Source organism: Euwallacea fornicatus, chromosome 18, assembly GCF_040115645.1.
Source record: "Euwallacea fornicatus isolate EFF26 chromosome 18, ASM4011564v1, whole genome shotgun sequence".
NCBI classification, from domain to species: Eukaryota; Metazoa; Arthropoda; class Insecta; order Coleoptera; family Curculionidae; genus Euwallacea; species Euwallacea fornicatus.
Window position 1 is genome coordinate 178,012 of NC_089558.1, and position 55,337 is coordinate 233,348.

Below are 55,337 nucleotides of genomic sequence, written 5' to 3' on the forward strand. Positions count from 1 at the left end.
CGAAATAACGTTCGGAACTCCATTCGACAGTGCTTCACAAGATGGCTCTGTCATTTTGCCCGTCATCATCTTACTTTTATGTTTTTAGCTAAGAATTTATATTTTGTTCCTAAATAATAAATAAAGTTTTTCTATGCATATTTATTTGTAATTAACATTCTTTCATAATCAGGTCCGTTACAATCGAACTCTACTGTATAACAATTACAGCAAATGTCACGTTGGTGAATCGAAATGAACACGTGTTCTGTTCCCTCAATAGAGACCCATCGTAGGGTGAACGCTTTGCACGACTAGTCTAGAGGAGAATAAATAGTCTTTGGTATTTACTCTGAAGCTCAAACTTTGTCTTCAACACATTTCCTCATTCTCATGAATTATGCCACATCGTGGAGAAAAATGTCGCCTCTCCCTTAATAAATATTTTAGGCGTGGCATGCGTGATGTCTCTTTCTCATCGCAAAGACACGAAGTACGACCATTTATCAGCATAGTACCCCCACGTCTGCATATTATTATTATCCATTACGCGTTTAATTATTGTTTCCAGTGCCGTTTGATTTACAGCCGCTTTGGAGGTACTGGCTAAGCCCCGGTGGAATTCCATTTAGGACTGGACAGCAATACATCTTCGACTTTATTTGAATTATTACCACTATTTGGCAAAGTAATAGGGAAGATGCGATACCGCTCGGGAGGAAAAAAAATAGAAATTAAGCTCACCTGTACCTATTTTCCTTGGATGCCTCGAGGTTTACCGAGAATATTATTATTTCGCAATTTATGGGCCTGTATCGATGGCTCGGAAAATTATGTGTCATACTGCCCGCTGGGCAAGAACAGAAAGGCGAGTAATGCCCGGTCTTCCCTTTCAACAAGTACTCGAGACTTGGTTAGTGAGAGTTTTTGAATTGTCCTCTTGAGTAACTTCAATGTTCGAGCAAAAGCCCAAAGAAATTAACCACTTCACGACGACGGTTGCAGACGTTTTACGAGAAATAAATCACAGTTACGCAATAAAAGGTTTTACTTTTGGTTGGAAGGAACATCGGCCATATTTTTCAACTTTCCAATCTACGTGCATTTATGGGACCAAGTCGGCCCTCAGGTGCAAAGTTCAGTGGGTAATATGAGAATCTACGGGCGTTGCAGAGAAATACACCTCTTCCTGTGAACGTCCTAATAGAAAATCTTCCTCATTCCTCTTCGTGCAATTCGTAATGAAGAAACAAACGTTTTCCATTTCGAATCCTTTTCATGGCATGGCTTATTATAAACGGTGACAGTGAATGTTTGCAAGGTAGACAGTATGAATAGGACTGGGGTTAAGGTTAAATGATTCCTTTGAATACTTTCTTGCCAGTATTTTTCATGTTATTTTCCCTGAGATGGGATCTCAGGATGCATATTACAGGCAACTTGATACCATCTAGGAAGAGCTGTAGGTACCCTTTGAGCCATATAATACGAGAATATGCCCGTTAGGTGGGCTGTAATAAATTGAATTTCAGTAGCTCGAAAACCGAACGAAGTGAAGCTCGCTTGGTGGAATTTATTGGCTGTTTCGTTATCGTGCCATTAAAACCTTCAATGTCACCATTTAGTCGAAGATCGACGAGCAATTGTAAAACATAAACATAAATAATAGACAACAAAAGAAGCTTAAATAAACAAAATATGCGCTCGAACCATTTAGCATGTCTGCATTCGAGCCATTGAACTTGCTGGTAACAAAGGAACTTTATATAAATTATATGGGTATCATTGTGTTTTCCTGATGGATGATTCTGCACACTTAGTGTATTTATACACTTTTAGACATACAGGGTAATTCAAATTCTCTGTTCGTCGGTGTCTCGAAAACCGTAAAAGACACGAGGTCGCTTGAATTGGAGCAAAATCGCGCATTTTTTAGCTTTATTAAATGCCATCTTAAAATTAGGAAAATTCGTATTATTTTCGAAGATACTAAAAAAAAAAAACGAAATTTTTACAAATGGCTTTTTTATATTATTTGGAATGATTTTTTAAAATTATCTTCACTTCCTCATGGACACTTTTGCTTCTCTATAAGATAGCGTCATTAGATTTTAAATACAACGTTTCGGAATTTGAGAACCATCATAAATACATTTTTTTGAAAACGGACCAGAGTGTTTTATTGCATTTTTGGAAAGTCTTTGGGTTTCAGAGTGAAATGATGTCACGCTTTTAGTAAAAACAAATGTAACAGTAGAAAATACATTTTTAATAAATAAAATAATGAAACACTACCAAGACATACACTGAGTGCAACACTGAAGCAAAACTGCTCATGAAGGAATGAGATTAATTAACAAAAATTTCTTCAGATTATTTTTAAAAAAATGAAAGCTATGTGTGCAAATTTCGATTTTTGTCGATTGTCTTCGGAAGTAATCAGAATTTTCCAAATTTTAAAATAGCACATAGAAAGCTCGATAATGCGCAACTTTGTCCCAATTTAGGCGACCTCGTATTTTATTGTTTCCGAGATTCCAATGGTGAGTGGCAAATTTGAATTGCCCTATATATCGCCTACTACAATCCAAAAGTTTGCCTTCAGACATATTTTTAGATTTTTTCAGGAAGTAACAAACCTTTGTTAATATGCCTGAATCTTTTATCTACCTGAGGAAAAAAAATAAACCGAATCAAAAAGCAGTTATTTGGCTAAAAATCTTTGAAGTTCAAGTGCTAATTAAATTTTACAAATACATGGCTAAGGTTGAAAAAGCTGTAATGCTCGAATGTAGTTTATAAGAACCGAACTATCCACCTTACAATCCTGACTGGACACCAGAGATTATTTTCTTTTCTCAAAATTAAAATCTGGCTTACGTGATAGAAAATTTCCCAATGATCATGAAGTCGAGTTTGCAGTTTTAGAACGTTTTAACATGCGTTGAGATGAAAGGAGATTATATTGAAAAATTAAAGAAAATGTTTTTCTCTATGACCCTTAAAACTATGTTAGGAGGGAAATATTTGGACCTTCCTACGTATACACGATCTCACTATACGAGAACTTGCAAAAAATGCCCAATTAAATTAGCGTTGTTAAAATTTATTCATCAGGTATTAATTCCGAGGCAATTTACATAACGAGAAAGATTTCTACTTGTACACTACCATTAAATACCATTCATGTCACTAATCGTCGCTGAAAAGAACCCTTTTTAGAGGTTCAAATGGGAGGCAGGTAAATAAAGAACCAGGTATCATGGCTAAATGCCATGTAAAATGGAATTTTTGGCTGACTGGTAGCCACAAACTATACTTCGATGACCGTGATAGCATGTGAAGAAGAAGATTTTTTGTGTGATTGGGACATTTATGATAATGAATCTCTTGCACCAATGCACATCAATTCCATTACGACTTCCTGACCTGTTCAAGCCAATTCTCAGTCCGAATAGGGGGGAAATTGGCCTTAATCCGATTGGGTTAGAAATTCGAATCAATTTTTTGAATTTAATTAGGGAATTAATTAAATGAGAACGAGAGAAAATATTGGGAGTGAAAAAGGAAGAAACTAAAGCCCTATTAAGTTTGAATCCCAACTCGAGAATTTTAACTTTGTTTTATTTGTTGGCGAGGTACTTTGTTTCGTACCTATCCATTTAATTTTTGGGGGAAACTGTACATCCAATTTTAATTCTGAGTATACCGTTATATCTATTATTGAATTATCTTTCATTTGACATACTACAATGGATACCTTTCCATTTAAAAATAAAAATTCAGTAGGGGTGGCTTAATAGGGATGAAAAACTTGAACATCGAGAATAATGTATTAAGTGACTTTTTTTTAAATATCAGGTTTATGACAGCTATAAACGCGTTGCAAAACATTCTACAAGGTCTATATAATTAATAATAATAATAACAAAGAGAACGACGGTGGGTGTTACAGAACTCGCCCACCGTGCAAGTATGGGATGTGTCAGATAGGTCCATTCTTTAGATTCAGAAAATGGTGCATTTCAGCGGTAGGTACTAACAAAAACCATGGATCTTTTTGAATGTTTCTATCAACAGATTCAGATTGCAATTTGATAATCACTCTTTACCATAAGTTTTCAAATTGCTCGTCCTGGTCTACGGTTGAAATACTTTCGGCGCGTCTCGAGTCCTTCAGATACGGCACTGAAATCTACAGGGTGAAGCCGAAAGCCGAGCCTCGCTTTAATGATACATCTGCCCAGCTACCAGCTTCATTTATCTGGGATACAATGTAAAGACGACACAACTTAGCTAAATAGTCGCCGATAAGTCATCTCGAGGCAGCGATTCGGTTGGTCGTGCATCAAATCGGCTGTTCCGAGAAAACAACCCGAGTTTGCAACTTGCAGGTTTACCATCTAGCCGAGGGTGGTCCTGTAATACTGATAAACGGCATGAACTCTAAACTTATTGTTTTTTCGCAGCTGTACATAGATGGATCGTCTAAAAAGTATAGAGAGCTCAGAAATGGTTGTTTTAACTACTCTAGAAACAATTATTATCGACATTTGTAATGTTTCTAAAGGGGTAATATTTCACCCGATTTTAGCATCCAATAAATGCCAAACGGGCTTACTTTATTGGCAGTAAATCTCCAAAGACGCAGGGCCTTTTTAAAGAGCCATAATGACATTATTATTCGCTTTGCTCGTAAAGCTAAAATATGCAACAGCAGCCCTTTGTTATTCCCATGGGTTTACAGCCCATTGTACGAGCCAGTCCCATTAAATTCCAACCACAGTTTATAGAAGAAATTGATTAGCTTTTGCAGGCAATTTGACTTCCGAATGGCGTTTTCACCCGCTCTCATGTCTCAATCTATTCGCGAATTCGTAGCCGATTTCTTTGTTGATCGATTGCCACATATGCAATTGCAACAAAGAATTAATCTAAGAAATAATATGTAGCAGAGATTGACCAACTCAAGCGAGAATTTTGCTTCGCAATAGAGCCATAAAAGTGCATTTGTTATCTGTGTGCTGGACGAACAAATAAAAACGATAAGAGGAATGCCATGGCCAACACACCCTGTGTATGTGTGTATGTGTGTGTGACTGATTTAGACACATTCGATCAAGGAAATGTATTTGGGTCTGCAATTTTGTTATTAAAATTGCTGCACTAGGAGTCATAAATAGGCATAGACCATGTTCCTATGGGCACAGCCATAAATTTCCCTTCGATGTGCACACCTTATGGTATCTTCTTTACGCAAGTTGAACACGAAAAATTCCTATATATTCCAATTAACATGTGACACCGAGTATGCCTATATTACGGTATTTGCTTAACGTAGACGCGCCTAAGTCTCTCGTCACGCGAAAAACCCAAAAAGCATTACAAATGGCTTTTAGCTGGCTGGTTCTGCCATGTCCGTGCATTTAAAATTTTCTTTATAAATACCTGCAAAGTGTTATTAACCTTCGATGACAAACAATGGACAATGAGTTCATAACTCGCTTATGTAACGTCATATTTCATTGACATTGGGAATTTCTGCGAGACATTACCGCTTGCAGTTTATAGGGTGGCCCAACTTGAAGTGGTGGTTTGCTGTCTATTGTCTCGAGCTTGAAAGTGCCGCCGAAGGAGGGCGCTTAGAACTGCATTTCCAACGCCTTAAGACATCATTTGTGAAATGACATGAATTGTGATTATTTATTCAATAAAGTTATTTTTACACAAAAAAATTACTGTGTTCTATTTAAGAGTAGATGTCCGAGGATCAAACTTTCAGTATAACTGTTTGGCGAAAATCATGTCGAAGAATGGTGATGTCAGTTAGTGAAGGGCGTTTATGCAAGGCATTTCTCAACATACTACCATAAATTCAACCATGTATTCCAGTCCTCAAAATATGACGAAAACTTCACATAAACACATTCTTAAAGGCGCTTCGTTTTCAATATACGGGGTGTGAAAGGTCGGTTTCTGGAAAATATATTTTTTTAATATTTTCGAAAATTTTCAATTTCATTATAACTCTTTGTGCGTTCTTTGAGTCTCTATGAGGAAATTGCCACATTTTTCTACGGGAGGGTAATATAAAGGAGTAGTGCTTAAAAAGTTCCTAAACTATTTTTGTACTTAACTCTATCTACGATTAAAAAAAAAAGTGTTAAACTTAAATATTTTTACATAAAAAAGGTATCGTTTGCCGAAAATCGAAATTTCCAATAGTTTTTGAGAAATTTGAGATTTAACAAATCAGTGGATACCATGTTTTATTTAATAAATATCAGAATCAAAACCCAATTGACCTCGAATTGGAACAAAAAATATTTTTCACATTTCCTTATGTGACGGCAAAGTTTGGTGTGAAAGTTACAATGATGAATGAAAATAAAATGAATAATAAAGGGCTTTTCACCTGATGTTTATTTAACAAAACATGGTATCCGCTGATTTATTAAATCTCCATTTTTTCAAAAATTTTTGAAGATTTCGACAAGAAAACGAAAAGTTTATTATCGATGCGGAAAATCTCGAAAGCGCAGAAAAGGTCTGTCAATGTCATGTGAAGTGCCATAACAAGGAATACCAGTAACCCAAGTTTCATCAAAATCGTCTGTGTAGTTTTCCCGATAGAATTTTCTTTTAATAGTATTTTTCCGTTTTTTACGGATATATTTCGGAAGCATGACAGATAAATCCAAAGTCGAAATGGTTCCACAATGAGCGCCAAAATTCTCAACTTTTCCTCCTTTGACGGATCCTGTAACTCTTATCGTTTCGAATATCTCAATGGTGATCATTGCAAAAACGACCACTCTGACTAGTTGACCCAGTAAAAACGTGAATTTCCATATTCCCGAAATAACGAAATTCCTTGAACCAACGTTTATTGAAAACAATTGCCCACAAGCACTGTGACGTATCACAATGTATCTCTGAGCCACGCTGAAAATGATGGCCAAGATTCAATTTGTGCTTTGAACGTGAAGGGAACAGCGGCTCGAATTCAGGTCAGTGGCGCAGATAGCAAATAAAATTTTATGATGATGCTGCAAAACGGATGTCATATCCATTGTTGTTATCCAACAATTTAATTTTTTCTTTTATATTATTTGAGAATAAGGCCTTACACATAAGTGCAGGGGTGGAATTGAACGCAGTCAGAATTCGTAAAAATATTGAGGTTATCAGCACTGATAAAGCGACGCACCCATCAGCTATGGTTTGTAGTTCGGATGTTTGCACATGCGTCGTACACACGTATGATATGAAGTAAATTAATTCAAAATCTACATAAAATATGACCAGTGGCGTCTCAAAAGTTTGTATTTTTGTATTGAAATAAATTGATGTTAAGAAATTCATATAGTTTCATATTTACAGTGACGAAACTCCAACACTGTTACTGTCTTCCATCACTACTGCCCGAATGATCATTTTCTGTATCACTTTCATCAGTGTTAACGTTTATAATTATTTCTGGAATTTTGTTTAATATACACCTCTTGTTACGCCATTCTTGCATTTCTTGTAATGTATGTCTCATAGTAAAATGTGTCAATCTCAAAGGGGACTATGTTGAAAAATAACGTAATATTTTCATTTTTTTTTTTAGTGTTAGGCCGGTTATTTTTGGAACTATCCTCGTATATTAGCTGAGCAACCGTGAAAAACAGAAAATTGCCCAAGTATCACTTAAAATAGGCATGTGTCAAGTTATTACTAGTATATAGATTTTTTTTGCCTTTTTAGAGGTCTTCTCTATTTTCTACTCATAAGAGCGGATCCTCGGGTACATCAGTAGAGGTCCTGAAGTCTTCTGAATGCCTCCATTTTAGAGCATAATGTAGCAATTATAAAGCATGGCGTACCACTTCATAGTACCATCAGCGCAAAAGTACCGAAGTTTCCCTTAAATTTCTATTTACCATTATGTCTCACATTTTTCAAGTTCTTGAAAACCATTTAATAAACTCTCAAGCATTTTTAAATGGATTTCTCTTCCATAAGTCTCTTCGCCAACGTATACTGGAACTAAGTAAAAATCGCAAATAGGCGGAAGGTAAACTGGACAATATTGAAAGAAAAAACTAAAACGACAATAACCTGAAACTGCCCGCATTTGATGGGAATGCGCAATTTACCGAGCTCGTGGAGAATGGCCCTAACAAGATAATGCACGAAATTAGTGTAATTCAATCATCACTTTAGCGTTGCAGAAAATTCCCAGAAGACTTTTTTCTTTTTATGGTACGTGGGCTTTTGTTTCGAAATTGTCCATATGGAGGCACGTTTTGCCATAACGTTACAGGTCACCGATTTCTGGGGCTGCAGACCCATGTAGGCACCCCAGCAAAGAACCTTGATTGCTTCGATTGAATTGAAGGCGAAGATAATGCCGATTTCAATGGGGTTCCTTCCTTATGGCCGATAAGGTGTACTGATGCGAAAACTGACTAAAGATCTGAGACACGATCTGTGGCTATATGGGCAATTTCAGAAAAATGCGCACGTATGAATGCATTCTTTGGTGTATTCCAATGAAGAACACGCCGTAACACCATATAATTCAATTAAACATAAATATAATGGATGAGGATGCGTGTCGGTGCTTTCGAAAAAAGCTCCATCCTTGAGTTTTATGCAGTGGGAAAACCGTATTGACAAGCTGACTCTGATGGTTTCAGAGATTGGTTCAGATTGAAAGGAAACGCGGAGAGCAGCTGATCTCACCACGCTCGCAAATGGCGTATCACTGCAAATGTAGGTCTAGGCCATCGCCAAAATCAGCATTATTACCTGCTCCTTGTTATGTTACTTCCGCGATAATGAATATACAGATAAGGTCACTGACTCTAAATTAAAAAACCTTCATGGATGGTAAACATCTACCACAAATATGAAGAGAAAATAATTACGTTTGTACCTCCAAAAATGGCTTTGGTAGTTGCTGCAATTTTCCTTTCAGTCATTTTAAAGTAATTAACCGAGGATTTCCAGTCATTGTTGCTAAATAAACACCTCAGGCAAGTCAGTCAATAATCTGTTTTTGCTTAAAATTCAAAGCCGCAAGTCTCAACCGCATGATACCGTTGACCTGTCGGTCATACTGATCGGTTAATTATCAGGTATTATCTCGTTTTCAATTTTATTAAAATTTATTAGTCTGCTCCGCACCAAACGCTTTCAAATTCTTAATCACTGACATCGCTTTTTTTTCTCATTTGAACAACAATTAATTTACCTCTAGTATTTATGACAGACACGCTGCTTGAATCGTCTTCGCTTGATTATCTCCTATATAAAGGGATGGTAATTTATACTTGTATGTCTTGTTCTACGGCCGCAGTTTAGCTGAGAATTGTATGTATGCAGATAAAGAATACTATAAGTAATCACTTAATAGCTTCCCGCCCATATACGACTTGATTAAAGCTTAATTCTTCTGCATGAGAACCCGAGAGAGGTTCGTTTATGACAGTTATGCGAGGTTTATTGTGCAAGCTGAAATGGAGATTTAATTGTGCGAAGGTTTCAGCAGAAATTAGGACGGAGATTGATGAAATTCTTTATTGTTCTTAGAGGTATTGTTTAACACTTGCGATTGCTAAGACATAGGAGCCTTTTAGCCTTAATTTGTTTGTTGATACAATCCGATAAACGCTCTAAAACTCGGTTGAAAACCTCCAAAGAGGTATTCTATGCGCTCCATTTTACACACCTCTATCGAGTTCATCAGGACGAGTCGATTTGAGTTAATTTTAAATCAAGTACTGCGCAGGTTCCCGAGATATCGGCGCGCAAACTGGCCAAACGCACCTTCACTCTTATTGGAATTTTCGAGATTTTCGAAATTGTGCTCGCGTTGCTTGCCGGCACAGTCCCCACTTGTGTTTGGGGGTTCTCGATCCGGGCTTATGTTGACGAAAAACTCTTTCGGCGGAGGGAAAAAATTGCCCTTTTGTCGGTAACAATTGTTGCGTGTCTTCTATGAAGATGGGCGGCGTTTGTGCTTGAATATTATAGTCATGTATGTGTCGTTTGCCCTTGTCCGTGTCGGTTTTGTTTAAGTTAAGTCTTTCAACATTATGTTTTACAGGGAGCATAGGTCGTGTTCGTCGGAGGTCAATGTCAAAAGTCACAGCCATGATCTGATCCAAGTTCGTTGGTCAAGCTTACATTGCTCATCGCGTTTGTAAGATTTCTTGTATGCAATAAGACGTCTGGTGTCCTATTCCGACTCTCAACAGTGTTTCGAGAACATTTGGAAAAGCAAAAATACGTAGCGAGTTTACGAAAATGTACAGAGAACCGGAAGTAGCGCGATTTTCAAAAAAAGAGTTACGCATGCTGCTGCTATTGACTTTTAGCCATATTTTTATATTTTTCCAATTCATTAGTTAGTGACGTATAATTTTAATGCACCAAAAACTAATGGTTTCTTCTTTGAAACAATAACTTCTTTAATATTGTAATATCCCCCCCATTCGAAATAATGATTAGGATATAATTAGAAAACCTAATAGATTAGGTTTACGGGAGGATCCCGGATGAAGACAGAAAGATTTTAGTAGGTGGTCGTCCTCCTCGGGGGCGAATCCTATATAACCCGGTCGCTAGACCACCATACCGAATATCTATTAAGGTTTTCCTCGTCTAACAAAAAAATAGCGCCTCCTCACTAATAATTTACCCTCTTCGACTCAGGTTCCTCTCGGGATCGCCGCTACGCACTACTTCAAGAGAAGGAAACCTACTCTATACTAACCATAGCCAAATCCACCATACCTATTTTAATTCTTTTTCAATTATGTTATGTTTGTTTTTATTGTGGCAAGAATAGTTTGGTTGGGTTAGTTTAGGTTTTGATGGGTGGGTTTGGTTGTAGTTACGTTAGATTAAACTTCATTATATTAATTATGATATTTTTCAACTGTTTTTTATTTTATTTTATTTTACGCCATTCAGTATCTTTATTCACTCCACGATCCCGAAAAGTTGCAACTACTTATATGGAAAATAAGTAAAAAAATCCGCAACTTTTTGTAAAGGATCGCGCATTCCGATATCAAAGAAGTAATTTTTCCAAAGAAAAAACTATTAATTTTTGATGGGTGAGACCTCACAATTTTTCCATAATAGATAAAGGCACTCCGCGAAAGGACTACCGTGAATTCTTGACAGTCAATCAACCCATGTATCACTCACTTGAGTCGGCTTATTGAATTCTACTTGTGTCAATAAATATAAACGGGGGGCTTCATAACACAAAAGCAATAGTTATTCACATGTAGATGATTGTTTTTTAATAAAGGAAGTTCAAAAAATAACAGGCGTTATTTTTATGTTACCGTCCGTTGACAAAAAGAACGGGCGTTATTACAACTTCACGTCCCGCGGTCTTGGGTGACATGTCTTAAATCGAATTTTCGCTCTTTTATCTCATTTAATGCCTGATTTCATAAATTTGGGCGATTTATCTATCAATCGCATTGACCGAATGGTTTCCGAGCGAAATAACCGTTTCATACAGTTTACAGCGTTAATTACTTTATATCCCAATACATAAGAACCCGATATGCCAAATACAAATTTACTATTTCACCAAGATGGAACGCCTCCCCATTATGTGGCACCTGCGCGAGCACAGTTAGGCGAATGTTCCCAGTTCGTTGGATAGGACGGAGAGGAGCCATAGGGTGGCCAGCTCAGTTACCTGATTTGACGCCCGTCGACTGTTCTTCATGGGAATATTTCAAAAGCAAAGTGTGTTCCAGTAAGTTCTTAAATTTGGACGATTTGAAAAGACGGATCGAAGCAGTACGACTGATGACACAAGACGTCATCGACAATGTTCAAAAGAAATTCATTTACCGTCTTGCTTTGTTGTCATGCCGCGAATGGAGCTCAGTTTCAATATCGCATTTGACAATTTGGTTTCTTTTTTGTAAGCTTTTTAAATTGAAGCAATGCTATTTTTCACAAAAAATGTTTTATCTAGCCCCCTTCCTCGCTCTCTCTTTTATTACGATTTGTTCTTAAAAAAATATACCGGTTGAAATTTTTGAATAAAAAAAATTTCAAGTCATTTGAAAAAAAATGGCCGATGACGTCATTATTATGGTTAAAATTTAATAAAAATGTTCTTCGAAAACTAAATCGACGCGTTCGCGGATTTTCCTCTAAACGTGTTAGTTTTAATATTAAGGAACTTATGAATCATTTTGCCGATAACATTGAGATTACTGTTGACTGTAAATATTTACCATAATTTAGTGGGTTAAGATCTTGAATCCCGTTAAAGGTTTAAGGTTTCCTTAAAACAAACAGGTTTTCTCTGCGTCTCAAACACACACATGGGGAACTTATTTGTTGCACACACCTTAATGAAATGTTAATAGCAGAATTATACCACGTTCTCTTAATATCGCTTTTTCACATCTTTTGCGTTACATAAATTACTCTTCAAAGTATTTATAGAATCACAAATTATAACATTGTATACTCGTGTGAACTTGTTCATCCTTCGTTCCGCAGAGCAGTAAAAGTGCTTCGTTTTCTCCATTCGTTTGGGAAAAAGACGCAATAATTTATATGTTCCTTTTCCCTTTCAGTTGTTTGTTTTATTCAGCGCACGGCACACGCAACTTTGTATTCCCACAGTTTATGTGTTTATTATTGCCCATTCAAATGGTAAATGCCACTATTTAAGAATAGTTTATTTTGTGCCACGGTGAGTGATGAAGAAGAAGATATCAAAGAAGATAATTTCTTTTTTAGCTAAGAGAAATTCACATCCCAAGGCAGCATCCTTGATTTTTAGTCTTTAGTCAAACAGCGATAAGCTGCTGGCGAGCTGGTTTCGTATGAGACACATTATTTATAACCCCTCATTTTTATCTTGCCAACAAACCCTCCCGCCCAGGAAAGATAGAACAAGAACGGGACACGAGAAATTCCTTTATTTACATAGATGTTTGCACTATGATGCCACAATCATTGTTGACCTGATACATCCAGACAACCACTGACAAACTGGACCAGTTCTCTGAGAGTTCTCTGCTGAGTGCTGATTTCAGTGAATTATCGTATTCCTGTGTGGTTTGAGGTTTTGAGTAGTCGCCATAGATATGGCGTTTCATTGTAGACGTTCATTAGTTATTGTTTATGATACGAACGTTTAGCAGAAGTACATTGTGCTGTCCGATACGTCTTCCAACAACAACAGATCTATTAATTTCATTTACTGTAATTGATTATTTCTCGGAGCGGTTTCAAATAATCGTTTTATTTTGCTCTATAGCAACATATCATATTGAACCTTTCCCATTATCTCCGTTTATTTTATCTTTTTAACGCTTTTCGTCAGACATCGCGAAATTATTAGTCATAAACCTGGGCAGTGAGAAAATTGATTAATTCTGCGTAAATTTGATATTTAATTTGCAATAGACACGGCTGCGCTTCATTTAGCCAAAGACAAATATAACACCTTCCTGCGAAGGTTATTGGCATGGGCACTTCCTGCCCCATCGCTCTTCTCGGACGCTGAGAAATCGGGACAAACACAACTGTCCATACAATGAAAATAAATAATTACATGACATCTAATCCACATTCGAGCAATGTGCACAAATTGCCTTTGCCAACAGCAAATGGCTTAAATTGATGTGCCCGTCCTCAGTTTGACACAACATGGTTATTATTCAGACGCTAATGGAGATATTAAGGTCTCAGTTTCATACCGTTGCTCTATGTTTAAGATGCTAATTGGCCAATTAATTAATAGCCGAGAGAAAATCGTGTTGCTTAAATATCAGCGGATAATTCGAGAGTTGTTTATACGTCACGACCTCTCATCAACTCCTACCAAATAAATGATGGTGGATTTGGTTGAGAGTACATCTTTGTTGCGACCACAGCTGGACCAGGTCCCTCCACTTCCTACAAATGTGCAAAAAAAACAATTTTTTTCCAATTGACCTCCTACGTGTGTGATCCTCCTACAGCACTTTTACCATCCACTAAGATTTTCACATAAAGTGGCGGACGAAAGTTTAGAAACTTTTATTTACAAAAGAGTTAATATTACGAGAAAAAAGAAACTTAATATTTGGTGCCGTATCTTTTCGAGTTAATGACTGTCTGACATCTTCTAGGCATTGAATCAACAAAATTCACACACATTTCCTTGGGAATTTCTTTCCGCTCTTCAAACATTATTTCCAAAAGTCGTTACGAATGTTTCTCAAACGGACGCAGCGACCGAAGATTCCCCATTAATTGTCTATAGGGTTTAAATCGGAAGATTGCGACGGCCATTCAGTTACATTCATCTTTTTAGAAGAAAACTAATTTTTTATAAACTAATTATTAAGTATGATTTGGGTTATTATTTTGTTGGAAGCTCCAACGAAAAGGCATTTCAACCGTTGGCACTTGGTACTTGCCGTTGTATCTTTTACCTATTGGTCGTCTTACACAGTGTCCACCGTCCGATGCAAATATTTCAAATTAACTTTCGTCAATTCAAAGAACGGTACGCCATTTTTCGGCGGTAGAGTACAAGGGATTCCGAGCAAACTGTAAACGGACCTTGATATTCTTTTTTGATAATAGGGATTTCTTGACAACGGCCCTTCCAAATAAGCCCATACTGCATAGTCGAGGTCTCGTAGTCCTTTCGCCCAATTGAAGATGAAATTCTTCTGAAATTTCTTGATCAATTTCCCGAACTGTGTTACTAGGATCTTTTTGTGTTTTTTTTTTCATCGCTCTATCAATTGCAGAGGTAGTTTTCCGCGGGGGCCATGCCCTTTTAGTCCTCATAAGACTTCTGTCACTGCCACCAGAAGCAGCTACAATTTCCAATGTGACAGGTTTTTTTTACTAATTTGCAGATTTTCGGCAAAAAATATTTTTGACCACTTTCATACATTTCAGTGATCTTTTGTTTTAAATCATTTGAAATGCCCCGAGCTTCACTCATGCCTTATAGTATTAATGCTGGTAATTCACCCAAACTATTATTATACATTGAGAGGAGCAACATGAATGATAAGTTTCTACTTTTTGTCAGCGAAAGAACTTATCTTGCCTCAATGATAAACATGTACAAAATCAATAGTATCAATAAACTCATACAAGAATGGTATGATTAGTGAATAAAAATTTTATGCATACGAGAGATCTCTTAAAAAACATATTTCAGCAAAAAATGAAATATAAAAAGGTTTCTAAACTTTTGTCTGCCACTGTAAGTTCCTTTAATGATCCTCAGTAAAAATCGTCGAATTTGAATTTTTCCCATATACTACTTGGGAGGTAGCTCGAAACCTCGAAAAGAATTAGCGATAAGATTTCTTGAATTCCTCTAGTAATTTACCATTCTTCGGGTAAAAAATGTTTATACGTCATATTATCTCATTGCAGATGATAAGTACCCGTTATAGTATCCTTCTTAAGAAGTGTAAAATATATATTTACACATAGAGAACCTGTTAAAGAGTGCATTAAATGGCAAATCGGCTGAAACCAGACCAGTATTTATTACACCTTATGGTTACCAGATGGGCTTCAAGTGCGTTAATATTGTGACTTGAATACTTGTAGTTGGCAGGTATTTAAAAGAGGTCTTTTTGAAGCTTGGAGTTTGATGAACAACAAACTTAACATAGAGACCCCTTTCGGAAATTTTCAGAAAAATTATATTTTATGGACGGGGAAAAAACTGAATAACTTGTAAATTAGCCGAATTCCCAGTTTAATTAGAAACCCGAATGGTATTAAATAGTCATATTGTTAATGTGGTATAAAGTTATTTCGAAGCTACAGTTAATGGCAAATTAATAGGGCAATATTAGTGCTAAGAAATTCCAAACCCATAAAAACATATTCCCGGATATTTAATCAATTGACGGCCTCGAAGTTCATAACGTAAAGTCGTTATTGGCTATGAAACACTAGCACAGCGAAGAATGAAGTGTTATCCTCCAAGACCTCCAAGAACCAAATCTTGAAAACGCAATAAATCTGAAATAATTTAAGCTTAAACGAAGTAACAAGATCCATTATGATGAGAAAACTAAACAAATCTCGAAAGAAGTTATAAGGAAAGGAAGGTTTTTAAATTTATTAAATAGACCAACTGCACCACCGAATTTCCAGACGAATAATATCCTAAACAGCAAGCATTTTGCCCGAAATTTCAGATAGTGTTGGTTCAGAAAGATGTTCACGAAACTGGAAGTACGAAAAATTCTAAAAAATTAAAAGAGGTTAAATAGACCTTTTGCGTCAATGAATTTCAAGGTTACTAATCTCCAAAATATGAAATATTTCTCTTGAAATTTGAGACACCACTGGTTCAGAAACGAACGACTGTTTTCATAACAAAGCAACAAATAAAAAAAATATATATACTTTTAATAAAAATTCTGAACCAAAGTTGTAGTGTCCGGATGAACAATCTGCTAAATATGAAGTACTTGTCCTGACATTTTAAACCTGGTCAGAATAACGATTTACCAAGATCGACCTTAATGACAGGTTCTGAGTGCTTTTGACTGGACAAGAAGTTTAATACCAGCAGCACTAAATATCCAATTTGATGAAGTCTTTTTTTATTGCTCGCTTTGACTGTAGTGAACACTTGCCTGTGTAATACATTACATGTTCATCAAAGTTCCAATTTAATCCCTTCCCAGAACGATTTTTAATCACAAATTGCTTTTGGGCGAAAAAAACCGATTCGCAATTTATAAGACATGTCGCCGCCAACATGAGAGCAAAGCCGTGTTTAAAATTCGGCGAAAAGCCGTACTGGAACAAAAAAAAAGCCCGCCAAAAATCCAGCAGTACCATCGTCGGCGGTACGACTCCCGGGGCCGATATCTCTTCGGTGTTCAGTATGGCTCGAGCCGTCATCCAACTCGCGGTGATCGCGACATGCGTCGTACTTTCGCTGACCGCGGAAGATCGACAAGCACGATCTGGTGATCTCGATCGAGGACCCCCCGATTACTTCTTCGACCAATTGAGAATCGACAAGAACATGCAAATTTTCCCAATTTTCCGGCTTCCTCCAGTGACCAACTCGACCAGCAGTGAAACAGTAGCAAACCTGAGATTCAAAATCCCTTTAGTTGACGATGCCGAAAAGGAAAGTAGAAAGGTTCCAGAAATGTCCTTTGAGGCTGACGATGAGGTCCAACCTCTCAGAAGACGGTTAGAGATGAGTACTGAGTTCTTTTTGATTCCATCCAGCAGCACTCCTGCGACAACCCCATCTCCAGCAGTTATCGTCAAAAGTGCAGGTGATCAGAATGAGAGAATTGCCGGGGTGTTTCGAAACGAAGTGTGGGTGGTACCAGTGCTAGCTCTCTCTGCTATTACCATGCTGCTTATAGCGGGGTTCGAAGTTTTCGTGCTGTGCAAGGCCTGGAGAACCACCCCCAGCAGAAGACACCTGTTCCTAGGGCAAATGCTACTACTAGGGCTGTTTTCCTGCGCAGGCCTGGCCTCAGTCTACGCAGCCTCGCCCACTCAGTTCACTTGCGCTTTGATGCGTTTTGGAACTGGGGTGGCTTACGCCATAGTTTTCGCCTCCCTTCTAGTTAAGTGCGTTTTCCTCATAAGCCTCAATGGTGGCGTGTACCTGCCTGCACCCTACCAAGGACTATTACTGCTCTTCGCTATTCTCATCCAAGTGGCCATAGGGGTGCAGTGGTTGCTCACCAGCCCACCTCTTGTAGATACCGTGACTGTAGTTCATACAAATAGAAATAGGTTATTAGTGACTGCTGCTGACATATCAAGCACCCAAGCAATCCCTCTCTGTCGCACTCCATACATGGACATGCTGCTCTCGCTGATTTATGTGATCTTCTTGATAATATTCGTGACGGTTTTAGCGGTGAAATCCCGAGGAATCAGAGACAATTACCGGGAAGCGACCTACATTGGACTGTCAGTGGGTTGCAGCATACCCACATGGTTGATATGGACTATTAGTGGATTAATCGTGAGCGAGCGACATAGAGATGCTTGCATCGCATTTGGAATAGTCATTATGTCGATAATGGTGTTTCTGATCATGTTCATGCCCAAAGGGCGACAGTTAGCCGCCATGGGTAAAGAGGGGGTATATCTTGAGGATAGGGAGGATCGTTTTAGCTCGTTGAGTAGGGCAGGGTCCGGATACTCACCTTCGTTTTTCCATTTCAAACCAGTCAAGTACGGAGGGGGTCATGGGAGTAAACATCAGTCAGTCACCACTTTAAGAGCTGGAGGTAAGTCGATAAATTTATATAATTTTACATAATATTTACGAGCAAGCAAACGTTAATTGGAACTCGTATAATATGTAAAAATAATTTAGACTTTTCTTCCAGAAGACATTTTTTAACTTAATTAGTTTCTAATGACTCTTCAAAGTACTTGAGGGGGTATGGTTCGATCGTTGAGATTTTCGGACGCATGAAGCATTGTTTCCGTAGAGTCTGGAGACGCAAAATTCGCGTATCTTTAGAATTGACATTTTGAGATGTTTTAGAAAAAACTATACAATGCAAGACAAGGCACACCTGAAGAAAATAATTGAAAAACTCCCTCAGAGACATAACTTACAAAATAAGATAATCCCGCGCGCTTTTCCCTTTAATCACTTCACTGGAATATTCCAAATTATTTTTCCAATTCCATTTCTTTCTTCTTGATGTGAAGATGATTTGTTGGCATTATTAAAACACAAGCGGAAGGCACAGTTAAAATTTGCACAAATTCATAAGTTGCAAAAATCGCATATGACGCGTACTTTATATATCACACTGTATAAATATATTATGAATTTTAATTGTATTTCTCAAGAAATCTTCATGATAATTCTTGTGGAAGAGATCGAAAGAATCTACCGGTTTTATGAATTCTTGATGTTTATGACAGATTTTGTCTTGTCTACTAGAATTTTGGAATTCTCAAATCGGTGAGGGGCGTATTCTTTAAACCAACGGATTTTCTCTTTCGTACAATCTAATCAAGTTCCACAATACGAAAGAGAGTGATTCTTTATGAACTCCTTTGGCACACGACAACTCAACAAATTGAGTTAGACCCAATTTCTATTCCTCTTTTTCTCTTGAGGTTTTCCTGTTTTTAAGGAGGCAAAAAGAAGACACACACACACACGAAAGTTTTTATTACAGGGAGATGTATTCCATCTTTTTCCATGAATTTTTCTCTGGGTTTTTCCTTATCAGATTGAAGATCATCGTACGAAGATAATCCCCGATGTGACATAGATGGTGATTTCTTTATTAAAAATTTGCCTATATTACAAAGACCTAATCTTAAAAAGCTTGTGCCTGAAGTTCGATGGTGCTAAGTTGATTTGTGTTTGTTTTGAAGCTGTTTTTAGTGAACGCTTTTAGAGATTTTGTGAACATTGAAAAATTTAGTCTTCGATATGTGGATCTGATACTTCCACTTCGAAGGCCTTAGTCCATCCGACATCAAAGTGAAGTTAGATTCCAATCTGATCCTTCATTAATAGCTGTAAAAAAATGGGTGGCAGAGTTTAAACGCGGTCGTACGAGTTGTCAAGACGAACTCCATAGTGGTCAACGACACTCTAGATCTGACCCCTCCAGAAATTGTGGTGAAAATCTACAAAACTATACTGGAAGATGGGCAGTTAAAAAAAACACTGTACATCTCATTTTGACCAAATAATTGGATATGAGAAACTTCCACCCAAGATGAGTGCCACCATTACTCGCAATCGAACAAAAAAAGCGCCTTGAGAATGTCTCAAGAGTATGTTTGGCAGAGTTTCGCAGCAATAAAACCGAGTTTTTACGTCGAATTATAACAATGGTTGAAACATTAATCCATTATTTCGCACCTGAGATGAAAGAATGGTCAAAACAATGGACTCGAAAGGGAGAATCAACTCTAAAGAAAGTGAGAGCCGTTCCATCTGCAGGAAAGGTGTTGGTTTCAATTTCTCGGGATACACTTGAGATAACCATGGTCGGTTATCTCCCTAAAAAAAACAATAAACGGAGAATATTATACAAATTTATTGCAACGCTTGAGCGAAAAAATTAGGGAAAAGCGACCGCATTTGGCGAAAAAGAAAGTCTTGTTTCATCGAGTCAACGTACCAACCCGTAATTCCATTAGCGCCTTGGCCACAATCGATCAACTTGGTTTCGAATTTTTTCCTCACCCTCTCTATTCGCCAGATTTAGCCCTCTCGGATTATTTTCTACTTCTAAACTTAAAAAAATGGTTCGGTGGATAGAGCTTCGCCAATAATGAAGAGGTGGAGTCCAAGATTGATGCCTATTTTGAAACACTTAAAGCTTGTTACTGTAAACAGGACATCGCCAGGAAAAATGTGTCAATCTCAAACGAGGCTATGTTGAGAAATAATATAATATTTTCCAAAATATTTTATTCTTTAAGTGTTAGGTCAGATACTTTTAGCACTCACCTCGTATTTTACCTTTTTCCAACTGCTAACGCATTTCAAATCAACAACATCAATACTGATCGTTCAATATAGCATTTGACAGTATTCTGCATACAGAAATCAACCAGAAGCCGTATGAAAAAGTCCTTCTAATCTCCTTTTCCTTCAGAAACACATTGCAAATTCGAACCTTTCACAGTTTTTCCAACCCAGAAAAACTTTGATAGGCAAAACACTATCTTGCAGAACAAGCAAGAACTTAAACGACTCGGAATGTGTGTTTATGTGGTAGGTACACATTATTACGTGTCGGAATTCTCAGTACTTAGTACATTATTGGCTAACGAAATAAGACATTGTTTTGCATGCCTTGCCTGTCCTCTATGTAACTCCATAAAATCGGTAAAAAACTTTTATAGCTTTGAATGACGCCATATGAGCAGACATCAGCTGGTCATAGTTAGTTGCATCTTTATGGTCATTAAGTTTTATGACAAATGATATTAAAGTGGTTACCTTCTAAAATTCTTCAACACGAAAGTGTTAAAAACGAAATTTAACGATTTCGATGTGATGAAATGTGGCTGTTTCCAATGAAGCTCGTCTAATCTGCAGTTATGGCCGATATTTGTGACCTAAATACATAAAATTTATATAAATAATTGTAAATTATGCCTTAAAGAATTTTCCTCTTTCTTTAAATTGTCCATAAAATTCTTAACGAACTTGATGATAAACGTCCCGCAGTGGTTTTACTGAATTTCATTAACCTGCCTCAATGAAGAAAATTTATTCTAATGAAAGTAACCCCAAAAGATAATTTAAATTAAAACAAAGTAATGAACCAGATGCTGACCCATTACTGGACACTGTTACATGCAACTGCACATAAATCGAGCACATGTAATATGGTCTAGTTCCTTGTAACCCAATATTGTTTATTTAAACCGTGTTTTTGCCAGATTACAAATGCGATCTTCGATAGTTTTTTTGCATTTTGTGCAATTAGTTTACCTTCAATTATGATTTAAAAAAACTTATTCTCTACTGGAATAATTAAATTGCGGTGTTAACAATTCTTAATTGCTCTTCCATCGCTGCGTGTATTGATCATCAATAAATTTACAATAGGTTCTTTACTGATTTATGAGATGTATTACAGCAATGCCATTCACATTGCATTAATATTCATTTCTCATGAAAATTCAAAAATATTTTTCATTTTTATGCATGGTTTTATGCACGCTTTGCTTCAGGTCTGGCCTATGCATGAAACTTCTGTTTTTTACGTAAACAAACATCAATGACCTGCACAAAATTCTATTGGTTTATTCCTAATTTAACCAATACCTTTATGAGTGACAGAGAATATTTATCCAGGAAACAGTAATTGTGTGTATAATTCGAATTTTTATTGACTTGACGTGTGGCCACTCTGATGTATAATTGAAGAAATTGCTCCCTACGTTGCAAAGCAGGAAAGCAACATATTAACAAAAGAGAAATTTATTCTTCCTTCGAATAAAAAAAGCATTTATTTCGCATCTTTCATTTCCTTATAAAGGGAATTTGCTCATGGCAAAATGCGCATAAATAAAATCAGAGGCATCCTTGGTTAGGTTAAACCGAGAGATTAAACAGCAGTCTCTCAAGAAGCAATAAAACAGTTTCTTCATGCTAAACGTAACACTCTTTACTTTTTCCTTCGGTTGTGTGTCACGTTACGAATTTTAGATCTTTCTCATAGGCCAAATGATCTTGGAAAAAATTATTCAGAGAAAAATCGAAGACGGACTTGACTAGATTGCACCGATGATCGAAACAAATCAAACAGAACTTCCTTTAATTAGTTTGGCCCAGCTTTTTGATGATCTTAGAGGCATGCTTCAAGAGGTTCAAGAAATATTCACGTAAAGGTTCAGTTTCGACCACTTTCGCTAGGGAACATTAGGCTCGTTCCACAGTTTTTTTTTTATAAAACTTGTAAAAAATACGCTTCCAAACACAAATGAAAATTGAGTGTGAAACGTTTAACATGTTTCAATGGGAAAAATGTTGTCGTGCTTATGTGAGTGCAATATTTACACATACAGGGTGGGTTTTTGAAAAGTACGAATGCCAATATCGTGCCAATTATGCCTCCAATGGAACAATCCAAAAACAGATCTACCATACTATGGGGAAATATAATTGAAGGTATGATGAACTCACTATCCTCTACCAAATACACCCCAATAACTCCAAAGTTTTATTGTAATTAAACTAAAACGAAAAAATTTGCCGCTGAATATTTATCATTACTATTGATAATAATAAAAAACTATAATTTTTAGAGTAGGTGTTTATCATTTTCCACGCATGTGTACCAACGATATTCATGTTCTCGACGCATATTGTTATCGAATATTTAATAATGTTGTTAAATGTAAAAAATGAGGTATTTTTCTTTTATCGACATTTATGAATGTTTTTCTACCCAGTGAATCGTCGAATCCTGTTTATTTTTCGAATTAAACTTCGTGCTCCTCGCAAATTTCAAATCGAAACATGGTTTATTCAATTGCTGAACAGGTTCAAACCGTTTTTATTTACGGTGCCGAGGAATACTGTTTTTTGCAAACCACAGAAACAGTTCCGCCAGTGACATCCTGGAACGAACATGAAACCTTCTTGCGTTATGAAACTAATACAGAAATTTGAAAAAACCCGTTCTGTGGCTAGTAAAAAAAAGGGATTAACCTAAGATATGTATTAGACGTGCTTGCTCAAATCGTAGGTCGGGGATAATCGCCCAAAATCCATCATTGTCCATTGGTCGAGCATCTGGTCATCATAACTGGCCTATCAACAGCATCGAATCCGAAAATTTCTAAAACTACACAAGTTTCATCCATACAAAATTCAACTTCATCAGGATTTGAACGAAGATGATTCGAGCAGAAGGAGGTTGCTTTGAATACCAACCAGCCCCGACTGCTGCTAAAGGTTTACTTCAATAATGAGTCCACATTTTACTTGGATGGTACTCTCAATAAGCACAATTATAGAATCTAGAGTGACTCAAAATTACGTGTTATGAGAGAAAATGCGATCAACATCCACAAAAACTGAACATTTAGGTGGGGATCCTTGGAGATGTTATCACAGAACCTTTGTTTATTGACGGTAATTTGAATGGTGAAATCTACCGTGACCTTTTAGAAAATGCTATTGAACCATTGATAATTCATGAGCTGGAGAATCGGCCGGACGTAATTGGCGAATTACAATTGGACGAAAATTTGCCAAGATTTCAACGGGATGAGGCACCGCCACATTTGATTTTACCCATTAGGCAGCGGTTCGATAACAATTACTTGTCAAGATGGATTGAAAGGAGAGGAACGACAAAATGGCCCCCTAGGTCTTCCGATCTCACGCCCTTGGATTTATTTTTGTGAGGACACTTGAAATCGGTATTGTTCAAAACTCAACCAGAAGCAGTTGAAGAATTAAGACAGCGATTTATTACTGAGTGTCGTGCAATCTCTAAGGGAACTTTGAACATCGTTTTTAAATTTGCATGGAAAATAACCAATTCCTATTATCAAAAATCGTTGATATTAAGTGACAAATACTACGTTTCGATTTGATTACAATAAAACTTCAAATTATCTATCAGTTCTGTTGTTCATTCCAAATTGAAAACCATTTAATTCTACGCCTACGTGTCCTACACATGGATTTCACATTTCAGGCTTTGTTGGATACATTTGAGGGCGGAGTTTCAGAAACTTAGGTGCAACTGAGAAGCTTCTTGAAAATGCTTTCTGACGGTATGTCGCAACCATGCCCGTGCTATTTAAAAAAAAAGTGGCTGGGTTGCATTTGGCAAAAAGACAGCGAGTTCACCATACCCTCAATCATCTTTACTCCATTATGTTGTGGCAGACGAGCTTTCAGATTTTTCCATTGCAGGCATAATTTTCAAGATATTGGCGTTCGTACTTTTAAAAAACCCACCCGGTGCGAAACAACGTGTTCTCAGATCAGATACCCTAATTCTGGTCGAGATGCTGTGCATGGAGGAACGATCGTCATTTATAGTACTCGTTTTGTAGAATAGCGTTGGGGGGTTAAAACTTTTTTCCTGCCACCTCTCACATTCCATATTTATTATGAACAATTCAAAATAATTGCGGTCTCTCTCCGTGCTTGGGATACAATGGGAAGCTTCCAGGAATGAATTCTTGAATCGTTTTTCTTGTCGAGGCTACGGCCTCCCATCATCTACTTCCGTTCGTTTTGTCACGGACGAGGATTTTTAAAGCCCCCTAATCAACAACAAATCACTAACCTTACCCACAAAACGTCCACATAAAAGTTCTTTTCCAAGCTGCTGACGCATTATGGTTAACAGTAATTCGTTATACGCACTTGAACCCATTGGCCATGAAATACGACATATAATTTTACAAGAGTACTTTTCATACCGGGTAGAGAAATTGAATTACACTAATGTTACACATCTCTCCTTTTTTGCCACGCTGATCATCATTAGCGTTCCAATTGCTGCAAGACGATCGAGCAGGAGCCCAAATTCAGAAACCAGAATGATAATTATCGTTTCGAACTTGTAAGAAATCAGTTTTGGTCACATCCTTATCAATACACGAATTTTCCTCCCTCGGACGCTGCTTAGGGAATGATTTAGTTACCTGCGAATGACTGTGACTGTGACGTGAGTGGATTTACTTGCGGGTCCTAAATGGTAAAAATATGCAAAAGGCATGTAATATCGACTTTCTCTAAGCGGAAATACTGGTTTGGCGATTTAACCGAAACCCAGTGGTCCACTTCTCCATTCCAATTGCGTGTCCTGAACTTGAAAGAGGCCCATCTAAAGCGATCAGAACAAAACCCATTAAACTCTCCTTTTTATTTGCTCATAAAGCTACTTCTAGTTAATAAAAATCCGAGACAAGTATTAATTATTATTGAATAGCAGGCCTAAAAGTATAAAAGTATAAAAGGAAAAAGGCGGAATCCTTGGTTTTTATCTGTTACGTCCATAAAGTAAATCGTCATGGGGCCGATTTTCTTAGGCTCGATAAAGGCCCCACTGGACATTGTATCATGTTAATGTATTTCAGTTATTTGTTTTCAGGGCCAAAGATACACGTAGGACTTGTTCATAATTTATTGACAGCGCTGATCTTTCAAGTTGAGTTAATGTATTTTAAATGAGGCTTGTAAATAGTGAAGGGAGCACTCGAATGCAAAATGTTGCATGTATTCGATTAAGTGAACCGTATAACCTCAAATCGTGTACACCACACTACAACTTTGCAAAGTATTCTTCAATATCTCACATTCTCCTCATTTTTTATGCATTTCCTGTAGCTTTCCGTCCAGTTCTTGCGCTTCCGATGGTTTTTTTTTAATACTTTTGTAAACCTACTAAAAAATTACAAAATGGTCACGTTCACACAGGTAACCGTTCCGCTACGGCTTTGCAACTCGGTGAAGTCCGTAGAACCGCGTAGAAGAAGTTGCTTTGCGGTTCGCCAGAGAGCACAGTAAAAAAAAAGTAGAAATCAGGAGACGTACCAAAGTAATTTTGTATACATCATCTATGTTTTTAGTGTCCAGCTACCATTCCGTTTCAGGACAAAAGACAACCAGGAACGTAGATGATGTATTTTTATACATTTTCTGGTGCGGCAGTTTTCTAAAAATTGATAAATTTGACAATGGTAAACCACGGCTATGGATTTTGCATCTAATAATACACTTGAGCTTTGTTGTGCACAAAGAAGACACGCGTCAGTTTCTTGTCTGTCAGAGCTCAGTATCTCGCCATGACGACTTGAAATGGCACGGAAATCGGAAAATTTGGTCCCAAAATAAGAAAATACGGGGTGAATAATTAAGAATGGGACATGGCAAAACCCGAGATACAGGACAACAAAATGTATATGGTTGGACCATGTACATATGCCAATGTGGCATGTTTCAGAATTACTGTATGTTAAATGTTGAAATTTTATTTTAAAATCCCATAATAACTTTTTTGTGTTTTCATACGATTAACGCCAAAATTAGTACAATTAGGTTTTGCAAGATGCCAAGTAAGAATTTTGATCCAATTTTTACGTAACTCCTAGAGGGTACTAGTTACAACCCACTGCTTCGGTACATTTCGTCATATTTTTCACGAGAGCAACTAAGGTGAAATTCCATTCAATATAATGAAAGAACCTATATTTTTCCTCAAAAAGGTATTCTCGTTCAATTCCGATATCTCTCTTCGTTTATGAGATTTTCACCCGAAGCTAATTTGTGCCGTACCATTTTAAATCCTCAGAAACAATGGTGGCCATGGTTCACTCGTGTTACTTAACTATTGTTACTTTGGCTTGTCAAAGTAATGAGACTATTTAATAGTCAATTACCTTTTTAGGTAAAATTGTAATTTAAAAGTAAAAATGCCAAGGCATAATGACTTTTCCATTAGCGAAATGTATGATATCATTTGTGTTTTTGCTCAAAATAATTTTGTAATAAGACTTACTTCTCATTTGTTAATGACCTTTTATTTTTTTAACGATTAAAAAAATTAAAATTTTTAATTAATTTATTAGGGATGTGAAATGATACCACACGAAGTTTGTGGGCAAAAATATCGTAAACATAGAGATATATCAGAATCAAACGAGAACATTTTTTTGACCAAAAATAGATAATCTTTCATGACATTTAATAGAATTTTACCTTAGTTGCTCTCATGAAAAATATTACTAAATATACTGAAGCGATGGATTGTAACTAACATCCTCTAGGAGCTACACAAAAATTTGATCAACATTTTTATTTGGCATCTTACAAAACCTAATTATACCAATTTTGGTATTGATGCTATGAAAATACATAACGTTATTAAGAAATTCTAAAATAAAATTTCCAACTTTAATATCCTGCAATTGTGAAACACGCGACATTGATACAAGATATGTTGGATCTAATTGTTATGTTTTGGTGTTCCCTATTTCAGGCCTTGTCATGTCTCATTGTGTGTACACGTTTCTCGTTTATCACACCTGAGCAAAAGTCAAAGGCGTAGAAGAGATAATTTTACAGTTCACTGGAGAACTCAGCTTTCTCAAAAAAATAAACATCAGTAATGTACGCCAATGGATTGTGTACATAATCATTATAAGAATAAAACATAATCAGAGCCGCAGATGCTGGGTTTTTATAAACTTCTTGATGTGGAAGTTTTCACAAATGTTAAAATTGCAAATTTAAAAATAAACACTCTTGAAGTTAGATTTTAAACTCAATAAATATATTACTTTTTAACACGATAATCTCTTGGAAAATAGTTTTCTGAAAAAACAATGTCTAAAAAAATGTATGCTGATGGATTTAGCAAACGTTATTAACATTTCGCCTTTTTTAACTCTAACACTCGACCTAAGTTTCTGTATTAAAAATTCGACCATTTAATGCTACCGATGACGTAAGCAACATTTCAAAAAACAAACGTGAAAACATGATATTTTTTGCTAATTTATGCTACTTTAGAATTAAAAAAAAATAATTTGTTAAAAATTTAACGGGTTGGAAGGGGGGAGGGGGACGATTTAGAGCTGACACGGTGTTTTAAGTGTGTATATGAGACTTGAACTCTTGAATGTGGCAGTTTAAGAAAAGAACGATTTGTAAATCAGGTATGCACGTCCCTAAATTTCGAATATAACAACCGAAAATTTTTAGAGGTTCTGTACAAAACGAACTTTAAAAAAATTTGAAATCCGAAACAGTAAAAATTAAATTCAGACACCGCAGATGTACGCCAGCGAATTTCTGAGATGGCAGTCTTAAGCGTGTGTTAAAAATCGTGATCTCCGCAGCTAGCTGGAATATGTATCTACATACAAATCTGAAGTAAGATTATATTCAGTAATCTTTAGGTAACCTGAAATGACCTCAGAATAAATAATGTCGCTAAATCTTGAAGTACCTGAACTGATCCGAGTGTTCTTAGTAAATCTTGCACGCCAGTTAAGATTCTGTCTGTCTAGTGTTACTGAATCAGTAATATGAGCTTTTTTGACACTCGATTCTTCTAGCCCTTACATGAAGAGCTCACGAAGACAGCTTGCCTCTCAGAATTCAAATACCCAACTCCAACTTAGAGTCATACATCAGTAATACAAGAACATTTGAATATTCAAATAAGCCTACGATTGTTCTGTTAGCCACCACAATTACCCGAGTTCTAATGAAGTTCAAGACTCGCATACACACGGCGAAGACATTTGTCACGGTCTAAGGGTCACTTTAAGAAGGATGTCCATAAACTCGCGTTTTTATCGGGTTTCCACCACTTTGAAGACTCTGCACTCTGCATACGTAAACTCGCACTTTTACCATTAATCTTGACCACTAATAAATATTAACCGTAAACACTCAGTAGTACAATGAATGCATAATTGCATGGAGGTGAGTCTACAAGTACTAGTGGAAACAAGCATTAGAATTTACTTGTTGGTTCTTAAATGATCTAGGCAGAACGTGCCACGGTTATCTCTATGATATTGACAGTATCGTGTAGTACCATGATGCATTATAGGCGATTTACATTATCAAAGAATTTCAATACTGTTAAAATAACTGGGAGAGGCCGTTTGGAACTGTTTTGTTTCAGGGGCACGTACTTAAACTTGCCTCGTGCTAAGCACTGAGGAAGCAAGTACCTAAAATCATCTATTACTTCTTTGAAGTAGCGTTGTGTAATTGAGCTCAGGGCAATTCTACTCGAGCCAAAAACGTTGATAATTGAGGTTAGACAAAAAACTAATTACAGCATAGTTTATCTAAGGCTGTTTTTACGCGGATTGTAAATGTATTACATTTTGCCTTTGTGGTGTGTCAGCAAGAAGCAATTCAATTACTATTACTCTGAGTAGGCCTCCTTGAAGCATGATATAACATGTATGTCGAGGCATTGACCTTAAAAATTTCTACGCAAGGAAATTATATCACCTCGCATTCTACAGGGTGAGTATTTTTTCATGCGTGGTGAAGGGACCTTTGACATCACTAAAAGACATAGAGAGTCGATTAAATGGAGATAAGTTAGCAATTTTGTAAACTGAGTTTATAGGGATGTTTGAAGATGCAAAAGTCATGGCAAAAAAACTAAAACGTTTGTAGTCCCTTTATTCACTATGATATCAAAAATACATAACAAGTAAAATTATAGACAATTGTTCTGCATATATCATAAAATTCAAATTAAAAAAAAATTGGTTAGTTCTAAGATATGGCACAAACTTGATTTTTGTTCAATGGAAATATTATTCAAAAGTTAGCCAATAAAATAGCATTTTTTTCCCTTTTTTAATGATGTGAGACTTGACATACTTATTCACAAAAGTGCTAAAATTACAGTAGTTAAAAAAATGTATATTTTACCTTAGTTACCTATAACAACTGAAAACATCTCAAACAACGAAATATTATTTAGTATTCAAGTTAACTATATCAGCTCAATGACAAAACTAAAAACAACAAAAAATTAGATACAACTAAAACTTCTACACTTACATAATATCTTAAATCATTTAATAAAGCAGTACCTAAATAAATAATCAATGATCATCATGAATAAAGTTCAAAGAGATCGGTATTTTTAATAATTTATAAAAATTTATGAACTTCATCAATTTTGTTACGTTCTTGTATTTTAGGTTTCACAAAAGAACCGTACTCTCCTAAGTTACCATACAACCTTTTAAATGTAGATAAATTGGGCTGCCGACGACGAAAATATCTCTGTTCTGCAGCTTAAATTGTATTCTTATGACTGTGAACGTAACACTCTAAATAGTGCGTATTTTTAAATTAGAAAAATTAATTTTAAATTAAAGAAATACATAAATTAAACACAATAAATTAGATAAAACCGGCATGATGTTAAAATGCTTGTCGAACCGTCAAATTGTCACTATGGTTAATTGTCAATTTTATAGTTTCCAAAGCCAACCAGGAAAAAAAATTAAAAAAACGGGCAAAACTACTATCATTTCGGGACCTCTGAAATTAAACATATTGAGTTTTAAATCATTAAAAAATGGAAAAAGTATTCTATTTTATAGACCCACTTGTCTATATGGTTTCTATTTAAAAAGATGTAATTGAAAAACATCTCGAAAACGACCAATTTAAAAAAAAGTTAGGGTGCAGTGGAGTAAGTGTGTAAACAGGGTAAGTGCATTACCGCGTTCGCTCTGTTGCAATAAAAGTAAAAATATATTAGTTGCTAATTAGAAATCTTCTTAACAGTGATTACAATCCAATGAGGTAGATGTCGTGCACTATTTGTGGGTACCCTTGTGTAAATAAATTCGTTAAATTACACTGTACAAGTTCGGAGTTCCAATTAAAGAGTCTTGTTTTTCATTGAAATATCCAATTCCGAATTGTAATTTTTAATAGCTAAGAAGTTTTTTTTTTTAATAAAGTTTACGTTTTAAAAAAATCTTAAATTGTTTTTTAATATTTTTGGAGAAAAGCACTAGTCTGCTCATATCTCGAAACTATTTATGCACGGAGCAAGTGCATATTATAGCTCAGTCACGTCAAATATTTGGTCAAATGCAGGAAAGAAAAAGAAAAAGGTAGAAACGGAAACGAAAACAATTATCGAGGAGGTTAGAGAAAGGTGGTTAGAGACAAATAGATAAAGCAAAAAGCAGAAAAAAGCAGAATAAAAAATCCCATTAAGCATAATTCCGATAATGTTGATAACGACAATAACTTGTGTACCATCTGCAGACGCGACTTTCCATTTTATGTTGACCATCGACAATGGCTTCAATGCGTTAGTTGTACGGAGTGGGTGTGCGACATTTGCTACATAGGTTCAGAAAAGAAACAATTGACTGTGAGAGATGTGTTGACGAAGATTAATAATGCAAAACTAAAATTAACAACTTATTTTTTGCGCAATAGCTTTTTACGCAATAAAATTTTAAGCATATATTACATCATTTTTTAACTTATTTCTCTCATTTTTTATCTCTTTACGTTTTAACAAAAAAAAGTTCGTATTTTGTTTAGAAGTGTGTAACTTGCAAATTAAGCCAGATTTTCTAATAGGATAAAAATAAATTGGTAGCTGAATTGTTGGTAATTTTGCTCTTACCCCTTAACCTATTATATACGGCTTCAAAGCCTTTTAAGCAGACTTGTACACACTTGCACCATTTTCGGGACAAATGCAGAGCAGTTTACTTTTTAAAAATAAATTCCTATAATATGGAATTTTAGAAACTTGACGTTTTCGCTTATTTTAATTAAATAACAATAACCCAGGATTAAAAAAAAAAACAGATACTTATATATTGTTTATATAAATAAGAAAACATAAAATTCAGTGTAAATCAGAATTTAACAAAACTCGGCTCGCATTTACCCCACTGCATCTCATTTATTATATCACAATTGCAAAACAATTACCAGCAACTTTCGTATGAACACATTTTTGGTATCACCGATGATAAAGGGACTACAGAGGTTTTAGTTTTTGCCATGAGTTTTTTTGAAACTTCAAATACTTAAACTGGGATCACAAAACTACAAACTTTTGTCCTTTTAAAAAACTTTCTATCTCTTTTAGCCTCAAAAATCGCTTCGGTATGCATGAAAAATAACTCACCCTGTATATTAATAGATTTGAAATTGATTATATGGACTGTTCTGGCGATGTTGTGGTATATGCAAATGCAACTTGCCAATCCCCCGGCCAACACATTCTTAATAGCAGAACAAATCCATCCTTATCTCAAGATCAAAGATTTACGTTTACATTACATTTACGATCATTCCTTGTTTAGATTTTTCTGTGCTTTTACGAGATGGAAGTGAACTGATTGGTTCCTCTCGTCAGGGAGGCACAAACTGATGGCAGGATGTAAGTGAAACATGCTTCTTTGATCTAAAAACGTCATCTATTGCATACATTCAAGGTATCTTACGGTTCTTAATCGAAGTTCTGCTAGTGGCCTTCTTTTTCTAGTATTTATTAAAGCTCTGCTTCCTCGGTCCACTTTTCAGGTTAGATCAGTTATTTTCTTTAACATATGATTATTGCAAGTGCGAAGTGAATCGACCTACTTATTTGAAGAATCCATAGTAATACATCACACTTCAATAGTTTCAATGATCGTTCAGGTACACATCACTCGTCATTTTGCAACATTCAAAAGCTTAAGGCATCTTCAAGTAAATATTTTTTTCATTGAAGAAAACATTAAAAAATTACACTTTTTAGAAACCAGCTGAAATATATTCCCGGATGAAATTTAACGATCACTTCATTATTTCCGCCTATTTTTACTTCGTAGTATCACAAAGTGGCACATACGATATTATCGTTTGTAGATTGTCAGATAAAATTGAAAACGTACATTAAATATAAATGATTTTTTATTCAAGAGCAAAGAATCGTACATAAAGGAAAAAAAGCCAAAAATTGCAAAATCGCATTTTCGCAACAACACCGGAAAAGACGTTTAAAAATTATTACTTGATGTTTTTTCGACAGCTCCCATTTTCCGGCGTATTCCTGTTAATAAATGTCTAATTTCTTCTTGACGAATAATTTCTCGCTCTTCAAGCAAACAATATCACAATTCTTTCAATGTTTTTGGTAGCCGTACTCTCACTCTTCCAAGCATGTCCCACATATGTTCTATTGGATTCAAGTCAGGACTTCTTGCAGGCCAGTCTATAATTTCAATTTCAAGTTCATGCAGATACTCTTGAACAACTCCAACGACATGGGGTCGTGCATTGTCGTGCATTAATAAAACCTGATGGCCCACAAATGGGGCGAAAAGCAACACACGAGATTCGAGAATGTCTATAATATAACTGGCAGCAGTTAGAAAATCACGACCGATCACCGATAGTTTTGTAGAGGTGTTTAGATTGATGCCACTATCACAGAATCTCCACCAAAATTTATTATTGTTAAAAAATTATAGAGCTCAAAACGGTTCGCCTGGTCTCCTTCATACCCTTTCGCGTTCATTTGGGGATCTTAGACAAAATCTGAATTCATCTGAGAATAGAACGAGCCCAATCGGCATTAGTCCGATTTAAATGTTCCCGAGTAAATCTTAATCTCTGAGCACGATGTTCTCTGGTAAGCGGCGTTGCAAGGGGGAGTCTGAGATGTCAATCCATATTCATGAAGGGTTTTGCTTAATGTACCCCAGAAACTTGAAGTTTTTAAGGATTGGAGAAGAAAATTTAAATTGGGATCAGTAGCGCACCGATCCCGAAAGGGATATAACCGCAAAAACGGCAATCTCGTAAAATATACTCTCGAGGGCCTCGTTTTCTCTTGTGAGAATTACTACCAATTTCTTGTAGCGTTTTTACGCAGAATGTTTGTTAAACAGGTGAAGAAAATTTAAGAGCGTAATTCTGGACGCATTTCAAGTAAAAATGTCTAATAAACAAATGCCTGCAAACGCTTCGTTTTTAAAATACAGGGTATTAAAATATAAAAAAAAAAAAGAATTTTCCTTGAATATTTCCAATAAGGCTCGAATTGAATTTTGTATTAATATCTAAAATAGCATAAATATTATTTTTTACTGATGTTAAAAGCGGCAACTAGTTTATAATCAGTGAAAGTTTTTTTTATATTTTTTTAAAATTCATGTTCATTTTCAAAAGTTTTTATAATATTTATTTAAGTTATTTTTTCTTGGTTTGGAAAAAAATAAAGCTTGCACTGTTCAGTAGTCAATAAGGAGCTCCTGCAATTTTTATCGGTTCTGTTTGAAACAAAAAACATAAAAATCGGTCTTAATTAACGACTAAACGCAAAGTGGTACATTTCGCGTGTTAACAGTATAATAAAGATATCTCAAGCGCACACCACTGTCGCAAGGAAAACGTCTGAATCCATGTAAATTTGGGGCTTTTTACTACACATTCGTATGCTAAAATTCAAACGTCCAATTTGAGCCATATAGTAAATATTCTAAGAAATCTTTCCCTTTGGCATATTTTAACACGCCGTGGTTTGAACATTAAGCATTTACAGACATTTGTTATTTGTTTATTGAACATTTTTCACTTGGAACGCATTTAGGATTACGCCTTTAAATTTTCTATACGTAATTAGGAAATACCCTGTATACCCTAAACTCTTCGTTCACCAGAGCTAACGCTCTAATTATTTCTTCATCACTTACCTGTCTTCTCTTTGCTGCGATACAGCAATAAAATGTTTGTGAGAATTGCCACGATGCCCTAGTACTGGGAAAAAGTGAATTTCATATTTGTTTAGTTTTAAAAAATCGTTATTATTCGAAATTAATTGAACAGCAAGATGTTTTCAAGTTAAAATACTTGGTTTTTTAAATAATTTTAAAAAGCTAATATTATATTTAACAATAATATTTCAGTTTTTCACTCAATGTTACAAGCATGTAACTTATTTCGGTTTCCGATATCGCAGAGGAAAAAAATTGAAAATATTAAAATGATCCCTCGAATTTTTCCTGCAGTGTATTTAAGTACTTATTTTAGTAGATATCCGGGACGTTTCGCCCGCAGTTTTCGCACGCATCTAAATTCTCCAAATGAAGAAGACATTTTAGGGTTGCCATCTCTAGAATATCACAAGAGTACCACTAGTTTCTGAGAATCCAGGAATTTGTCAAAAATGGACGTGCGAAGCTTTAGTTCACCAGCATGTCATAATACGTCCGCTCCAGAACCCTCCCCTACTTAAATTTTTTCAAGTCTCAAACTTTTTCGATTAGAAAGAATAATAGATCTATTAGGGTCGTATCGTGCAGAAAGTCATGAGCGTCCTTCTATATTTTAGTTTCCAGAAATTTTCCAAAGAAATGGAACGTTTTTGAGCCGTTGCTATTTTTTCAAGTGCAGCTACATCAAGGACCATGTCGGCGTTGATCAATGTTCGTCCCTTTAAAATCGCGCTAATAGTACCTTAAACGCTTCCATATTTCGTAAAATCAATTCGAATTTTTTTCTCCTGCTTATAATGATTGGAATTCTTCAAATAAATAGTCCTTCATTATCTCCGGTTACTTCCTATTTCATGTTATGGCCGTTCAGCATATGCGTGTCAGTTCTTCATATTGGCTTCACATATTTCTCGTTAAATTACCCAAAAAAACAACCATACAATACACAACTTCCTGGATTTAGAGTTGATTAATTTGTTTTAGTGCTTAGTTGAGGCTGAAGGTTTTGACCTTAGTTAGGAGAAGAAATGCCGAACATCAGCAATAATTAACAATCAGTGAAAAAGGTTAATTGTTGTTGATTTTTCTGACGTCGTTAAGTTCGCAGAGATCGCCGCAAAGTGCGAAAGTAAGACGTCCGTTGACCCAACCCGTTTTGAGCTGAAATAATAAATCAATCAATTAAATCCAATTAGAACTGATTGCACTTTTACGGGGAAAAAGCAATGCAAATCGTTTACCAAATTATCGATTTGTCAGCAAATAGACGAAAAAATCATTTCTCTTGTCTAATTAAGCCAGAAGAAATTGAAACACTTTCTTTGAAAAAAGTTGCGGACAAATTACTATAATCTGACCATTATATCTGAACTAGATATTGGCTAATAATGATGTTAATGGAAAGTGAGTTGGTTTGATCGAAGAAATGAGATTAATGCATATTGGGTTTGCTGTGAGAAATCAGGTGAATTTGATTAAATTCTACAAAAATTGAATTAAAACAGTGTTATTAGTAACAGTAAATTTTCTTACTGCCTTGCGTTCGTGATCTATCTGCAGTTTATCGACCCAATAACCGCCCAATAAAGGCAATTCATCTTGCCATTGTCACAGCTGCCTTCAGCATTACTTATACATTCATAGGTGTGGCCAAGGTACAAAAGTATTCTCCTTTAGTATCAAATATGAAAAATTACACATTGTCCATTGTGTGATAATTAAACGTACGGCTCAGCGCCAACTAATTACACCACATTTAGAGCAACTTTGAGCTATCAGCTTCCACGAAGTGTGACGATGAATAAAGCAATTAGTCGTTTATTGAAATCTAAAACAAGAAATTTCTTAGAATCGTCGCAAAATATCGCGTTTTGAGTCTACCTTTGCGCCCATAAGCCCACTTCACGGCTTCGATACAATGGAAAATTCAAAGTGGAAGTGTTATTTATGACTAGAACAGTTTCAGCTGAATGCGATTTGCATAACAAGACATATAGAACACTGCTCAATTATTGTTATAAAAACGATTTTGTGCCCTTTTCGAACGCGACGATATAATCGCTCTGTGTGTTGTTGAACTCAGAGGTAATTGCTTCGGACGTGCCGCAACTAATCAGAACACGTGTGACAATTTTCTTGTAATGAGGGAATAGATACTTTTTGCACGGCATGTAGCTGTACCGGAAGTCTCTAATGTCTTCATTTTCATGGGCAAAATCTATGAAAACAATTAAGGTAAATGATGAGATCAGCGTGAAAGAACGGTGCGTGAAATTGTCGAATATCACAATGGAAATGCCGGAATTGAAAAAGTAAATGACGAGAGATGATGAGGTAACGATGAAGTACACACATGTTCACAAAAGTTTGGAATACAGTGGAGTCTGGTTATAACGGACCCTGTCATAACAGACATCCCAGATATACGAATTTTATCCGGAAAGTTCGTGTAAACGTGAAAAAAAATTATTTTACGTTTAATCAGGTAATTCAATTTTGTCTCTTCAAAATAATCTCCCGAAGACGCAATACACTTCCACGCCATCTTAGTTTCCACTGTTAAAAGCTTTTTAGAAGACTTCAGTTTTGAAGTTTTTCAGCTCCCTTATCGTATCAGCTTTGAAGGCCTTCATATCACTCAAATACCGCCCCCGAAGCACCATCTTACATTTAGGAAATAGAAAAAAGTTACATGGTGCCAAATCAGGCGAATAAGAGGGAGGGAGAAGGCGACGACGGAAGCGTATTGTGTTTCAGGGAGATTATTTTGAAGGCGAAAAAATTGAATTACCTGATTAAATATAAAATAATTTTTTTATTTCACTTTTATAGGAACTTTCTCGACAAACCTCGTATTAACGCACCATTTTCCTGGTCCATGTCCACTCCAATTTAAATCCTATGTAAAATTTTCTGTTTTAACGGATCCTTTACCAAAATTATTCTTTGAATCTTTTTAACACTAAATGACTATTATAACCGACTTCGTTATGTAATTTTAGAGATTGCGAAGATATATACGTATATCGGAATAACACTTGGAACATCCCCCATATGTAATAGATGGATATTTATTAAAAATATATAGAAGGACAAACTAACAAGTTTACTTCTACCCGACAGCATTTCTCCTCTTCTATATTTCAACCATCAGTTGCTTTTCCCCTCTCCTTCCGTTTCCGTACTGGAACGATACGAAAGATCTAAATTAAATAAACAACTTGTAAAAAATGTATTTATTTATTTAACACGAAGAATTCAAACTGGTTTAAATGGAATTGAAATATTCATTAAAAAAAAGTGTCGATATATAAAAACAATAATACTCACACCCAAACTTATATGGAATCACCGAGTATTTGCGGAAAAAAATTTTATCTTGCAAAAACTTAACAAGCGAATAAATATCGAATATGTTGACTACTAAAAGCAATTGAATTCATAAAAACATGATCAGATTTGTTCCGGTACTGTCGGTTTTAGTATCCCGATGTAGACTTAGTAAAGTTATAAGTTTTTTCTTTCCACAAATTTTATTAAAAATGCCTTCTGTGGACCTATCAAACGTTCAAAAAAGAATTATTGCTCTTTCGAAATAGGGCACGTCCCGAAAGGAAATTGCACGAGCGGTGGGGTTACACAAGGGATCGTTTCAAAAACTTATTTAAGATATCTGGTGTTGGGAACCCTAAAAACAGACGTAGGAGAAGTCGTAGAAGAACCACCACAGAAGGTCAAAACCGTTTTTTAGCTTAGTAGCAAGAAAATATCTAATTCCGAGCTTCAAAGGTAACTTTTGTAAGCTACAGGTGTTAGCATTTCGGTCGAAACTATCAGGAAAAGACTTCGAAGTTTCGGTCTTTTTAGCAGAAGATACCTAAGGGTTCTCGCCCTATCATTGTAAAATAGAGTTGACTGTTTAAATTGGCGTTTAAAGCGCCAAAACTGAACAACTGAAGACCGGCGAAATGCCTTGTTTTTAGATAAAACCAAAATTGGCTTACAATCAGACGTCTCAGGAATTCATGTTTTAAGAGGTCGTAGGAGACAGACTAGACTTCGACTTGTGCGATTTGTTTCCAAATACAAAGAAAGAACTGTAATGTTTTGGGGTGACATTATAATTAATGGAAAATCTCCTTTAATTTCCATTAGACAAACACTAAAATGTCCAGCGATAATGTATTCCCACATACCAGCGAAGCTCGTAGACATTTTTTTGAAGTGAAAGATGTGACAGTTTTAGATTGGCCTCCTTGTTCACTAGATCTTAATCCAATTGAATACTTCTGGGATGAGATTAAAAGAAGGATTAAAGAATGTAAAAATAACCTTGGCTGCACCAAACAATTAATCGAAGCAGTTTTAGAAGTATGAAGAAATGTTCCCAAGAAGCCATTGATAATTTAATAGAGAGCATGCCTCATCGAATTCGTTCTTGTATTATCGCTAGAGGAGGCAATACTGTTTATTGAAATATTAAAATCCTTTTTTTTTTTATTTTCATTTACTCTATATTTAATTTTCAGAGAAATTTGCATTTTTTGTTTTTTATTTTTTATTTTTACAATTCATTTCGGTATTTTTTTCTATAATAAAACATTTTTAGACAAACCGCTTTACTTTTAACGATTCTTTTCAAGTGTAATACTGGTTTCTCGCAACTACTGAGTAATTCCATATAAGTTTGTTTGAGTTGAGTGAACCAAATTGGGCGAGTTGGCAGGCTATCGTATTCCTTCCTCTTCAAGATAATTTTGTACTGCAGTGGTTCGATAAGGAGGTACGTAAACACAAACTCTTCACCAACTGCTTTTCGAAATAAACGCACGATCCGACGTAAAACATCCTCGGTGTAAACAGCACGACAGATCTGTCGCTCCAGCACCAGTAAAGGAGTAAGTGCTTCTTTCATAATTTCACCCCAAAACATGGCGCTTCCACCCTTAATGGGCGCACGAAGTTGACGTATTTTCGGTCAGACTTGTCTGCCTGAAACCTTCCAAACTAACGATCTTCTTGAATCAGAAACCAGACAGAATTCTACTTTCGTCGCGAAATATAACATCTTTTGTATTGCAATTCTCGATATTCCAAACTTATTCACATCACATGTGCGTATGTGTGAATTTTACGAGTTAAAAACCTTTATTAGTGAAAGAATCGGGGTAGTGGAATCTTCATTAAAGGAGGTCTTGGAAAATCGAAACTAAGTAAACGCTCCTCCCTTCTCCCTCGTTGTTACGATCGAAAGCCTCTTAAATAGCCTCATGGATCGGACCTGGATTCGCTGCAGAACAAAGAAGATGGTGTAAGCCTAGGCCGAAGACACTGTCACGATGTAACTAAAAACGTAATTTAAAAGGACAATAAGAGGAGGAGGAGGCGGAACAGGGACGCCAAGTCATAAAGAAATTCGAAGTAAAAGAAGAACAGTAAAGTGAGATATTTCTTCACATTAGCATTCCATGCTTCAAGACATTTAAATGGATTTTAATCCTATTTTTGCCATTAAAAATCGCTCTTTAACAAAACCGCTTACAGTTAAATATTTCACATTCCCAGCACATATCCGAGACCGTATCGAAATCGAACGGGATTTTTCATTACACTATTTCTCCTTTACCTTCGGCCAGTTTAACCTTCCCCGTTGAGACTAATTAAGGATCTTTTCTACAGTTTACACGATCGGTATGATATTTCCTCATACTCGTTTTATCGAAATTCAGCCGGCTATAAATCTTGTTGACAGATCTTGCTTTCATCACCAGGTGTGTTTAATCTTCTCGAGAGAGCACTCGGTGTTTTTCTATGTGAGGTGCAGCCACTGTTTACGTACACCTTAGACGCTTTGGTCAATGACATGTGGAATACTATTTGCGGATTTACTACTAATATTACCGGCCATAAAATCGGCTTAATTAAAACTTACTGCATGAGCTAATTAGAGGACGAGATTGTAAATTGAAGCATTATATTGTACATAAAGCGACTTACTCACTCACCCACCATGCAAATAAACACTGCAACTTACTTCGAGTTTGCAAAGGTTTTTTTATTCGGGTTAGTTCAGGTTACTTCATAATTTTCAATTTTCCTTGTCAGATCAGTTCGCATTACTTTAAAATTTAGGACGCATCTTTTAACATTAGTTTCAGTCAATTCAAGTTTGCAAAGCGTTTGGTCAGTACCGGTCACTTAAAAGTTTAGACCTTTTCTTGTCAAGTTTGTTCTATTACTAAAGCATTTTGAGCGTTCTTTGTCGCAGTAAGCAATCCAAACCACTTGAAAATTTAGAGCATATGTACTCGGATCAGTTTCGATTACTGAAAATTGATTTATGTTGCCAACAGACCTGAAACCTACTTTGTCGGGTCAGTTCGGTTTACTTCAAGATATAGAACATTTCATGTTCGGCCAATGGTGATTTTGAACAATTTGCGGTACTAGACTATTTAGAACGTTTTTCGTTACGTCAGTTTGGGTTAGTTAACGTTTGCGAACAATTTTTATTGAGATCAGTTTCGGTTCCTCAAAATTGGTTCGTGTTGCTAATTGACCTAGGACCTAGTTTATCAGGTCAGTTCAGGTTATTTCACGATTTAAAACATATCTTGTCAGGGCAGTTACGGTTACTAAAGTGTTTCTATTCGAGTGACTCCAAATACTTCAACTTTGAAGTATCTCTGTGCAAGTCACTTGTGACTTTACGACCAGTATTACCGACCACGATATCGCAACTCGCTACATGATCTAATTATAGAACAGAATTGTAAATTAAAGCGTTATTTTGTACATAAATCAACTCACTCCCGCACCCATCTTATGTAACTAAATACACAGTGGGCCAAAGGAAACTTTCCTAAGGGTTGAGGTAGAGCAACGAAAGAGAAATCGATTTACAGTTTTCATTGGCTCACGCTGTATACACGGTCTGACGTAAATTATGATTTCTATTTCAAGAGGTGATTTGCTCCCTAATAAAGAATTTAGCCGAATCTTCAATCTTGCGAAAGTTCATTGGCGTAACACATTTTTTTTTCAACATTTTCAGAAAGTGTAACAAAAATTTATCGGCTTTTTAAGCGGTAATGCCATGCCCTTTGCGCCGCCGGTTTTCATTGAGGCAAATGATGAATGTGCAAAAATTGAAAATCTAGTTCAAGTTGTGCTCCTACAAAAATCATTGGCGTAACGGAAGGATTTTTCGAATTGTCAGCCTTTGGAACAAATCTAGCAGAAAGTGACTCTCTTATGTAATCAATTTCATTTAATCAACTAATTTTCATGAGGCAAACCGTTGACGCTTCAATCAAAGAGAAATTCATTGGCGTAACACAATTTTTTTTAATCCGTTTTAGGAAATGCTTAATTTTTCAAAATTAAGATCGCAGTTGCAGCTTGAGCCGGAGAATTCGGAGCCTAACAAGCCGCTGACGCTTTCTTCCGGGAATCACCTCCTGAAATGGAAACCATCGTTTGCGTTGCTCCCTGTATAAAGCACATTCATCACTTCACCCTGTATATATTGGCTTTTTTCAGATTTGGCTTTGTGTCCGGCACCGCCCAGTTACACCCGCCTTTTCCAGTATCCCCCGGGGTACTATTCCACACGGTACCTGCCAGGTGTGTACAGTACTGATGCTGATGCATGGTTCTGTAGCTTTTTGAAGTATCTGTAGTTTGCATGTCTGTACTAAACGAGGGGGCTTCCAAATTTACCTTGAGCATTCAAGTTCATGGAGGCTTGCTACTAGTAAATTAAAGCCGTGGATGTAAACGCAGTGTGTAATTACTGAATACCAAACGACTGGTAGAACAAATACATGTATATGTATGCAGCCGAAGATTGATACCTCGAGTCGAAGAAAAGAAGAAGGGTTCACGACTAGTAATAACTCAAAATTTTTTCGATTTCGAATTGCAAGCTAAGCTTGTAAATCTCCGTTTACTTCGCGTCCGTAAAATGGTGCGTACATAGGGGTTTTAATGGGTTCTGTGCACCTAATTGTGATATATTCCTTCGTGGCTTGTTGTCGGTAATAGGTTCAGTTTATAATCCCCTAAGGTTCCCGAGGATTTTGCCAATACGCAGTATCTGGTTACGCCTCTGGTGAAGAGGTCTGTCTGCAGCTAAAAAGGTTGCAAAAAAGAAGCAGCAACTAACATTTTAATAAGTTGTTTGACGCTTTTCATGGCATCATGACGGCACATCTAAAGGAACAATCCGTCGATGAATCTCAGAGATAAGTTGGTAGTAAATTTAATAAAGTTATGCGAGGAGGTGTACCCTTTAATTATGTATGATGATTTGTGTCTATAGTCTCCAAAGGCAAGGACGTTTTTCACGGTTGTCTTAACGTTTTTCTCGTCTGGCACTTGTATGTAGGTATGCTAATTAGGAAAGCTCCAGTGAAAGTACTCAACTTTTCTTCATAATTGTAGCAAGGTCTCGAGATAAAATTTTATGGCTTTCTCCTCATGTTTCGTTTTATTCAAGTGAATATATTTTATCAGATCTAACTATCGAAATGCCAAATCAATTAAACAATGAGACAGTAGTTTCTAATCTGTGGCCAATAAATATTACAGTTGAAGTACGACCTGGTACCGTGCAGAATCAGTGTGGGTGAGTGATTTTTGCATAGTGGGTAAATATGTAGGGTACGCTAAATAGCTGCTTGTCAGGCTTATAGGCCCGAGTAGAAACTACAAGAAAATCATAATAAAGTTGTATTAGTAACGCTTTTTCCTTCTGCGTAAAGTAGTTATGAGATTAGTTTGGGCATATTATTCAATTAAATTGGTGTTTAACATACTATCATCTTTGTATCAGGTAATCAGATTTTGTGTTCTCTGGAGCGATGGATACAAGGCCATTAATGATCAGAAATCGTTGCATTGGCTTGGAGCCGGTCCGATCCAGATCTGCATTTCCTCCTTCACACTTCAAACCCAAAAATTTGTTTCAGAGAGCAAACTTCCCATCTTTCTTTCGTTCACTTCTTCCGTGCGACAACCATTGCAGTTTCTCCGTGCTTTCAGGCGAAAATCCCCGTTTCTACCCCATGTTTTTGGACTTCAGCGCTTTCGAGACCTCTCTGTTCGAAAACTCTCAGGTCTCCCATAGTTAACAACGATTTAGAATGAACATGAGTCTACTACTTTACTATTGCTTTCCTTCTGCATGGCAATACAAGACCCCATGCCCCTCGACTCTTTATTGATAATAATCCCACAACTCTAATCTATACACACTGGTACTAAAATATAAAACCACCCATTCCATTTCGATAAATTTTAATGTACTGCCCATGTAATTATAGTTTTAAAATATGATCCTTCCCGCAGAGATTCGAACCGATACCTTGAGACTGCAGATTTAATTTCTGGAGCATCAGACACCTGCTCTTGCATGCGCACCAGTTTTCAATGATGTACAAATGTTTATTAATGGAGCAAATATATCGGAGATTGTTCTATCGTTGCACAGGGTAATCAAACGAAAACTCGACTCCTCCCTTTGATATTGAAAAATAAGGACGGAACAACTTCGAAATACGTCAAAACAGTTTTCGAGGAAGACGAATGTTTGTGTGACATTCAACCCCCAAAGTTCATCCTGGTGGTGGTTGCAGCACAACTGTTAAAAATATGAAATAGCACGAGGGGTCATGTGACACCTTAAATTCATGGTCGTTCAACACCTACGTTCGGTGGTGTAACGTGATTTAAAATCTACCGATTACTTTTCGAGAAAAACAGGTATAAATTTCATTAAAATTCGCTTACTGATAGGAAACTAATTTGTACTCGATTTTATGCTCACGAATGCTGTTTGGTTATTTTTATTTATTTATTTATTCTTTTATTCTTCTTTTATTATTATTCTTATTTTTTAGTTTTTTAACCAAAGATTTTTTGTGAGCACAAAATTAAAAATGAACGATTTCCCAGCAACAAATTAGGTTTCCATTCTTTACGTACTATTTAACTGAGTTTATTTCCATTTCTTACGGAATTTACAATTATTTTTCTCAAAAACTAGTCGATAAGCTTTGAATCGCATTAACTCGTTGCATGAAGCTATGAACGATCTTTAATTCGGGGTGTTACACGACCCCTCGTGTCATTTAAAAGTTTCGACAGGGTCGCTGTTCCACGCATAAGGGTGAAGTCTGCGGGTTGAATTTAATACATAAAGAACCAAAAGTTCCGCATAAATTCGTTAAAAATCGAAGAAATATTTTTCGTAAAAATGCTGTAACACGTCGGATGCTGTTTTCAGTTGTGTGTTTTTTACATAACAGACACGTATACACAGGGTTACCCAAGTGGTAGATCAATGTGCTTTTTAATTGTTTTCTTATAATCCCCATATATATTATTACATTTTCGAATTCTCTGGGAAGTTCTGAGCATATTTCCGGTAACATGCCCATGTCTAAATTCAAAGGTTTTCGAAAAAAAATGCAGAAAATAGAAATAACGATGGAATTATTAATGCTTAAAAAATAACAATATAAACTACTATAATCTAATGTATTGAATGTTCTAACCCTAACCTGAACTAACTTGACACAAGGCAAGCGTCACAATTCAAATTCTTCAAGAATCTTTTTTTATCGTTTCGGGAGGTATTTGTTGAGCTTGTTGAGGAATTTTATTTTTTAACTCCTCTAAATTGTTCAATTTATTTAAAATGCACCCTGTGTTTCAGATAACTTCATAAAAAAAGGTCCATAGGGGTGAGGTCAGGCAATTCAACGGGCCATTTGAATAGGCAAACGATTCGATAACTTCGAAATTTAGACATGAGTATGTTACATGAGATGTGTTCAGAATTTCTCAAAGAACTCAAAAACGCCATAGTGTATCACGGAGTTTAATAAGAGAAAAATGAAAAAGTAGATTTATATACTGGATGGATTGGCCTGCGTCCAAGTTTGTTAAGTAAAAAAAAATGCACAACAGAAAACGGTATTTGACGCGTTCCAGCATTTTCGAGAAAAATATTTCCTTCAATTTTTTACGCATTAATTTGGAACTTTTGGTCCTCGATGTATAGACGCTCGTCTCCCTCACCAACCGCTGCAGCGTATTTTGGGAATTTTCCAGAAAAGTCCCTATTTTCGACGATCAAGGAGGGTCCGGTTTTGGTTGGATGGCCCTGTATAAAGCTTTTGACGTTGACCTGGCAGTCTTCCGCAATTCTGCTAATTCACGAGCCCTCTTCCTGCTAATGTTTCAGTTAATGGAAATGTTAAGCGTCTGATCACTGCTAATGATCCCGGTCGACGTTAATGACCGGTACTTTAAAGCGAAATTCGAGGTTTGCCATGCAAGAAACGCGCTCACGAAAAGGGAAACTTCTCTTCAACGTCACGTCTTTGACATTGATCTTCCTTGTTGAGCGCACATTTACATAACACTTCCATGTAATGGAATTTCGCAATTAGTGGTCCTTTTGGTGCTTTAGATGCACGTAATTGTACTTAAAATCCTATAAAAATCGGTTTCGCTTCATGCCTCAAAGGTCATGTCTAAGTCCATCTAATAGTAGGTATATTACAGTTAATTAAAAAAGAAATTCCGATCCTTCCTTGAGCCCGCACGATATAAGGTAATTGGAATTTTGATGCTTAACAATTTTTTTATTGCGTGCAAGGAATATTAACGACATGGTAAATTTCTTAAACTGACGTAAAAATTTTAAGTAACGTTAGGTTTAATTAGAGCGAAGTTAAGTGAAATTTCCAAAAAGGCTCGCTCAGCTAACTGTAAACATTAAAGGAACATGGCATAAAGTATTCCTATCTAAATCTCTAGATGTATGTAAACCTGACACGTTATTATCAGCCCAAGGAACATTAATATGGCAATTTACATTCAAATTTCACAGTCATGCCGTAAAAAGACCTAAGGCTAGTTTAGCGCTGAAGACAAAATAGCGACCATTAAAATTCAGGGGTAATTCCTGCATAAATCTCGGAACTTTTCTCGGATCTCGTAAACGAGCGGTTTGCCCAACTAAGTCGAACACATGTCAATGAAGCCGACATAGATAAAAATTCAGCCGTAGGTATGAATGGAGTGTCCTCCAAAGTGGAACGTTTTACTGCCCTGGGACGAAGCCTGCTGATGAGTGAAAGCGCACTGGGTAGCTGCAGCTTTACGGTCTGACCCGGTCTTTTTGGTAGAATATGAGAAGTTTCCCTGAAACGGTAAACCAACAAGAAACAACACTTAGAAGGTCATTGACGTACGTTTCAAACGTTTTGAAACAAGATAATTTTTTGTAATAAATAAAATATCTGGACGACCTGTTGTACGGGGCGTTTGATAGAGAGATAAAAAGTTTTAATGATAGATGGTGGTGGTCATTTTGAATATACGGTGTCTACACAGAGTGTGGAATATATTCATTTTCTTGGCTTGGAAAATGAAATAACAAAAATGATTGGACACGGCGAGTTTAGTTTCAAATTCCACACATTTCTGTTGTATAATATGAACTTACAAACACGAAAATTGAATTCTTATCAGCACGCGCTAGAAATTCCTATTCCACGGAAATAAATGAACAGGAGACTGCTCCGAACCATTCAGTGGATGTCTATCTTTTATCGTAAAGTGCCGTTTTTAAGAAAAAAATTATGCCGCCACTGGCCTTTTTTAACTCGAATATATTTTTTAAATATTCCACCAATTCTTAAAAAAAAAGACCTCTTAGTATTTTATCGGTCAAGTAATCGTTTTTATGATAAAAAATTATTTTGTCGTTCCAATGCCCAGCAAAAACCGGTGTGGGTCTCCAAGTGCGATTTATTTTTCATTCTTGAGGCGAAATTAATTTAATTTTTGTTTTAGTGGAGGTAGAGGATATGAAGACGAAAATGCACGCAAAATAGTACTCTTCTTCTAAAGTATGATTCCATTAGATTCTGAGCTATTTGCACAGTTCAGGGGCTAATTTTCTCGCGGACACTCCAGCTCTATTTTTTGTTCTCCTCTCCAATCTGTTCGCTTTTCCTTGGGTAAAAATTCTTAGTGTCCCATTTTTGGAAGATTTAAGCAAGATATCCCTTCTTTGCACACAGCAATTGTACGATAAAAGCTTCTTCGAGAGATACGTTGGATTTCAAAAATGTTCACAATTTTCACCTTTAGGAAAATGCCCAACTAAGTTACAAATGCCTCTTATTAGATCTAAGTTATGAGACATTTTAATAGTGGTGACAAGATATATTAATATGTCAAATTAAATCCTAGGTAAATATCAATCTTTTATTTTCAAAATTTTCCTATATTACAAAGAGTCAAACCTTAAGGAGTTTATGTTTCAAGGTTGAAAATGCTACGTTGGTTTGAGTTTGTTTTCTAGCCATTTTCAGTGAACAGCAAAAAGGAAAGTCGCTCACCCTATTCGCCAAATTTAGCCCCCTCAGATTATTTTCTTTTTCGAAACTTAAAAAAATGACTCGGTGGAAGGACATTTGCCAACAGTGAACAGATGGTGTCCGAGGTTGATGTCTCTATTGAAACGTTCGAACCTTCTTACCATAAATAGGGCATTTTTTTCTTAAAGTGTTACATGGAGTACTTCTGAAACCACTCTCGTACGTGAAGATGGTGGCAAAAGCGGGGTTTCTCGAAAAATTCCAACCTTGTGTTCGATACGATCTCATCGAGAGCTCATATCGAATGCCCTTTGATTGGCATTGATTCGAAATGAATTTCATTACTGCCTATAAAGAACGCAAGCCTTCGAGCCGCCTTCAAGACGATGAAATAGTTAGTCAGTCAAATCGGGGAGTTACAGCCCTGTGAAGCCAACAAAAATTAGATAACTCTTCGTCATGACCATCTTAAATGTAAATTAACTATGAAGTTCCAGTGCCTCAACCCTTTCGAATGTTCTTTGAGGTAGCCGCCATTTTAGATAATCCCGTTCCCCGTAAGAACACCAGAACGTTTTTAGTCTCAATCAGGCCGTCAACCACTTGAGATGTGACAATATCTCTGGCTTATGTGACTTTGCAATTTTCTTTAATTCTTAAGCAAATTAATTCTTTGGGCGCCTTCAGGATGGCGGACAGTTTATTGCCATCGCGATGACGCCGGCTCTGACACCATGAACAAACATTCTATTGAGGCTCAATTAGAAAAGGTTCTACATGGGCTTAAATCACCTCTTCTCATATTTCTCCACTACTACATATTAAATCAGCTGGACTAACTGCATTTTGTGGCGGGTGTATAAAATTCACGTTAACCTTAACGGTATAAGACGAGATCGTACAATTGCGAACCCCCTTAAAAGGCTCTAAATATGTCGTGAGCGTATTAACACCAACACAAGAGACTTAACACCGATCCTTCCTATGTCGTCTCTCTAACTCTTAACCGATTAAACCTACACGTGTTACGGTGGCAAATGCTGCTGACGTTATTGCGAATTTTGATCACTTTCTTTGAAGTTCAACCGGTTTCGACCTTATTAAAACAGTTACCCAGATAGTTAAATAGAAGAAGCGAGTTGCATATATTTCTTCTGATATAATCTTGATTTTAGGTGGTCTCTATTTGCGGCCCGATGACGGTAACTTGTACACCACCCTGGAGCCGACCCTGAGCAGCAATCCCAACGTGTACTTCCAAAGAGGAAACGGCCTGCATCCTGGCATGATGTACTGAATTTTAATCGAGAATCGCCCAGAAGGAGCTTTGAAGAAGCAAAAAATCACAAGTGCATTTGTGCATGCAAATCAAGCGGAATTGTAAATTATCGTCACCAAGTCAGAAACACTTGTAGAGGTGCTAAAATTCTTTTACTCTTTTCTGCAAGGACCTCTGAGTATCAGTTTTAACAAGTTTTTGAATTTTTCATCTTAGTATTTATTATAATCCATTATGCTACTTACAAGTAAGTAATTGTGTAAATATCTGAGTTTTGTAATGCGCAACCGCGTTTAAGTACCATAGCAGCAATAAGGGTAGACACTGACTACACTAGGTACTGAAGGTACTTAGGTACTTGAACGTACTTAGGTACTATTACTGATGAATATAAGTTCTCATTTTTTCCTAAGCAGAGATTTAGGCACTTAGCGATATCGAAGAGGCATTAATGAGAAGTTGCTTAAGTATAATCTCAGATTCTGTTAGGAGTTTTTAGCATAGAATAGACAACGAACTGTAATAGTAGGTACCATTGCTGCTTCAAGTATTATTATGGTAAATAGCAGTAATATATCCCTAAGTTAAAGCAATTGCCCTTATCTGAAAGAAAAAGCACAAAAACCACTGTCATCGCACATTGTTTATTAAATCCATTAACCAATTAATCACCGTTCATGTACACTATCATTAAAGTATCATCTATCTCAATTGGCTTAATGGTATAATAGCAGCACCAGTCGTACTTGGAACGTACTTTTTCTGCGCCTTTTTTCCTTATTCCTTATCGAGAATAAATTAATTCTCTTGCAATAGGCCGTACCTGGTGATAATTCAATACATTAAGTTCAGCAAATTGGTTCGGGTTATCTCGTCGCGATGATCATGGCGGTTTATTAGTGTGGCAATGTAAATAGTGGGTTAAGTGGTCTGCATACATCTAGTCAAAGGAAATTGGAATGCGAATTTACCTGGAAATTTATCATTTTAGCTTTATCGAAATATTTTGGTTTGGTCCCCTCTTAATTTCTTCTCAGCGAGGTTCTCCAGTCTTGGAGTCAAATTTTCCGCCATTTTTGTTCACCAGGCGGATGTGCGGTCAACACTGCAAACATGGCAGGAAAAGGAGCATTCACGTTTTATCTCTTAATCTGTATCGTTATTTTGCGGTTACGTAAACGGTAGGCAAGTTGTGCTGTTCGTGTAGGAAATCTTGGGAATCATAGGAGGAAAACCAATAGAGTACTCTCGATTTTCATCCCAAAAATAAAAAACATTTTTCTTTATTGTTCAAACAATTTATTAACGAAATTTCTACATAAATGTCTAATTATGAAAATCAAATTTTCAAATTTTGCAGTATCATCTGTTTTAATTTAAGCCTGTTTACTTTTCCCGTGATGGTAGTCGGAAAATTTTTGACAAAAGTGACCCCTTCTCGTAATCTAAAACATGCAGATAAAACACAATTTGCTTGCGTTACATTGGAAGGGGATTACTTTATTATTATTGTTATTATTATTATAAGTTATAACATTTTTGAGTTACTCAATTACATGGCTCTCATGACGAAGATAACTGACTAAGCAGAATTTAGCATCATTACTTATTATACGAGACAATTCATTTTGAATGGGACATGACAAAACCCGAGATAGGAGACACCAAAATATGACGAATGGACCTAACATACCTTATCCTAATGTTGCGTATTCGAGAATTACAGGATGTTGAAGATTTAAATTTTATAATAAAACCCGTTAATATCTTTTTGTGCATTCATAGCATCAACATGAAAATTGATATACATAGGTTTTGTAAGATGCCAAGTAAGAATTTTAATTTAACTTTTACGTAACTCCGAGAAACTGCTGGTTGCAACCCACTGCTTCGGCATATTTGATCATGTATTTTTATAAGTACAACTAAAGTTAAATTCTAATCAATATAAGGAAAGAATGTCTGTTTTTACTCGAAAAAATTTGTTCTTATTCAGTCCCAATATCTCTCTTTATTTACGAGATTTTTATCCATTAGCTAATTCGTGTCGTAGCGATTCAAATACTTAAATGATTTTAAAAAAATCAATCTTTAAACAAATAAAACCCATAAAAAATTAAAAATGAGTCGTATTAAAAACTTCATTTAAGCAAAAAAAAACATAAATCATGTCGCTCATCTCACTAAAAAAAAGTCATTAGGCCTTGGCATTTTTACTCTTAAATTCCAATTTTTTTCTTGAAAAAAGCAGCTGATAAGGAAATAGTCTAATTACTTTACCAAGGTGAAGTGAAAATAATTAAGTAATATGAGGGAACCACAAGCGACTATCGTTTTTGAAGATTTCAAATAGTACAACAGGAATTAGCTTATGGATGAAAATATTATAAAGTAATAGAGATATTGTAATTGAACCTTTTTTGAGTAAAAACAAACGCGCTTTCAATATATTGAATAGAATTTGATTCTCGTTGTACTCACAAAAAAAATATGACCAAATATACCAAAATGGTGGATTCTAACTAGCGCCCTCTAGAAGCTTCGTAAAAATTCAAAATTCAAAATTCTTGCTTGGCATTTTACAAAACATAATTATTCCCACTTTAGTGTTGATCCTATGAAAATACCAAAAGTTGTTGTTAAAGAATTTTAAAATAAAATTCCAATCTTCAGCATCCTGTAATTTTCAAACATGCAACATTGGTATAAGATCCAACGGTCATATTTTGGTGTCTCCATCTCTCGGGTTTCGCCATTTTAAATGAATCACCCTGTACATAAACGAAACAACGCTTGGAAACAGTTGTTACTATCTCACCTCAATAATCCTGAAATCCAAACTTCTCACCTTTTATGATCTTCAAGCCTTTGGTTTGCATAATTAATCAACTCTTCTTCTGTCACAACATCTGCATCTTCCTTTAGCTGTACGACTCCCATCATCCTCTCTCCTTCCCTCTTGTGTGGAATCCCTATCACTATAGCATTATTCACTGCTGGATGGCTTAATAATACTCTTTCAACGTGATAGAGGAATACAAAGCGATCGTTCCATCTAAAACTTCTCCACTCTTTCTAGACTTAGAAAAAGTAATTTATCACCTTAGAACGTTTTTAATCCTGTCCAAAATGTAGAAGCAGAAATCTTCGTCAAAGTAAACCAAATCTCCCGACTTGAAGAAGCCTTCTTCGTCAAAGGAAACAGAGGCATCTTTGTTAAAGAAGCATCTAAACATTTTCGTCCCTTTTAGGTGAAGTTCTCCCTGTTGGTTTGGACCACATTTCTTTCCAGTTTCCACATCTATGACCTTATAGTATAATCCATCGACTGGATTTCCACAAGAATTAGGTTTGAGACTGAGCAGCTCTTTGGATTTTGTGATATAAGGATTGAACGATGTGACTTCACCACATTCAGTCATTCCATACAACTGACTAATAATTACATCTACAAGAACCACATTTCATTCCAAAACTATTTGATAATACCAGAGGGCTATACTTGGTATAATGTCCCTTAATTTGTATATAAAATCAGTATGCAAAATGTAGGATCCGGTAGTAATTCTAAGCAAACTGGAAACATCCAGGTTCTCAGGTTTTACTGATTCTGAAAGATTTACACACTGCAACGGCATCAAGAACACATCTGTAACCTATTCGGATGTCAGTTTTATAGGCTGAAAATTCTCGTTAACATACGCGATATTTGTCAGTACTTCTCCAGAATTCTTGAGGATCGAATTGGTCCCTCAGAAGTCGGCACCCCCCTACTGAAATATTTATTATCAGATCCATAGTTGAGGAGACCCAGTACCAGTTGGTGTACTTAAGGGAAACTGACCCTAGTGGGTGATTTTTTAATTGATAATGGTTTGGTCCCACCGCCATGGCTCCAAATCTAGAATTGATCTTGGTGATCTTTCAAGAACTACTCCTCAACAAAATTTACCCATGGCAATATTGTAACGCAAGAAGGTAATAGTGACTAAGACATATAGCCTTAGGAGTGCCGGTGCTTCCACTACTAAAATGTATCATAGAGGTGGTGCTCAAATCTTTTATATCGATTGGCAGGAACTGTTCTTGGTTTTCCAAAAACTCCTTTTTGAATTGCTCCCCAAAAACTATTACTTCAACATCAATCCCTACACGCTTTAGAGCCCTGGATATCACATCCTTAGATTGAGCTGTATAAGACATAGTGATACTTCAAAAAGCGTCATTTTATCGTCACTAACCAGTGGTAAAAACGATTTTCGGTGGGACTTGTTCGAAAAACTCAGCGCATTCCTCCACTGTGTGACAAGGATCCACACTAAAGGAAATGCACCCCAAAAACTGAGCTGCAATCAGAGGGATGCTCGCATTTATGTTCTCCTTATTTGAGCACAACGCAATGATGTTTTGGGGTTGCAACCCTCGTTTCCGGAGGGCCGAGGCGGTCGCCATACATTTGCCCAGAAGATCTGAGTACGTGTCCCATTCTTCAGTCACGGTGTTAATCTTATGTCAAAGGAAAATGATAAATATTGAATTTCGATGGTATTGGGATAGGTACTTACCACTGCGATTCTGTTGTGATATTTCTTGCAACATTCAAACAATACTTTACCGATTCCGCCACATTTCTCATCAAATTTGAGATCTGGAGTTCGAATGACTCCATCTTCGAAAATCATTGAAAAGAACGAAAAAAAAAAGGAATTAAAATAGGCACTTGATTGATAAACGTGTTGTGCTTGTGACTCTTTCAAGAGGAACTGTTCACAGACACAATTAGTATTGTTAATAATTAAATAAAGGCAATCTTGGTGGGGTCTAATGACGGGACATGATTACATGTTTACGAGGTCAAAGTTTATATCTGAACGATGATATCGCATAATTACGGGGAGTAAACATTGATAAATTCGAGACAACTGTGTATTACGCAAGTTACCACACACGGCCTGTTAAATTACTGAGTATCCTCTGCTTTAAGTTGAACCTGTGCACCTTCTCCGTTGCTGTGAGCAGCGCGGGTTTATCCCCCTCCCAATTTTTATTAAAATTAATTTATGTCTAACATGTAGATGATTGTTCGCTATCAAAGTCATTGGTGTAGATAGATTGTTAGTTTCGATTAATACAATTAAAAAAAAATCTTCGTCTTAAACCTTCACCTCAGCGAAGTTTTTTTATTATGAAATGCAGTTCCCTTATCCCTCTGATTCCTACACAATCGAGTTACGAATTTTACTCTCTGCCCAGTACGTCGAGGATTATTCGGTAGAAAATCAGTTGCTATGGAAAGTCATTTTCAATTCTCACAATTTTTCAAACGTTTCCCTTGGCAACTTCCTCTTAAAGGAATTTTAACCTCCTCCTTTGAATCTCACGTAATCAAATTTTACTATGTATGTTCAGCAATATAGACGATTATTTTTCATTGCTGCATAAGGTACTGTATAAGAAATTAAAATTCATCTTGTTGGGTCTAATACCTGTGGAATATTATTAGCTTTCGAAGCAATTTATATTCGAAGCTATAATTAGAGTTCGTAAACATTGATAAATCATTATAGAAACGAGTATGTAACAGTAAAATTGTTGTATACTATTGTGATTAAGAAATGAGGAGAATTTTTCATCTCAGTTTCGCTGGTACCATAAAATCATGAAATTAGTTTTTTATAAATTTTTTTGTATGCGAATTAAGGTTTCTCAGAAATTAAGGTCTTGTTGAGAGTTTTCTTCGATTATCGCGGTGTCTCGCATTATGAATTTCTTCCGCCAGACCAAACTGTTAAAAAGGAACATTACTTGATAGTTAAGCGCGGTTTGCGTGAAGCTACTCACCTCAAAAGTCGGAATTATGGATAGGTAATTTTATTTTTGGTTCGTGCACCAGGATAGTGCACCGTCTCACACTGCACTGATAA

The 55,337-nt window shown here is 36.2% G+C and overlaps 2 protein-coding genes and 1 long non-coding RNA gene across 4 annotated transcripts; 2 read left to right on the plus strand and 1 right to left on the minus strand.

Moving 5' to 3' along the window:
- Positions 1-11,727: 11,727 nt before the first annotated feature.
- Positions 11,728-13,182, plus strand: LOC136344956 (uncharacterized). The gene is made up of 3 exons (XR_010733065.1): positions 11,728-11,755; positions 12,594-12,672; positions 12,760-13,182. It is a non-coding gene; the product is annotated as an uncharacterized lncRNA (long non-coding RNA).
- Positions 13,183-16,744: 3,562 nt separating this feature from the next.
- LOC136344947 (metabotropic glutamate receptor) lies at positions 16,745-50,002 on the plus strand. Of its 2 annotated transcripts, XM_066292875.1 has the most exons (3): positions 16,745-18,269; positions 42,277-42,360; positions 49,310-50,002. In XM_066292875.1, the coding sequence occupies exons 1-3, from the start codon at positions 16,760-16,762 to the stop codon at positions 49,429-49,431; spliced, it is 1,716 nt and encodes a 571-aa protein (XP_066148972.1). In that variant the 5' UTR covers positions 16,745-16,759; the 3' UTR covers positions 49,432-50,002. The 2 variants fall into 2 exon arrangements, with proteins under 2 accessions (XP_066148972.1, XP_066148973.1); XM_066292876.1 differs by lacking the exon at positions 42,277-42,360.
- A 687-nt stretch (positions 50,003-50,689) lies between these two features.
- Positions 50,690-55,029, minus strand: LOC136344949 (luciferin 4-monooxygenase-like). The gene is made up of 8 exons (XM_066292879.1): positions 53,979-55,029; positions 53,655-53,919; positions 53,366-53,603; positions 53,116-53,314; positions 52,916-53,069; positions 52,516-52,861; positions 52,262-52,468; positions 50,690-50,858 (listed from the first exon to the last, which is right to left on the minus strand). The coding sequence occupies exons 1-8, from the start codon at positions 54,093-54,095 to the stop codon at positions 50,753-50,755; spliced, it is 1,632 nt and encodes a 543-aa protein (XP_066148976.1). The 5' UTR covers positions 54,096-55,029; the 3' UTR covers positions 50,690-50,752.
- Between the last annotated feature and the right edge of the window lie 308 nt (positions 55,030-55,337).

Excerpts from the sequence above, each read along its gene's own strand:
- LOC136344947 (XM_066292875.1), top strand. The coding sequence starts at position 16,760 with ATGAGAGCAAAGCCGTGTTTAAAATTCGGCGAAAAGCCGTACTGGAAC. Across the intron at positions 18,270-42,276 it reads CACCACTTTAAGAGCTGGAG|ATTTGGCTTTGTGTCCGGCA; the intron begins GTAAGTCGATAA and ends GGCTTTTTTCAG. Across the intron at positions 42,361-49,309 it reads TTCCACACGGTACCTGCCAG|GTGGTCTCTATTTGCGGCCC; the intron begins GTGTGTACAGTA and ends TCTTGATTTTAG.
- LOC136344949 (XM_066292879.1), bottom strand. The coding sequence starts at position 54,095 with ATGATTTTCGAAGATGGAGTCATTCGAACTCCAGATCTCAAATTTGAT. Across the intron at positions 53,315-53,365 it reads GCGTTACAATATTGCCATGG|ATTTGGAGCCATGGCGGTGG; the intron begins GTAAATTTTGTT and ends GATCAATTCTAG. Across the intron at positions 50,859-52,261 it reads AGGCTTGAAGATCATAAAAG|ATTACGAGAAGGGGTCACTT; the intron begins GTGAGAAGTTTG and ends TGCATGTTTTAG.